The following is a 72089-nucleotide window of genomic DNA, read 5'->3' as shown; positions in this document are numbered from 1 at the left end:
AAGTTTTGTTTCTTTGGAGTTTTGTTGTTTTGAAACTTGTTTGAAAATGATTTGAAAATTGTTTTGAAAAGATTTTATTTTGAAGAATGTTTTATTGTTTTGAAAACTGTACAAAAAGAAAAGAAATGGGACTTACACTCTCTAATATTCGAGAGGCCCCACTTCGTTTTGAAAATCAATTGATCAATTAAAAAGATTTAATCAAAAAGAAGTGGTTTATCATTTTGAAAAAGAATCGCGATCGCTCGTCTTAAAACGATTTGAATTTGACAAAAGTCAACTTAATTAAGTTAAAACAAGTTTTAATGCTTAATTAAGACCTAAATGATTAGGGTTTGATCACAAAAAATATTTACAAGTGATTAGGTTAAAAATTAAATGAAAAACAATATTTAAAGTATTAAAAAACACTTAAAAATGTATCATTTTAAACCTAATTAAAACATATTAAATAAATCTTTTTTTTTGTGATTTTTTTTGATATTCATGAAATATATGTGTTAAATAAAGAGTGTACAAAAAATGAATGAAAAATGAATTAATTTGATGTGTTAATTAATTAATTGAAGTTGTAAAAGAAAATGAAAGAAAATAGTGTTAAAAAAGAGGGTTTGGTCTCACAAGGGTTTGAACCCACGACCTGGAGGTTACCAACCAAAACACTTGCCAACTGAGCTGCGCGCGCAGCTTGTAAGTAACACGCTTCCATTTAATTATATCTTAAAACGAACCATTTGAATTTCTGAACAAAAAATGGCGCCAAGAACACATCCCTAACTTGATTTTGAATTTTCTGAAAACTGAGTTGTTTTGATCAATCAAAGGGTCTATCTCACTCGGTTTTTCACGAGGAACATGATGGTGCCCTCATAATTCATTTATTTTCACTCTAAGGGGGTCAATTTTGTGATGAACACGAAGAACCCTAAACCTGAAATTCAATGTGAAATCGTGTATGATCATGATATGATGCAATTGATTGAGGGTTATTATTCAGTGATGGTGCAGAAACAAGATGGTAACTCAGTTTTTCATTTATGATGCATGTATGATAGAGTTTGAAGTTCATGAGCACTTACCTCAAAAACGACCAAGATGGAGATTGAATTTTGCAAAGGAGGTGTTCCAGTTGTTGTTTCTTGATCTGGACAGCATCAATGGACCTTATGGAACATGTTTGAATGCTTGGAACAGTTTGAATTCACTTGAGCAAGGCCATGGAACCCGATCTGCAGAAGCTTCAAGTATGGATCGAGCTTGATGATTATGAGGTTACAGGTTGATAGTGAGTGTTTGGATAGTTCATATGAAGTATATGGATGGTATTTGAAGTGTTAGTTTGGACAGAAATAGCCTGGAATTGATTTTGGCATGATAAGGCTTATTATGTGCATATATGGAAGTGAGGTGGTGATTTTGAGATTTGAGGTGTTTTTGGGTGTGTGAATGGATCAAACACATCCCATATGATGTTTGTGGCTTGTGAGAAGCATCACTTTGCTCAGAACTTGCAAGGTTTAGAGGTTGAGTTTTCTACCTCTTTGAAAACTATGAAACTTGTAATTCAAGAAAGAAAGAGAAAACCTATGCTTTGTGAGGTTTTGGTGTGAATTGAAGAGTGGAAATGACCTCTATTTATAGGCCAAGAGTTCTGAACTCAGAACTTTGCAACTTGCTTCAAGAAGTGATGATTTGGCATTTGGAGATAGAAAGGAATCTTACCATTTAATGCAAAATGGTTAAAGTGACTTAACCATGGTTATTTCTCTAAGCTTCTTATCTCTTTCCATTCTGATCTCAAATCAGAAAAATATCATTCAATCATTGCTTTGGTGTGTCATCACTTGAATTATAGGCCATATAGTATTTGAACTTAGTGAAAATGGCTTATAATTTTATGCATAATGGCTTCTAATTGCAAAAATTCAAAACCATGGCTACACTCCATATTTTTTCATGCTCTTGGACATTTTGGAAAGCTCATGTTATGTACTTCAAAACCCTAGTTGGAAGTTTCTTCAAGACCTTTAAGGAAATGGGTGAAAAAGATCCATGAACTTTGAGAAAAATGAAGTTTCAAGTGAAATTTTCCAAAGATGCCAACTTTGAAGCTCCATATCTCTTAAATGGTTGATCTTATGGAAAAAATTTATATGTGTCAAAGTTGTTTATTGGATCAAAATCTACAACTTTCATGTTGGAAGTTTTTTTCAGTTTGTAGGTGAAATTTTGAGAAATTCCCTTCCAAAGTTTGGAAAAAACCATTGAAAAACACTTAGAAAATTTTCTAAGTATGAAAGTCAAACTTTTGACTTTTTGATTCTTGATTGATTTTCTTGATTTTTCTTGATCAAATGACTTCATATATCATATATTGATGATTCAAAACTTCAAAAGTCATGGTTGACCAAAATTCCCCAAAAGTCAATGGTGATCTTGTACAGTTGACTTTTTCAGACGAATCGCGTTTCTGGAGATTTCAAATGAAACAGGCTATCCTCACCATATGAATGGTATGAATGGATCATATTGAAGCATTAGAGGATATTGAGCCATGGTTTGAGTTGTGGCACCATGTCCTGATCAAAAAGTCAGTGGTTTAGTGAATTAGGTCAAAAACCCTAATTGTCGACCTGATGAAATTGATGACTGTAGGTCTTGAATTGAGATGTAATTTCCATTGGATGTTGTCATAGGGATTATTTGAAGATGATTTAAGCTTTTGATTGACTTCCTGGGGATTTTTAGGGTTTCCCAAATGTGATCCCTGATTTCAGTCCCTGATAGTTCAAAACCCTGATCTGAGGATTTGTCTGATCAATCTTTGTGTAGGAGATGTTCTGAGTCAATGGATTAGGTCAAAATAATGCACTTGAGGTCTTGATATCATGTCCCAAGCCATTAGGTCAAATTCTGAGCAAAAGTCAGGAGTGTGCTGTCTTCAGCCAAAACCCTAATTCAGTCGATTCAAAGCTGTTGAGCTTGTTGAAATGAATCTCTGAGGACCAAATGTTGATTGTTGATGAAGATGATTCATTTGAGATGAAGGGAGAACAAAACCCTAATTGATTTGTTACTTGTACTGATGAGTGATTTCCAGATTAAACCCTGCTGAGTCACAAGTAGCAAACACAAACTATGCAATTTGTTAGAGATGCAAATGATGCATATGCAAATGATATGAGGTGGTATCTTAGGTCAAAAATTGGGGTATGACAGATGCCCCTATTTAAGTTTCTTCAACCTGAGACATGAAGATTGAAAATCTTCGTTTTGATAGGGTGGAAGAGACTTAAATATCGGAAGACACGAATTTTGGACCTAAGATACCAAAATTGCGAATGATACGAGGATATCTTTACCGAGGGAATATCAAAAATGACTCCGCTGGGGAAAAGAGGTTGGGAAGGATGTCTCAATCCGTTTTAGGAAGAGAATCCGTTTTTTCTTTTTTTTCGGGAAAGCAAGTGTATGCTTCACCGGGGAATGATAGCTTTGTAAGAAAAGCTTACCTATCGACATTATCGACTATCAGCTTAGGGATAGACTTGTTTAATAATGCGAAGGTGAAAGGTATGAAACTGTATTACCGACTATCAGCATTGTGATAGACTTGACAAGGTAAAAGAGTTTCAAAGGTTCGGTTAATATTACCGACTATCAGCATGGTGATAGACATGTTTAATAATATAACCAGAACAAAAAGTTACCGACTACCAGCCTCGTGATAGTGGTTTTGAAGACATGATCAATTATCAGCCGAGTGATAAAATGATTCTGGAGACTTTGCTAGGGAAATTACTGGTTATTCAGCCTTGTGAACAGTAATAAGGCCCTGGTTGTCAAATGGTCTTCATGATTGATTTCCTTGAGAGGAAAAAGCTTTTGAAAGAGACACAAGCTGCTCGGATGATGAGACTATTGCTTATTGTCTTTTTTTCACGACTCTATTTGAGGAATCGGAATTTGAATCTCTGGTAAAGACAAGGTTCTATCCATGAATGAATTGGAAAGAAACAGTCAAACAAGACTTTGTACCCATGAGGAATGAACTCAACTGGGGATTTTCTCCTTTGTTTTGAGAGGAGAAACTAAAGCAACCTTCTTCCACGAGGAATGATCTCAGTGGGGAACTGGAGAAAGAAGATGTTCTTTCTGCTTATGGGTGACAACCTACTGGAGAGATGACACGCCCATATCTGTTTTGTTTTTTTTTTTTTTCTTTTTCTTTTTTTTCTCTTTTCTCTTTCTTTTTTTTTTGGGATAGATATATCCTAAACAAGTGATTTTGAAAAATGCAAGAATGCATAAATGATGCAAATATGTATGAATGATGAATGTCATGAATGTAGCATGCATACTGACAATACTGACAGACAATGAAGTATATACTGGAGAAGGACCGACGTCGCAATACAACCAGATACTTGGCAAATGTTCTTCAACACGGTGTAGATAACACAGGTGATGAATGGTGTTGCGTGCTTTAATCTTCTCTGGGGATGATAAGCATCTTTTCTTATTGAGATGGAAGAACCTCTTCACTGGAGATGGAAAATCTTCGTCACTGGGGATAAAAGACCTTCTTCACTGGGGATAAAAGACCTTCTTCACTGGGGATAGAAGAGCTTTTCCTATCATAATCTTTGATTCATCATGTGGAGATAGCTGTTGATGTTCCTTCTGTTGTTCACAACTCAAAGGAAAGTTTCGCTTTTATTTTGAAAAAGTGAAGTAAATTCATTTAAAACTTTTTTTTCTTTTTCTTTCAAAAGTGAATAACACAATTAAAGCGTCATTTTGCAAGCTAAAAGAAATTAGAGATTGCAAACAAATGGGCACAAGGCTCAAATTTATTTAATAGGATGGTAATCAGCTAAAGGCGTGATTCCCATGGAGTATTTACAAAAGTTGGAAATGGTAATTATGCGGAAAAGGCTACATTGAAAGCAATAACCATTATTCCCCCTAACAACTTTGAGTTCCAACTGTGCTTGTTGCTTCAGATTGGCGATGATTTGATTGAAGATCCTTTGATGAAAAAGACTCCTCAGGTGACGAAGTACGGACTGATGCAGTTACTTTGTCATAAATCCCTAATTTTTGCCTAGATTGCCCTTTCAGGTTTTCAATCTACCAGGATGCATTTTCTTTCTGTTTATTGTCTCTAATTTTTGCCTGGACCGCCCTTTCGGGTTTTCAGTCCACCGAGACGCTCATTTTTGCCTAAGTCGCCCTTTGCGGGTTTTCAACTTACCGAGCTGTTCTTTTGTATTTTTTTAGACAAAGTATTTCTTGACTGCATCAGCATTCACAGGATATGGGAGTTCATTACCATCCATGGTTGCAAGAGTCATGGCGCCGCCAGAAAATGTTCTTTTGACAACATACGGGCCTTCGTAATTAGGAGACCATTTGCCCCTAGAATCTGGTTGAAAAGACAAGATCTTCTTAAGCACGAGGTCGCCTTCTCGAAATTCACGAGGTCGAACCTTTTTGTTGAAAGCTTGTTTCATCCTTGCTTGGTATAACTGTCCATGACATAGAGCAGTCATACGTTTTTCTTCGATTAAGTTCAACTGATCGTATCTGCTTTGACACCATTCAGCCTCTGATAACTTAGTCTCCATGAGGACTCTCATTGATGGTATTTCAACTTCTACGGGGAGCACAGCTTCCATGCCGTATACTAGAGAAAAGGGAGTTGCCCCTGTTGAAGTACGCACTGAAGTACGGTACCCGTGTAAAGCAAATGGCAGCATTTCATGCCAGTCTTTGTAAGTGACGACCATTTTCTGGACGATCTTCTTAATGTTCTTGTTGGCAGCTTCAACGGCGCCGTTCATTTTTGGTCTGTAAGGAGAAGAGTTATGATGCTCAATCTTGAATTCCTCACACAATTCTTTCATCATTTTGTTGTTCAAGTTTGAACCATTGTCAGTAATGATCTTGCTGGGAACACCATATCGGCAAATGATGTTGTGCTTAATAAACCTCACAACCACTTGTCTTGTAACATTGGCGTAAGATGCTGCTTCGACCCATTTGGTGAAGTAATCAATGGCTACCAAGATGAAACGATGACCGTTTGAAGCTTTCGGTTCGATCATTCCAATCATGTCGATACCCCACATGGAGAAAGGCCATGGAGATGAGAGAACGTTGAGTAGAGTCGGTGGCACATGGATCTTATCTGCGTAGATCTGGCACTTGTGACATCTCTTCACGTGTTTGTAACAATCAGATTCCATTGTCAACCAATAGTATCATGCTCTTAAGATCTTTTTGGACATTGCATGCCCATTTGAATGAGTTCCAAAGGACCCTTCATGCACTTCATGCATTAACATATCTTCTTCGTGTCTATCCACGCATCTGAGCAAAACCATGTCGAAGTTTCTTTTGTATAGCACATCTCCGTTCAGGAAGAAACTGCCAGAAAGTCTCCTTAGAGTTTTCTTATCTTTGTTTGATGCCCCAAGTGGGTACTCTTGAGTTTGAAGGAAGCGTTTGATGTCGTGGAACCACGGTTTATCATCGATGACTGCTTCAGCTGCAAACACATAAGCAGGCCTTTCAAGGCGCGTGATTCTGACTTTAGGCACATCATTCCAGTGACTGACTTTGAACATGGAAGATAGAGTAGCCAAGGCGTCTGCCATTCGATTCTGATCTCGAGGTATATGATGCAATTCAACTTTGTTGAAGAAAGTCAACAGACGTCTTGCATAATCTCTGTAAGGAATCAAGCCAGGGTGGTAAGTTTCCCATTTGTCTTTGATTTGGTTGATCACGAGGGCTGAATCTCCATATACGTCGAGGATCTTGATCCTTAAGTCAATGGCTTCTTCGAGACCCATGATACAAGCTTCATATTCTGCGATGTTGTTGGTACAATCAAATAGCAGTCTGGCGGAAAACGGGATATGAGTACCCTTGGGAGTGATGATGATTGCCCCAATTCCATTGCCAAAAGCGTTTACTGCTCCATCAAAAATTAGGCCCCATCTTGATCCAGGCTCAGGACCTTCTTCAGGTAACGGTTCGTCACAATCTTTCATCTTCAAGTACATGACATCTTCGTCAGGAAAGTCAAACTTGAGAGATTGATATTCATTAATTGGTTGATGCGCCAAATGATCGGCGAGAATGCTTCCTTTGACGGCTTTTTGAGCACGGTATTCAATGTCATATTCGGATAACAGCATTTGCCATCGGGCAATCCTTCCTGTTAAGGCAGGCTTTTCAAAGACGTACTTGATCGAATCCATTTTGGAGATTAACCAAGTAGTATTGTTGATCATGTATTGGCGGAGACGTTTTGAAGCCCAAGCCAAAGCACAACACGTTTTTTCGAGCATGGAGTAACGAGACTCACAGTCTGTGAATTTCTTACTCAGGTAATAGATGGCATGCTCCTTCTTACCGGTTTCATCTTGTTGTCCAAGCATACAACCCATGGATTCTTCTAACACAGTAAGGTACATGATTAATGGTCTCCCTTCAACTGGAGGAATCAATATCGGTGGTTCTAACAGGTATTCCTTGATACTGTCAAACGCTTTCTGGCAATCTTCAGTCCATACAACCCCTTGATCTTTGCGGAGAAGCTTGAAAATTGGCCCACAAGTAACACTCATTTGAGAGATAAATCTGGAGATATAGTTCAATCGTCCGAGAAATCCTCTTACTTGTTTTTCAGTTTTTGGTGCAGGCATCTCTTGAATAGCTCTGACTTTGTCGGGATCTACTTCGATACCTCTTTGGCTGACAATGAAACCCAAGAGTTTTCCAGATCTAACCCCAAAAGTACATTTGTTAGGATTCAAGCGAAGCTGATATTTCCTTAGTCGTTGAAACAACTTCAAAAGGTATTCAATATGTTCTTCTTCTGTGCTGGACTTGGCTATCATGTCGTCCACATAAACTTCAATTTCTTTATGCATCATGTCATGAAAGAGAGTAGTCATTGCCCTTTGGTAAGTTGCGCCTGCATTCTTCAATCCAAACGGCATCACTTTGTAGCAAAAGGTACCCCATGGGGTGATGAAAGATGTCTTCTCCATGTCTTCGGGAGCCATCTTGATCTGATTATAACCAGAGAACCCGTCCATGAAAGAAAAGACGTTGAACTTAGCGGTGTTATCAACCAGCATGTCGATATGTGGTAATGGAAAATCATCTTTTGGACTGGCCTTGTTCAAGTCACGGTAGTCAACACACATTCTGACTTTTCCATCTTTCTTCGGAACTGGCACAATGTTGGCCAACCATTGAGGATACTCAGAGGTGACTAGAAAACCTGCGTCGAGCTGTTTTTGAACTTCTACTTTGATCTTGTTAGCCATATCAGGGTGAGTCCTTCGCAATTTCTGCTTAACTAGCGGACATTCTGGCTTTAATGGCAAGTAATGCTGAACAATATTGGTATCCAACCCAGGCATGTCTTGGTAGGACCAGGCAAACACGTCAACATATTCTTTGAGAAGGTTTGTCAACTTACTCTTGATATCAGCATCAAGCAGCGATCCAATGGTCACTTCTTTTTTGTCTTCTTCAGAACCCAAGTTGATCTTATCTAAAGGCTCTTTGTGAGGCAGAATGACTCTTTCCTCGTGCTTAAGCAATCGAGAGATCTCGTCTGGGATCTCCTCTTCTTCCTCTTCTTCGGCTTCGAACACAGGAAACTCAAAGTTGGGAGAGGGCATAGGGTTATTGCATTCAATGGGTTTATCAATAGTTAATCTGCACATGTGATTTATATTTATTTCAGAAAATTTATGAATGCAGGAGTGTATGCAGATTTTTTTTGGAAAAGTTTTTTTTTTTTATTTTGGTTTTTTTAGGATTACCATTTCCAGAAAAAAAAGCAAAAAATAAAACACATAGTGTAGGGAATTCAAAATGACACTTTATTTATGATTCATTTTTGAAACAAAGCCCTAAACACAAACTTATTTGTCTTGGGCGGGACAAAGAGGGAAACTTTTAAAACAAAGCCCTATACACAAAGTTATTTGGGCGGAACATTTAAAAGCAAAGCCCTATAAAACATCTCTCTGCTTTGGGCAAGGCAGGAGGTCAAAATAACAGCGAGGTGATTACTTTGAGCGGCGAACAACATTCGGAACGTCGACAGCTTTCCAGTAGCAACGAACTCCTCTGTGTATTATGTATTCAGGAAAAATCTCCTCAGAATTATCTTCAATATTGACATTGACCGCTGGTCGAGCAGGATTTGAAGGTCCTGGTTTGTCAACCTTGTTCTTTGTAGAGTTGAAACGGTCTTCTTCTACTTCTTGAAGAGCATAAGACGAGTCACAATCTTCAGAATTTTCAGGATGTATTTCCCAGTCTTCAGGATGAAGAGACTCATTGTCAGCGACACTTTCTGAGTCAACTGCGGGACCATCTTCCCCTTCATCTTCAAAAATGGCGTTTATGTGATAGTAACCATCTTCAGGATTATAAACCTTGGTAGATGCATTGAAATCTTTAGTAATTTCAGGCTGCTGAGAGAATTGACAGGGCTGATAAGCCTCTTCTGGTTGACTATTGCATTCAAAGGAATCTCCCCATCCAGTTGGTTGAATATCTTCAATCGCAATCTTTGAACTTTCAGGTGCAGTATATTTCACCATATAATCATATTTTCCACTTGGTTGTCCCAAGGTGTCCCAGATTTCTGCAGGAACAGGCTCAGTTTCTTTGCCATTGGATTTCTCTGAAGGAGGATATGGTTCTTCCTGAGATATGTATCCCGAGTCATTGAGATAACATTTCCATTCTTCTTCAGGATCAGGTAGACCTTCTTCGATACATTCTTCGATAAGGACATTAACCTCTTGAGGAATTGGGTTAAGGAATCCTCCACTAATGAATGTTTCTTTAATCGGTCGAAGGGTTTCATCCTTATTGGTGCAGTTTGAGAATGTTGGTGAACATCCGAGACCTGCTCTGGTTTCATTCTTGGTCGGGATCACAACTTGCCCCCAGCCAGTGGTAGTTCCATCTTTTACTACTTTCACTGCCTCTTTGTAAGAAGAGATTGATGTTTTCTTCTTGGAAGATTCGTCTTCTAAAGAGAGACCTTGGAACTGCGTTCCTTCCACATCATCGGCACTTATGAAAGAGAAATTGGATAAATGGCTCACCATCAAGGCTTGTTCTCCACTTATTGTTACCAATTTTCCATTTGTTACAAATTTTAACTTTTGATGGAGCGTAGAAGTTACTGCCCCTGCTTCATGAATCCATGGTCGTCCTAACAGACAGCTATAAGCAGCTTGAATGTCCATGACTTGGAAAGTGATTTGAAATGTATGTGGACCAATTGTCATGGGAAGGTTGACTTCGCCGATAACAGATTTTCGCGATCCATCAAATGCTTTGACTACTACACCACTGAATTTCATAGGCATTCCTTGGTAAGACAAGCGAGCAAGAGTCGTCTTTGGCATCACATTCAAGGAAGATCCGGTGTCTACCAACACATTGGACAAAGAGTCTGACTGACAGTTCATAGAAATGTGCAAAGCAAGATTGTGATTTTTACCCTCCTCGGGGAGCTCTTCATCACAGAAGCTTAAATTGTTACAAGCTGTTATGTTGGCTATTATCCCATCAAAATGGTCAACAGTCACATCATGGTCTACAAAAGCTTGATCTAAGACCTTCATCAGGGCTTCCCTGTGGGCTTCTGAATTCAACAACAATGAAAGTATTGAGATCTTTGAAGGAGTCTGCATAAGCTGATCCACAATCTTGTATTCACTTCTTTTGATAAGTTTCAAAATTTCATCAAAGCCAGGATTGACATTGGTTCCACTGGATTGACCAACATCAGTGTTTGTATTACTGACAGGAGTTTCCTCGGGATTTCCCACTGGTGTATTGACAGGATTTTGTCCGGTAGCAGGAGCAACAGGCTGCTTCGGAGGTAGTGGAGTATATACACGTCCACTTCTTGTTACTCGACTCACATCAGCGATGTTCACGACAGATGAAAGAGTAGGTAAAGGAACTTCTTGTCCATTCTTTATCATTGTAGCATTGTAGTTGTATGGAACTGCCTTGTCAGAGTCATAAGGAACAGGTCCAGGTAGACAAATGATCAAAGGAGTAACAGGAACCTTTGGCTTGTTGTAGGTAACTTCCATGCGCTCAGGCATGTTGAAATGAGGAACGATGACGTTAACTATAGGCATTTCCGAGTTGATATCTGAGACTAAAAGCTCATGCGGATAACATCCTATCATGTTAACTTCATTTTCATCCCTATTTCTATAGATCTGAATAGTACCATTATCCAACAGCACTTGGAGATCTCTTCTCACAATCGAACATCCATGAGGATCTACACAACATATGCTACAGGAACCGTATTGATGCTGGCGAAAACTCGGCCCTCGACAGAGAGTGGCGTGCATTTGTACCAAATCTGCTCTTGAGAAATTGATATTATAGACTCGGTACGGACCAGGACATCCATACACCATGTTTACAACATGCCCTCCATGATTGGGCAGCGGATTTGCTTGCACATTAGGATTCAAATTTCTGAAAGAGAGGAGATTAGATCTAACCAACCTCTGAACTTCATATTTCAAGGCTATGCAATGCTCAAGATCATGGCCAGGTGCTCCTTGATGATAAGGGCATGAGACCTCAGCTTTGTACCACCATGGGAGTTTTTCAGGTACTGGTGGTGGTGCTTTAGTTTGGACAAGACCTCTTTCAATCAAAGCAGGGTACAATTCTGTGTACGTCATTGGAATCGGATCAAACTGTGGAGCTCTTTGTACACGATTCTGATTATTGTTAAACTGTTGAGCCTGTGGTCGAGGCTGTTGTTGTTGAAACTGCGGGGTAAATCCCGGATTCGGTGCTGTATTAACGACTGGTGTGATAGCAGCAACCTGTCGTTGACGATTGACGTTTCCTCTTGGCCTCCCTTGGGATACCATGTCAACACTTTGTTCCTTCTTCTTTTGGAAACCACTTCCGAACTTTTTGGTTCCGCTTGAAGATCCACCTTCTTTAGTCAGACGTCCGGTTCGGACTCCTTCTTCTAGACGCATCCCCATGTTTACCATTTCGGTGAAATCACTTGGAGCACTAGCAATCATGCGTTCATAATAAAACGGACTGAGAGTATTCAAGAAGATCTTTGTCATCTCTTTCTCTTTTAATGGCGGATTAATCTGAGCAGCAGTTTCTCTCCATCGTTGGGCATACTCTTTGAAAGCTTCATGGTCTTTCTGAGCCATGGATCGAAGCTGATCTCTGTCTGGAGCCATATCCGAGTTATATTTGTATTGTCGGACAAAGGCCTCACCTAGGTCATTGAATGTTCGAATATTAGTGCTATCCAAACCTGTGTACCACTTCAGTGCGGCACCAGTCAAACTGTCTTGAAAGTAATGGATAAGCAACTGATGATTATCTGCATAAGTAGACATCTTTCTAGCATACATCACAAGATGGCTTTGTGGACAAGAACTACCTTTGTACTTCTCAAAGTCAGGGACCTTGAACTTAGCCGGTATTTGTACACTGGGAACCAAACATAGCTCCTGGGCATTCTTTCCAAACAAATCTTTTCCACGGATAGCTTTAACTTCCAACTGCATCTTGTTAAACTGCTCTTGGAGATCTCCCACAAGATTACGCTGATTTGTGCTATCACCTTGATCATGATAAATCTCATTGCCATCATAAGGAACAGTGTGAACCGTAGGGGTCGGAACTGTCATAGTGGGCTGAGAAAGTGCCATAGTGATTTGGGAAAAAGTTACCCCTGAATGTGGAATAAACACCGAACCTTGTGTAGCAGGCGCTTCAGTTGTGGATGTTTGAACCCCAGAAACATTATGGCGGAAACCTGTACCGAAGCTGAAAGGCGTGCCCCAACCTTCTGGCATGGAGAAAGATGGAATACCGAATGCAACTGTAGAAACTGGAGTAGTGACTTAAGATGTTACTGTTGCTTGACTGTTGGGTGGCGGCGGCTGATTCTGTGCGGCCATTAAGGAGTCAACCAGAGTAGTGAGACTTTCCAACTTTTCCTGAAGGGTGGTTACTGTACCACGAAGCTCAATATTTTCTTGTTCAGAACTTTCCATGATTCTTCTTCTGCTTGAACGAGTATTGTATCTGTGATCTGATTGCGAGCGTGGTCGAGAAACTTTGAGACGCGACAGCTTGACGATCTAATGGAGAAAGATCCAAAAGATGAGACTCTATATAACAGACTCGATATGCAGAATGATGTATGCAAAAAGAAATTTATGATTTTTCCAAACATTTTAAAGATTATTTTCTTTGCAAATATTTGAACACAAACAAATCTTTTATTCATTCATTTTTTTTTATTTTTTTTGCAATAATGGAAAATGTTACAACATTGGAGCGTAGCTCCTTACAAAAGCAAATGATAAATAAAAAAGTTAAACAAATCCTAAGCATCTTCATCAGACGAAGAACCAAATGCATTGTGCAGCTTGAGCTTCATGATTTCTTTCCCATAGTGAGCTTTCAATTCGGCCTTTTCGGTCCTCAGTTTGTCAACAACATTCTTCCAATCATAAGGAGTCGGAGCGTTGCTTGTTGAGCCTTCAAGATTTTTCTTGCTTTCTTTGATGTACCTCTTGATTGCAGCGTCTTTCTGACGAATCTTCTCATCTTTGCTCATGAGCCATCCATCTTGATAATAGAGAGTTTCTTCGTGATCTTTCACTCTTTTCTTCAACTTTCTATTTTCCACCTCAGTGCTACGAAACTTTTCTTCCCAAGCATCTTTTTCTGTCCTCATTTTAGTCAAAGTGTCTTGGTATTCCTCCATAGTGGGAATGTTGGGTCGTTGAGATACTGCAGGAAACATGGGTTTTTCATAAGCATAAGGCATTTGAAACTCCTTTGCTCTTATCTTTACCCAGCAGGTGTAGGCGTCCATGGCAATGCAATTTCTTTCCTCGCCTCTTTCTTTCCATCGGACGTCGTACCAAGCTCTCACCATTCTCGCTTTCAACCTTTTAGGATTATCCCCTTCTCGGTAGAAGTAACCTTCCACTGTAGGACCAACAGGTTTAACTGAATTTGCATACCCGAGTTGTCGTCGGGCTAGGACCGGATTATAGTTAATTCCTCCTTGCGTACCAATGAGGGGTACGTTGGCAAACTCTCCACAACTATCAATGGTTTCTGTACCACAGCGAGCCAAGGTATACCAATGAATATCATTATTAGTAAGAGACATAAGTCTTCGAGGCCAACGCAAACCTTCTCGGTTTTCCGTGAAAATAGGAGACTCAGGTAAGTGTGAAACAATCCATTTGAACAACAGAGGTGCACAACATACAATGATTCCACCGCCTTGGCGATTCCTATGATGGACAGAGAAATACATGTCACCAAGCAAAGTCGGAACAGGATTTCCATTCAAAAAGATTTTTATGGCGTTGATATCGACAAAGTTGTCGTCATTGGGAAACAGAACTAACCCATAGATGAGCAAGGCTAGTATAGCTTCAAAAGCTATCATGCTACCAGTTTCGATGAAATCAAAGGCTTTCTTTACCAGGAAGTGTGAAGTTAAACCCGGGAGGTTTCCTTTGGTAGTCCAATTACTCTCTACTTCAGACTTTTTCATGTGGATACTTGATGCAATGACGTGTGACTTAGGAATGGCTTCCAAACCATTGAAGGGTATTTTGTCAGACACAGGAATACCCAAAAGATTGGCATATTCTTCCAAGGTCGGTACCAACTGGTAGTCTGGAAAGGTGAAACAACGGTAGACAGGATCATAGAACTGAACCAGAGTCTTGAGAAGTCCTTCATCAACATGAGTGTTCAAAATAGGCAAAAGCTTTCCATAACTTTTCCTAAAATTACAAGGATCTTGTACAGAAGATGCTAACTTTCTCAGTTTTTCCACATCAGGCGCTTTGAAACCGTACTTTTTGGTATACCTTTTTTCCATAACTTAATCCTATAATGTTTGCAAAGAAAATTCTCTAAATTTTTTGGAAAAATCATGTTTTTTATGGAAAAAGATGGGTTTTTTAATGAATGTATGAATGCATGGATGCGTGGATGCCACATATTCAAACATGGTAAAGCAAACATGGTAGTTCAAACATGGTAACACTAACATGGTACTACAAACATCGTAACGCAAACATGGTAACGCATAGGTTCAAAGGTCCAAAGTCACGAGCATGAGGTCAGAGAACCAAAAATGGGATAGTTCTAGTTAATCACCTGCACAACATGTTCTACTGATACGTCAGAGTCTACATTTTTCTTTCGGATATTACCGGCTTTCCACAATTAAACTCATGAGCCAGCAATATTCTCAAGAAAAACTCGTCTGAGTGTGGTTCTCCGCATGACAACTAATCCAAGTCTTCACCTGAATAGTTTCTGCACCACAACCTAATAAGGCCAGGATGGGTTGGGGTTCTACGGCCAACTCAGCTTCTACAGTTCAATGAAAGTAATAATGTCTTCGCTACGAAACATGCTAAACATATATTACCAACAAGGAACCTCCACTGAGCGGAAGGATTCTCACGTGCGCCTGCACATGACTATACCCTCCACCTAATTTCTTATGTGTACTTAATCCGGGTTAGGATTTGTCCATAATGTATCACTTGTAACAGAACCACGCAAGTAACAGAACCAGAATCACACATATAACAAAAAATGAAATGAAAAATAAAGCAAATAGAATTAACCCTTCCTTTGGAAGCAATAAAAAGATGGTCCCCAGTGAAGTCGCCATTTTTCTGTCGCGGGCGAAAAATCTTTTTGTTCCTCTTTTTTGTGGGATGAGACACCTGATGCCTTCTTTGGGCTCGAGTGCTCATAAAAAATGATTTTTCTTTTGTTCCGACCAAACTTTTTATTATTTCCAAAGGAGGAAAAGGAAAAAAGCTGCAATAACCTAAAAGTGGGGGGAGAGATCTTTGGGTAAGAGGGTTGGTTATACGAAGGGAAGGTATTAGCACCCAACGTATCTATAGTACTCTATAGGTTTCTTTGCTTTGTTTTTCATTCCTTGTTATTGAGAGGTTCTTGTGAAATAGGTGGGACCTAAGGTGTTTGTTTGATTATGCTCGCAAAGATCATCGCGATCCTCTGCATACATATCCCTTAGAGGGAATCAGAGCATCTGTAGCTCGGGGTCTACGGGTGCTAAAGTTTGAATGGGTTTTTGTGTTTTGTTTTGCTCGCCAAGGATCGACCTTGTGCCTACGTATTCTCAAAGGGATGTTGAGAAAGTCAGAGCAATCGTAGTTCCCACTTATGCTAGTGGAAGCAAAGGAAAAGAGACAAATGTCATCTAAATGCTAGATGTATCTAATCTATATCATCACATACATCTGTTTGATTTTGTTTGAAAATCTTTTCATTATAAGCCCGGGGCCATGCCACTTAGGGTGCTTAGAATGATAAAGATGTTTTTGTTTAACCAGCCTTGTGGCAAAAGTTTCAATGAAGTCAGCCTTGTGACAAAAACTTTGATTAATCAGCCAGCCTTGTGGCAAAAGTTTCAATGAAGTCAGCCTTGTGACAAAAACTTTGATTAATCAGCCAGTACGGTGGCAAAACGGTTTGATTGATTAGCCAGCCTTGTGGCAAAAAAGTTTGATTGATTAGCCAGCCTTGTGGCAAAAAAGTTTGATTGATTGATTGTTTGTGATGATATAGAAGAGATACTCCTATCATAGAGATGATAAATGTCTAATCTGCTAGGGTATTTGATTTGGATATTGGGGGATGCTTATAAGAAGCCCGTGGGTCCTTGTACGAAGCCCAAGAGGAGGCTATACGAGGGTCCTTGCATTGTAAGCCCAAGAGGAGGCTATGGGAGGGACAATCCAGGGTCCTTGCATTGTAAGCCCAAGAGGAGGCTATGGGAGGGTCACTCGTTTGTACAAAGCCCAAGGGGAGGCATGGTATAGTTGGTTTGAGCTCTTAGAGCGATTTCACCAGGAAACCATACTCTATGTCCTAACCTAAACTAGGGAGATTCTTTGCACGAAGCCCAATAGGAGGCTATGGGGAACCTAGTGTTGTACTAAGTTGAACAAGTATATAACACAATCACAAGTATGAACAAGTACGAACAAATATGAACAAGTACATGAACAAATATGAACAGTTATACATATATGACAAAGTGTGTGTATATAATGGAGTTTATGAAGGAAATATACCTGTAAGCATGATCCATTTGTATACACAGGGCTCGGGACTCACACTCGGGGAGAAGTCCACTTGAGTTTATTCACAGCTATGTAAACAGGTATTCACAAAAGGGGCTTGGGACTTATACCTACATGGAGGCCCATGGTATTTTTGGGAAGATTTAAAGAAACCTTCATTTTTGGTTTGTTATTCAAAGTTAAAAAACAAACTGATCGAGGTATGTACAAAAAAGTGTATGTACAAAAAAACGTACAATGAAATACCTAATTTCATGTACTGGAATGGGTATGTACAAAAGGGGCTCGGGACTTATACCTACATGGAGGCCCATGGTATATTTTATAAAACATGGTTGATTGTTTATTTACAAACGCATCGTTTGGAAAACCGTTTGAAAGTTGTTTTGAAAGAAGTTTTCTTTTTTGTACAAAGAAAAAGAAAAGGGTATGAAAGGGGCTTGGGACTTATACCTACATGGAGGCCCATGGTATTTTTGAAAAGTTTTGTTTCTTTGGAGTTTTGTTGTTTTGAAAATTGTTTGAAAATGATTTGAAAATTGTTTTGAAAAGATTTTATTTTGAAGAATGTTTTATTGTTTTGAAAACTGTACAAAAAGAAAAGAAATGGGACTTACACTCTCTAATATTCGAGAGGCCCCACTTCGTTTTGAAAATCAATTGATCAATTAAAAAGATTTAATCAAAAAGAAGTGGATTATCATTTTGAAAAAGAATCGCGATCGCTCGTCTTAAAACGATTTGAATTTGACAAAAGTCAACTTAATTAAGTTAAAACAAGTTTTAATGCTTAATTAAGACCTAAATGATTAGGGTTTGATCACAAAAAATATTTACAAGTGATTAGGTTAAAAATTAAATGAAAAACAATATTTAAAGTATTAAAAAACACTTAAAAATGTATCATTTTAAACCTAATTAAAACATATTAAATAAATCTTTTTTTTTGTGATTTTTTTTGATATTCATGAAATATATGTGTTAAATAAAGAGTGTACAAAAAATGAATGAAAAATGAATTAATTTGATGTGTTAATTAATTAATTGAAGTTGTAAAAGAAAATGAAAGAAAATAGTGTTAAAAAAGAGGGTTTGGTCTCACAAGGGTTTGAACCCACGACCTGGAGGTTACCAACCAAAACACTTGCCAACTGAGCTGCGCGCGCAGCTTGTAAGTAACACGCTTCCATTTAATTATATCTTAAAACGAACCATTTGAATTTCTGAACAAAAAATGGCGCCAAGAACACATCCCTAACTTGATTTTGAATTTTCTGAAAACTGAGTTGTTTTGATCAATCAAAGGGTCTATCTCACTCGGTTTTTCACGAGGAACATGATGGTGCCCTCATAATTCATTTATTTTCACTCTAAGGGGGTCAATTTTGTGATGAACACGAAGAACCCTAAAACTGAAATTCAATGTGAAATCGTGTATGATCATGATATGATGCAATTGATTGAGGGTTATTATTCAGTGATGGTGCAGAAACAAGATGGTAACTCAGTTTTTCATTTATGATGCATGTATGATAGAGTTTGAAGTTCATGAGCACTTACCTCAAAAACGACCAAGATGGAGATTGAATTTTGCAAAGGAGGTGTTCCAGTTGTTGTTTCTTGATCTGGACAGCATCAATGGACCTTATGGAACATGTTTGAATGCTTGGAACAGTTTGAATTCACTTGAGCAAGGCCATGGAACCCGATCTGCAGAAGCTTCAAGTATGGATCGAGCTTGATGATTATGAGGTTACAGGTTGATAGTGAGTGTTTGGATAGTTCATATGAAGTATATGGATGGTATTTGAAGTGTTAGTTTGGACAGAAATAGCCTGGAATTGATTTTGGCATGATAAGGCTTATTATGTGCATATATGGAAGTGAGGTGGTGATTTTGAGATTTGAGGTGTTTTTGGGTGTGTGAATGGATCAAACACATCCCATATGATGTTTGTGGCTTGTGAGAAGCATCACTTTGCTCAGAACTTGCAAGGTTTAGAGGTTGAGTTTTCTACCTCTTTGAAAACTATGAAACTTGTAATTCAAGAAAGAAAGAGAAAACCTATGCTTTGTGAGGTTTTGGTGTGAATTGAAGAGTGGAAATGACCTCTATTTATAGGCCAAGAGTTCTGAACTCAGAACTTTGCAACTTGCTTCAAGAAGTGATGATTTGGCATTTGGAGATAGAAAGGAATCTTACCATTTAATGCAAAATGGTTAAAGTGACTTAACCATGGTTATTTCTCTAAGCTTCTTATCTCTTTCCATTCTGATCTCAAATCAGAAAAATATCATTCAATCATTGCTTTGGTGTGTCATCACTTGAATTATAGGCCATATAGTATTTGAACTTAGTGAAAATGGCTTATAATTTTATGCATAATGGCTTCTAATTGCAAAAATTCAAAACCATGGCTACACTCCATATTTTTTCATGCTCTTGGACATTTTGGAAAGCTCATGTTATGTACTTCAAAACCCTAGTTGGAAGTTTCTTCAAGACCTTTAAGGAAATGGGTGAAAAAGATCCATGAACTTTGAGAAAAATGAAGTTTCAAGTGAAATTTTCCAAAGATGCCAACTTTGAAGCTCCATATCTCTTAAATGGTTGATCTTATGGAAAAAATTTATATGTGTCAAAGTTGTTTATTGGATCAAAATCTACAACTTTCATGTTGGAAGTTTTTTTCAGTTTGTAGGTGAAATTTTGAGAAATTCCCTTCCAAAGTTTGGAAAAAACCATTGAAAAACACTTAGAAAATTTTCCAAGTATGAAAGTCAAACTTTTGACTTTTTGATTCTTGATTGATTTTCTTGATTTTTCTTGATCAAATGACTTCATATATCATATATTGATGGTTCAAAACTTCAAAAGTCATGGTTGACCAAAATTCCCCAAAAGTCAATGGTGATCTTGTACAGTTGACTTTTTCAGACGAATCGCGTTTCTGGAGATTTCAAATGAAACAGGCTATCCTCACCATATGAATGGTATGAATGGATCATATTGAAGCATTAGAGGATATTGAGCCATGGTTTGAGTTGTGGCACCATGTCCTGATCAAAAAGTCAGTGGTTTAGTGAATTAGGTCAAAAACCCTAATTGTCGACCTGATGAAATTGATGACTGTAGGTCTTGAATTGAGATGTAATTTCCATTGGATGTTGTCATAGGGATTATTTGAAGATGATTTAATCTTTTGATTGACTTCCGTGGGATTTTTAGGGTTTCCCAAATGTGATCCCTGATTTTAGTCCCTGATAGTTCAAAACCCTGATCTGAGGATTTGTCTGATCAATCTTTGTGTAGGAGATGTTCTGAGTCAATGGATTAGGTCAAAATAATGCACTTGAGGTCTTGATATCATGTCCCAAGCCATTAGGTCAAATTCTGAGCAAAAGTCAGGAGTGTGCTGTCTTCAGTCAAAACCCTAATTCAGTCGATTCAAAGCTGTTGAGCTTGTTGAAATGAATCTCTGAGGACCAAATGTTGATTGTTGATGAAGATGATTCATTTGAGATGAAGGGAGAACAAAACCCTAATTGATTTGTTACTTGTACTGATGAGTGATTTCTAGATTAAACCCTGCTGAGTCACAAGTAGCAAACATAAACTATGCAATTTGTTAGAGATGCAAATGATGCATATGCAAATGATATGAGGTGGTATCTTAGGTCAAAAATTGGGGTATGACAAATATCTTTTAAAACTACACGACACGACTGTGCACTTGCAGCTATCCCGACTAATAGACACGCAAAGTCGCGATCAAGTTTTTAGTACCGTTGCCGGGGACTATTTAAGACGATATCGTAACTCGCTGTTACACTGTAGAGACTAAGGCATTTTTTTCATTAATTACAATGTATCACCCAAACTTTTTCTACTAATCCCAACAACAGTATTTCGAGGGATACCAAGAATCCCATAAATCCGACCTCGAAATACTGTTGGAAAATTTCAATGCGTCAAAAATTCATTCTCACCCAAATTACCTCTGCAACTCCCAATCTCAACATTTCGAGGAACCACAAGAATCCTATAATCGAAACATGAAACTAGGGATATCATTACTGTTAAGGTAGAATCCCAATCCAAAATATATGTGGAGGTATTGGAAAATATCCATACAAATGCACCTTTGTTTGAAGTCTTGGATTAAAAGAGAAAGTTAGAGGACCATGAAACTAGGGATATCATTACTGTTAAGAGGGTAAGGTTAACCTTTGAGGTGGTGGATAATATCACTAAGCCCGAACTCGAAAAGCTTATACTTAGGATTAATCCAGAACCACCACCACCATTTCAGACGAATGAACTACCCCACAGAAGAAAGAAAAGAAAAGGTGAGGGATATGTGAGATGGCTTGATAAGTGGCCATCGAAAACGAGGATTGCTAAAAGTTCAACCGATGAGTCATTCTTGAGAGAACCACCTTGAGTGCTTGCACTCTTAAGCCGTCGAGCTATCAACGTTAAACAAAGTGCTGCGTGTGAGGCAACCCACGAATTTTCTATTTAATGTTTTCCTTTTATTGTTTGAATTTGCAGATAATAAAGATGTAGATCGCCTGTCACGTCTCGACCATATCTAGGCAAAAACCTATAGATGATCATGAAGGATAGAAAAACACTTAGAAAGGGGGGGGGGGGTTGAATAAGAGTGACTTTAAAAACTCTTAAGATAAAAACAATTGCACAATGATTTTTATCCTGGTTCGTTGTTAATGAAACTACTCCAGTCCACCCCCTTAGAGTGATTTACCTCACATGAGGATTTAATCCACTAATCAACCTTGATTACAATGGTTTTCCACTTAGATACCTTCTAAGTCTTTTAGAGTATTCTGATCACACCTTGATCACTCTAGGAACCTTTTACAAATTAATGTAAACAAATTCTTACAAGAGTATTACAATGCTTCTTAATAAGCTATAATCATAACTGTGATATTTCTCTTAAGTTCTAAGCTTAAATCTCACTAAGATATTACAACAATAATGTGAGGTTGAAGATGAAGTTTGAAGAGCTTTTGAATTTGACAGCGTTTCTGTATTTTTGCGCAAGAGTTATTTATTCAGCTTCTCATCAGAACTTCTATTTATAGGTGTTTTGAGAAGATGACCGTTGGGAGCATTTAATGCGTTGCGTGATCCGTACAACATTGCATTTAATGTTTCACTCTTTTCTCAACTACCTCGAGCCTTGATTTTCCTGCTTTAACTGACTTTGCCTTTAATAGCTTCTAACATTCCTTTTGTCAGTCAGCATAGCCTGCCATCTTGTACTTGCTTCTGATCTGATCTTTGTGGATACAACGTTTGAATATCAGAGTCATTTAGCTTGGTGCAGAGCATCTTCTTGTCTTCTGACTTTGAAGTGCTTCTAGCGTGATACCATAAGAACTTCAGTGCTTCTGCTTCTGAACTCAAGTTCTTGTGATGCTTTAATAGACCATGTTCTGATTCTTCCTGACCATCTTCTGATGTCTTGCGAGAGCATGTTCTGATGTTGCATACTTGAACCTTCTAAGTCAGTGCTTTTTGCGCTGAATTGTGCATACTCATCATATATTTTCTGAAATGGAAAATGCATAGGATTAGAGTACCACATTGTCTTATACAAAATTCATATACATTGTTATCATCAAAACTAAGAATATTGATCATAACAATTCTTGTTCTAACAGATCATCTCAAAGATGAGCGGGTCTCCACACACATTCCTACGAGTGTTGCTGCTGGGGGTGACACAATTGATGAGTATGATCGGAGAAGGTATTTCCTCCGGAAGCGGAGCGGATTTGGTCGTGATGGAACGCCTGTAGCATCCATATAGGTTATGTCTTTCCTTTTCCACCTTATATCAAAACATTGAGGACAATGTTTGGTTTAAGTGTGGGGGAGGAACTTTACTATTCTCATTTGTTGCTTTATTATTTTCTAGTTATATTGTCGAGTCTTTATACGTGATTTTCTGTTGCTATTGAATTTCCCCGAAATTTTAAAATTTTAACCTCCAACAAGAATTTTATTTTTGACGCATGGCGCACACACTCTAAAAGTATAGAGGTTGTCACACTTTAGGCTTTGTTAGAAAGACTTGGAGATGTTTCAACAACATCGACACCGTCCCGACACCCTAAACCCCCTAATTATGTGATGTCAATTTGAGTACCCATTATGCCGAGACCTTAGGCTCAAGTTTTTAAAGTAGCTCTTAAGTAGTTTATATTAGCAGTCGGCACCATCTTAAGCACAAACTACGTAGGGAGTCGATGAATATAAGTGAATGGTCCTGTTTTTAAATGATTTAATTGAAGAATAACCTTCTAAGTTAGGTGACCCTCACCCGGTCATTTAGCCCAACGGTTGTTAAGCCAATAAGGATTTAATAATTAGCACCCACTGTTTGTTGGCCTAGAGGTCACTGGTACTGGGCTTGGTAGGATGGACTATAGTCTGATCCCCCGCAACCGCAGTTGGGAAAGATGGGGCTTCACCATTTAAAAAAACTAGAACCCCGTGCTAAAGAAAAAGGATCATAGTCGCTAACCGATTTCCCCTACTATGTGCGTGTACGGATAACGGGCTTAATGTGATTGCACTTGAATGAAAAGAGTGAAAGAAGAACAAGGGATACAGGTTGAGTGATTATGGCATGATTCGAATTGGTTTGTATAAGGAGGGAGTTTTTGAACATTGTGTTGTTACGGTATCCTTGGTGTTGATATCTATTACCTATCGATGTAATATTTGCCTAACACAAATATGATTAGGAGTCGTGTCGTGCCCTTGTTTCAAATCATGCTTAATTATTTTCTTTTACTGTGTTGGTTGATTGCTTGAGGACAAGCAATGGTTTAAGTGTGGGGATGTTTGATAACACGAAAATGTATCGTTTATTTGACTCGATTTACATCAATTATTTCCTTATTTTATTTTAATTTATTTATTTTATATTGGTATTACGCTGGTATTTGTTTATTTTGCAGATAAGTGTTTAATTGAAAAGTTTGGAAGAAATGAACAGAAAGGAGGTGCAAAAATAGCAAAAAGGCCAAAGATAAGAAGAAATCGCGAGAACATTTACTGAGGCCCAGCCCACCACTGTGGTAGAAACAACCCTAAAGAATCTTAGTCCATACCTTGTATATGGTTTTCAGATCCTTAACTTCTTTGGATTTCTTCCCATTCTGAAAGATTTCTGTGTAGACAGCATCCCAATCAGTTCTTGGAGTTGCTTCAGTAGTACCTTCAATATTCATCAACCCAAACAACTTTCTTAAGAGGGTTTCTGTGATTAAGAAGAGTTCACCATGAACGAGAGAGAGAGAATAGCTTTAGGCATTACGGTTGCATGAATCCAGAATTCCTTCACTAAGTCTGGATAGACTGGTCCACGCAGATCTATTTGTGCCCATCCTTGAAACCTCATATTTTCTTCAAGATGAATCTCATGTTTCTCCAGATTTTCAACATCTACCATTAACTCATAGATGACTTCCAGTTGATCCAATGGAATCGAACAGGTTATTAAGTTGTTGCTCTTGCTATTGTTCATGTTGTTGTTGAGAAGACGAACCAGCATTCTAAGTAGAAGGGGAAGCCATTGAAGCACTTTTGAGATTTTTGGGTTTCTTTTTAGGGTTTGAGAAAAGAGAGAAAAGGTTGCAGAAACGCGTAAACTTGGAGAGAATGAATGTGTGAAAAGAGAAAATGAGATTATGAGAGATGTTTAAATTGACACGGATTTGAAACAAAATGCAATTAAATTCTGAGAATGAACAGTTACAGAATGCAGAGAATCAAATGCATTTAATGTTGAGTGACGTTAGGGTAAAACTTGATATTTGAAATGATTTGCATAGTTACCTAGGGCGGCGTCTCATCAACTGCACGCATGCTTGTCCCTTTAGAGTGAACACGTGTTCATCTTCTGGAATAGCTGGTGACAGCTGTTTTTCTTTAAAAGAAATTCTGAATCAACTTAGACATATGAAATGTTAGCAATAACAGAATCAGAATATCTAATTGATCAACACTTTTAGAACTTCTGATAAGAAAATAAATAATCATTTCAAATCTAATCCATAAATCAGATCTTCTCATCCTTTCACTCTAGGCATAAATCCTTACTAATATTCTTCAGAATGAATTTAAACCTATCTTCAGTAAGAGGTTTTGTGAAGATATCATCCCACTGATGTTCTGTATCCACAAATTTTAAAGAAAGAACACCCTTCTGAACATAGTCTCTAATGAAGTGATGTTTGATCTTAATATGTTTAGCTTTGGAATGTAAGATAGGATTCTTAGATAAACAAATAGCAGAAGTATTATCACAGAAGATAGGAATGTTACTCTCATATATCTGATAATCTTCTAACTGACTCTTCATCCAGAGCATTTGTGTACTACATCCAGCAACATCAACATATTTTGCTTCTGTTGTAGAGAGGGAAATTGTGGCTTGCTTCTTTCTGTACCAAGAGATCAGGTGACTTCCAAGAAACTGACAGCTTCCAGAAGTACTTTTCCTTTCAACTCAATCTCCAGCGTAATCAGCATCACAAAATCCTACTAGGTTTTATTCTTCAGATCTTCTGTAGACTAAACCAACATTAGTAGTACCTTTCAGATACCTCAAAATTCTCTTAACAGCCGTTAAGTGAGATTCTCTAGGATCTGATTGGAATCTTGCACGCAGACAAACACTGAATAAAATATCAGGTCTAGAAGCAGTAAGATATAGAAGAGATCCAATCATACCTCTGTAGAGCTTCTGATCTACCTTCTTATTTACCTCATCCTTACCTAAAACACACGTTGGATGCATAGGAGTCTTTGCTTTTTTGCTTTCTGAAAGATTAAACTTCTTCAGAAGTTCTTTCACACACTTGGTTTGATGGACATAAGTTCCTTCAGAAGTTTGATTGATCTGGATCCCAAGGAAATACTTGAGTTCTCCCATCAAACTCAGCATGCATATACTTAGCAAACACCTTTCCAAGTGTAGCATTAGATGTTCCAAATATGATATCATCAACATAAATTTGGCAAATTAAAATATCCTTTTTAAAGGTTATACAGAAGAGAGTTGTATCCACTTGTCCTCTAGTGAAACCATTATCTAGAAGGAAAGAACTTAATCTTTCATACCAAGCTCTGGGAGCTTGCTTCAGGCCATATAATGATTTCTTTAATTTGAAAACATGTTCTGGAGACTTCGAGTCTTCAAAACCAGGAGGTTGGTGGACGTATACTTCCTCATCTATATAACCATTTAAGAAAGCACTCTTAACATCCATCTGATACAAAGTGATGTTATGCTGAGTGGCAAAAGAAATTAGAAGACGAATAAATTCTAACCTGGCCACTGGTGCAAAGGTTTCTGTATAGTCAGTCAATGCCTTCTTGCTGACTATAGCCCTGAGCAAACAGTCTGGCTTTGTTTCTTACAACTTCTCTTTTTTCACTTAGCTTGTTTCTGAAGACCCATTTAGTTCCAATGATGTTAAATCCTTTTGGTCTTGGAACCAGATCCCATACATCATTCCTTGTAAACTGATTTAGTTCTTCTTGCATGGCAATTATCTAGTCAGCATCTTCCAGAGCTTGATCAACAGAAGTTGGCTCAATTAGAGATACTAGACCAAATTGACATTCTGCATTGTTCTTAAGGAATGCTCTTGTTCTTATAGGACCATCCTACTTTCCAATGAAAACATCTTCTGGATGAGCAGAGTTGAGTCTAGAAGATCTTCTGGGAGTTGGCTCTTCAGATATTCTAAGATTCTCCAAAGAAGCAGCAACTTGATCTTCAGAAACTTTGCTTCTGGGTTCTTCTTGATCTGAGCTAGAGATTTCAATATCTGTAAAATTCACAAACTGCTTTGGCTTTTCAAAACCAAGCTTATCATCAAATCTGATATTGATTGATTCTTCAATTACAAGAGCTTCAGTATTGTATACTTTGTAGCCTTTTCAGCGTTCAGAATATCCAATTAGAAAACACTTCTGAGCTTTAGAATCAAACTTATGCAGATGATCTTTAGTGTTCAGAATATAACATACACATCCAAATGGATGGAAATAAGAAATGTTGGGCTTTCTGTTCTTCCATAATTCATAAGGAGTCTTATTGAGAATAGGTCTTATAGAGATTCTATTCTGAATATAACATGCAGTGTTAATTGCTTCTGCCTAGAAATGCTTAGCCATATTGGTTTCATTGATCATGGTTCTGGCCATTTCTTGTAGAGTCCTATTCTTTCGTTCTACAACTCCATTTTGCTGTGGAGTTCTAGGACAATGGAAATCATGGGCAATACCATTTTCTTTGAAATAAATCGCAAAGAATATGTTCTCAAATTCGCCACCATGATCAATTCTGACCTTTATGATTTTGCATTCCTTCTCAGATTGAATCTGAGTGCAGAAGTCAAAGAACACAGTATGAGAATCATCCTTGTGTTTCAAGAACTTTACCCACGTCCATCTGCTATAGTCGTCTACGATGACTAATCCATATTTCTTCCCTCTGACAGATGTTGTTTTGACAGGGCCAAACAGATTAATATGCAGAAGTTCTAGCGGCCTAGAGGAAGAGACACCATTCTTAGACTTGAATGCAGGTTTTGAAAACTTCCCTTTCTAACATGCTTCGCTAAGAGCATCTAATTTGTGTCATACCCCAAAATTTTCCTCCCACACTTCACTCACAATGAGTCAATACCCAGGGGTTGCATTAAGGAGTTCTCTCATACAAGGTTCCTTTGAAACTAGGGTTTCGGTACTCTCCTAAGGTAATGGGATAAGTGAAGCCCCAATAAAGTCCCCCATGGTTCATTATGCTCTAAGGTGCTTACATAACAAAGTTCAAGATTCAATTCCAAAGCTTTGCTCACTCAATGGTCCAGATGATCCACAGTCAACTAGTTTGACCTAAAAGTCAACCAAGTCAAAGCACAATCTAAAGCTCCCAATTTTGGGTCAACATCAAGTGAATTAAAGTATATCCATCATTTGATCAAATATGGATCATGATTCCATTAATAGAAACTCAGAAATGAACAAGTGCAAAAAGGTTCAAATTAGGGTTTCTTTAGGGGAAAGTCAACCCAACTTTGACTGGGCATAACTTTCACATGGAACATCAAAAATTCCCCACTCAAAGCCTATTTTTAAGGAAATTGGATTCTCTACAACTTTGTCTCTCATAAGCCAAGGCCAGAAGTGCTTCATTTGAGAGGTATGATGCAAAAGATTATAGGTCATTTTCAGGCATCCTTCAAAAGTAGTTTTTTGTCAAAGAAGATATGATCAAGATAAAAGCTCCAAATGGAGAATATGTTCCAAAGTGGATTATAGAGGACCTCTTGAGGTTTCCAAAAAGTCTTAGAACTCCCTCATAGCTAAAAAACTGAGTGAGATATGCTTGATCAAAGTTGAGCAATTTTTGGAAGCAAAATGTGAAATAAGAAGGTTCAAATTGGAAATTTTTGCAATGGGGCTATGGTATTATGATTAAATCTTGGTCCACAAGTCATTAGCAAGCCCAAAACCATATGCCACGAAATTTAACTTATTATTTGATTTAATATGATTTTTATTTCATTTTTAATAATTTAATTAAGTGGAAAATCAAATATTTTGTTAAAGAGCTGTATATGGATTGATTCCAATCAATATTAATGACTAAATATAATCTAATTTTCGTGCTAGCAAGGTTGGAAAAGAGTGAATCAAATTTTGGCCAAAAATAGCAAGATTATATTCAAAAAAATAACATCAATTTTCTCAAATGGCAAGATTGGATTCAAGGGAGTTTTGGGCTATTTGTTTAACCTAATTTCGTCCCTCTATAAGTACTGAATGCAAGGCATAGGGATAAGGGTTGACAATTCTGATCAGGGGCAAGAGTGCAAGAACGAAAAAAAACTTCAAGAACTCAGATTCGGTTTCAAAGAATTTGAAGTTTTCAAAGAGATTCAGGCATTGCAAAAGCTTCATCGAGGGATTCTGAACGTGTCTGGATCCTTGCTCTGCTTCAACACCCCCAAAACACTCTCCATTTAACCAAGGTATGCCGTTCTGAAACATTGATCGATTAGAGTAATCCATGCATTTTCATTAGAAATTGATTGCATATTTTGGTTAATGATGATGCTCTGAACATATCTGGATTGTTTAATCTTTATTTAGACGTGTAAATCGTGTTTGGCCATTGGAGGCCGAGTTAGGTTTTTAGGGTTTCAATTTGGGGCTTTTAGGTAGAAGTAAAATTAGAATAAATCAAGTGCAGGGTTGAATTCGTATGGCTCAGACGAGTGGAACGGGGGTGTCGCGAAATATTTTTATGCTTCTACGTTCTATTCGCTATTTTTTAGGTTTTATGGCTACAAAGGAAATCATAGCAGTTTCGTAGCTAATCGTTGCAGGTTTTACAGCTTCTTTGGGGAAGACGATGACGTGCCTTCACGTTACTGGGTGGAATTGATTTTCGCGCCTGTTTTATTGGTTTTCCTTCGTGTTTTTATATATTACATTGACAGTGTGTCCTTAACGCGTGTGCATCTTGGTTGGGGTGGCAAGAGTTGTATTGGTTGAGTCTGGGGGCGTGTGTTCGATACCCAGCTCCCACATATATTTTTTTTCTGAACATCTAATCTTGATCCCATGAGCGCATGTCTATAGGGTTCATCATAAACCCTCCATATCTGACCATCTATTCTCCACTTACTTAGATCCAACGCACCCAGATTTAATCCCCATATCATACACCCTAATAGCAGCCACATGGAATCATAACCCTAATAACTTTAATAATTTTAATTATTTATTTGTTTTAATTAAAATACTTTTAAATATATTTATTAATATGATAATAATTGTTTTTTTAAATAAATTAGTATATGATATTTATGTTAAAAATTCTAATTTGTTGTTCGTTCCGATTAAATCAATTAATCGCTATGGTCAATAATAAATTTTAATTAAAATGTTATTTAATTAAAATATAATTAATTTTTATTTAGTTAAATGGTTTCAACTATTCTTATTGGTTGCGATGATTAACTTATTAATTTCTTCACTTCAAATTCGTTATTCTTTTCAATCGAATTAATCGATTTCGAGGGGTAACGATACAAACTGATTCCTAAAATTATTATAATATTCTTATTCATTATTAGTGATAGTCGAATCAATCGATTAAAATTGGTAATGATACAATTTCAAATCTTTTAACTATGGTGATCGACTCTATTGATCATTGCGGTTAATAGTACAAAATTAAATCAGGGTTGTACGCCCGAATCTAAAACATTCCCAAACCTTTTCAAACTACTAGTACCAAACTACGGATCTTTATCCTAGGCAATTTAAAATGCCTTTCAAATCAAATTCAACTACGATAGGCCATTCAAAAAGCCTCCAAACCATATCAATTCAAATTCAAAGGCGTACAATCCTGTGCCTGAACTACGTAGACTCTGATCCTCCCTAAGGAGGTACGTAGGCACTTGGCAGCAAGGCGAGTCCCCTTCCTCTAAATTCTACTCCTGTCAATATAATTAACCCTATTATTGATTTCTGTTACCCTTTTTTATAAACCTTGCCATAAACCCTTATCTTTGCAATGTTAGCCTTTAGGAAAGGGTTGAGGGTGCCTAATACCTTCCCTCAACCTGATTATAATAACTTACCCCGAATCTTTAAAACTCCGTAGGGTTTCCTATTCGCCCTTCAGAATAGGTGGCGACTCTAAACCTTCATTTTTAGGGCAGGTTGCTACAGCTGGCGACTCTGCTGGGGACACTATAGGTTAATTATTATGCTCCTAAGGCTTGAGAGGGTTTAGGTTTGTGGCTAATGGTTTAGGTTTATGGCGCATTTTAGGGTTTGGCAAATTTGCCATTTTTAGGGTTTGGGGGAAGGTTTGTCTTTATAATAAATATTTAATTATTTGTTTATTTATTGTTTTTGGTTTTCATTAAATGTTTTATTTGTCATGTTTGCCTTAAAATGTTTAATTATATATTATATGCACTGCTGTTCATTTTTATGATTGTGTTAAAACCTAAGTGTGGGAGTTATCCTTGAGACCAGGGGGGACTTGAATCGCCTATGAGTCTCATTGATAACTCCACTCGGAGTGGGTTGAATATTCGGAAATGTCCAAAACGAGGCTTGACTTTGTTGAGGGCAGGACTGGATAGTCAGCTGATCTCTCCGAGAACCTACCCCAAAAATTCGAACCTCATTGGATAAAATGAGTTGTTCTAAAATCCGAAGAGACAAAAAGTCTTGGAGGCTACGAACGACCCCATGAGACCTTCTAGAACCCCCCATAAAAAGGTTGGCTCCCTAGAGCCGCTACGTCGAACCTATGAACTTAGAATTCTTGAAATATCATAATCTGATTTGTATTTTTTTTCGTGTTAATTATGCTTGGGTTTTTTTTTTGTTTGCTTGTTATTATATTTTTGTGTTTGCGTGCATCATTCCTCATTTGCATCTTCATCATGTCTTATCCACACAAAAAATATACATATAAAAAAAATACATACATTTTGTAAAAAATATATTTTATTGGTGAATATGTAGGAAGGATGAGTACTAAGAAGACAATTTTCCACCTTACCGTTTCTACTCCAGATATCAAGAAATTGAGAATAATCAAAGAGAAATTACCATCAGGTGCTTTGGATAGGTTTGTGATCCGCTATGGGGATATCTTGGATTTGCTAAAGGTAAAAGTGCAAGAAGAAGCTATCACCGCCCTGGTTCAATTCTATGATCCGCCGCTTAGATGTTTCACTTTTTAGGACTTTCAGTTGGCTCCGACTTTGGAAGAGATGGATGCTATGTTAGGATTCTCAAAAATTAAAAAGGAATTTTACACAGGTGTGGGTAAAGAAGTTGACTTTCCGGATTTGGCAAAGGCTTTGGGAGTGTCCGCTACGGAATTGAAATCTAACTATAAAACTGATGGAGATGTGCATGGGATCAAAAGATCTTACTTAGAAAATCAAGCTTTAATATATGCTCAAAAGAAACAATGGGACATTTGTGGACATTTATTAGCTCTCTTGATTTTTGGTGTTGTTTTATTACCGAAGAATGTTGATTATATTGATCCTACCGCAATCCATGCTTTCACATCTTTTAGGATTTTTGACAAAGATCCAACTCCAACTATCCTCGCTAATATTTATTATGCTATCCATACGAAGTATGAAAAGAAAAAAGGAATGCTATTTTGTTGTGTCCATTTGCTATATTCTTGGTTGACTTCTCATCTCTACAAAGCTAGTAGTTTTATTAAAGATTTAACTAGATATGATTGGTCTCAAAAATTGAGGGCTCTTAAAGCGGATTCTATTCTATGGTATGCGAAGAAATTAAATTCTGACAAGGTTATTTACAAGTGTGGGGAGTTCAACAATGTGCCATTAATGGGAACTCTTGGTTGTATTAATTATAATCCCGTTCTAGCATTGCGTCAATTGGGCCATTCTATGGATGGTGAGCCTTCCGAACAACAAGTAGAAAAATTAATTTTGCATGACAATGGGAAAGGTGAACCAAGAACATTGAAGAAAGTAATTCAAGCTTGGAAGCATGTTCAAAGAAAAGACTTTGGGCCAAAGAATGTTATTGCTAGAGAACCGTACATTAAATGGGTTCAATAAAGAGTTGGAAAGATTTTGCTCCCTTTTGTTGTAGATCCCGCATACAAGCCTGATTCTCCTAATCCTGTTCCTCTATCCATCGAAGAGATAGAAGGGATCAGGGCTGCCCTAGAGGCGTCCTGAAAGGAAAAAGAAAAGTTAGAGCTTGATTTGCATCAACTTACCAACGAAAGGAGCCAACTACGCTTTGACCTTAAGGAAAAGAGCCAAGAACTTCAAGCAATGAAGGAAGAGAATGATAGACAAAGGAGTAAACGGAAACGTGCAACCGAAGGAGTTCTAAGTGCTAATTTCAATCTAGAAGCACATAATGAGAGGTTGGAACAAGCGGATATAGAAATTGCAAGGTGGAGAAGACGTTATGAAAAAGCTTCTCATGATAAAGCGGAATCCGAGAAAAATCTAGAAACCGTGGTCTTTGAATTAACTGATAGAACTAAAGATCAAGAGGTGGAAATAAGGAATATAAAGTTTGATCTTCAAGAAGCTCGCAATTTTGGACAACAAGAGCGCACAAGAAGATTAACTACGGAGGAAGAACTTTTACAGCGCACCAGTGAATACGATAGAGCACTTCAAGCTATGGCATCACTTAGGCAAGTGTTCATAAGGCAAAGAGAGATATATGAGGCAGCCATGGATGAAAGAGATCATTGGAGAAGACTTTACAAAATTGTTTCTACGGCGAATGAACATGTAAGCATGGTTCCTAAGATGCTGGAAGACTACGAAAAATGCCGTGATAATTATGATAAGCTAGTCTTCTTGTGTAATGATTTAATACAAGACATTCCAAAGAGTTTGGCAAAGGCGGAATCATCTCCTATTATCCTTCCCAAAGAAGTCAAGGAGTTCATGGAGCTTTGTAGAGACATGGTGGACAAGTTCATAGAAGACATCCAAAGGCGTTCTTAGTTTTATTCTATTTTCCTTGTTGCATTTTTATTATTAAGTATTTTAATTTCCAATTTCAATTTCTATTTGTGAACCAACAATGGAGTGGTATTTCTTTTTAATAAAGTGTGTTTCTTTTCCATTACTCATTGTTTCTATAATATTCACCAAAGGATTATTTCTCTAAATATATATATATATATATATGTATAAAAAAAAAGAGGCTATTATATATGTATATAAAAAAAAACATAAAAAAAAAGAGAAAAGGAGAATAATAATAGTATATAAATATATATATATATATATATATATATATGTATATTATAATAACTAGTAAGAGACCCGTGCTGCCGCACGAGTTATTTTATAGTGATGTTATGTTGTCCTGGATGAAATTAACATATGGAATATGACTATAATGAAAAGATATAATCAGCCAAAAAAATATATTGATAGTATTGTTAATGTCATGAAAATGAAGAAGTATTAGCCTCCATCTGAATTGTTTTGGCTCTAGTAAAATTCCAAATGTTATAAGCTTAGTACTGACCAAACAATAAGCTGCTAAGAATAAGTAGAGAAACACAAATTGTGTTACAAAAGCTTATAAAAAATAAGTTGAGCAACAACATGACATTCCAAAATGAAGTGAATGAATATAACCTGAAAGATATGAAAAAAACACAATTTCAGATATATTGCAAATGAATAATAATTCATAATGTTAAATTGCGTTGATACATGTTTGGTACGAAATAATATCAAACCTCGCACCTTTTAAATGTTATGGAACACTTCCTTGAAAACAACATTGGTGGTAGAGAGCATAGGTTGTTTCTCTTTGTCATGAATAAGAATCCTTAATCCCTTTTTGGATTTGACTCTTGAGATAGCGACATACAATTGCCCATGACTAAAAACTTCCTTTGGCAAATACAATCCCGCATTGTCAAGTGTCTGGCCCTGTGACTTGTTAATAGTCATGGCAAAGGAAACAATAATTGGAAATTGCCGTCTCACCAATTTAAATGGCCATGGAGACTGTGAGGGGGATAAAGACATTCTAGGAATATAAAAGATGTTACCAATATTTTTCCCAGAAATGATCTTCGCTTCAATGACATGGGCAGCAAGTCTGGTTACAGTTAGTCGTGTGCCGTTGCACAAGCCCTCTGACTGATCTAGGTTGCGCATTAACATAATAGTGGCCCCGACTTTCAACCTGATTGAATGGTTAGGCAATCCCGAGGTTTTAAGAGCGTTCAAGAACTCGGGTGTCACATGCTCATATGCATCAAAGTTAGTTACATCAGATCTATCAATGGAATCACTACTAAAGTATTCTCTCTCTTCACCTACATCATGAAGAATACCAATAATTAGTTAATAATGTTAAGAGAAAAAAGGTTATATCATAGTACAAAAGATCTTTATGATTAACATTTAGGAAATGAACTAAGTGGCATATGAATACCTGGAAGAAAGTTAGTGATATAATGGTTGATATCATCAACTACTTCGATTGTTGAAGCTAATATCGCACGACTTTGAAGATAATTGGAATCAAGATAATTATGAATTAGATCAGGGTAGGTATCTTCAACAATGGCCTGAATCGGATCTGAAAAGTTTGAAATTATGAACTCATCTGGAATACAGATATCAGCATAACCATCATTAGGTTCACACATGGTCCCATCTCCAATATTTAAAATCCACTCAGAAAACCTCCTAATCTCATCAGCTGTAGTAGTAGGTGGACCACTTTGCAATCTCATGTTCTTTGTAAGTCTCAATACTTTACAATGATCCCAAATATAAGAAGCATTAATTGTTGCATGGATAATATCAGATCTAGTACCTCTAGGTATAATAGGGAGAATTTGTCTGAAGTCACCACCAAAAACAACAACCTTACCTCCAAATATTTTCTTAGATGCATGTGTGGGGCCACTCATGATATCTTTTAAGGATTTGTCCAAAGATTCGAAGCAAAACTTGTTAGCCATAGGAGCCTCATCCCAGATGATTAAATCCGTAAACTTAAGAAGCTCAGCAATATCATCTTTTTTTTCAATGTTGCAAATAGAAGTCTCTAAAGTAGGAACGGGAATCTTAAATCTAGAATGAGCTGTTCTTCCTCCTGGTAACAACAAACTTGCAATTCCACTCGAAGCAACCGGCAAGACAATTTTCTTTTTGGACCTAAGTGCTGCTGATAAAGTGTTCCACATAAAGGTCTTACCAGTCCCACCATAGCCATATAAAAAAAACACCCCACCTTGTTGCTTTTCTAAAGCATCCATGATTTCCTCAAAAATGCTTCGTTGCTCATCTATTTATAATAGTGATTTCAAAACAGAGTGTTAATAAAAACATAAAATTTATGTACTTTCAAATGTTTATTCAATAGAGTCTACTTACCTGTAAGAGAAGCATACAAAGTATCAAAAATTTGTTTTTGAGCAACAACTTCATATTGAAGTTCATCGTAAAGTAGCCTATTTCCAGTAAAGGAGACGACAAAATCTTTTGGATATGGCATTGTCTTGAAGTCTTTAAGAGTTCGATTATTATTTTGTAAAAGTGTCTCAATGGCCATAAGTGTCCTTTCTTTGAGCTCGGCATCGCTCATTGTCAGACCTACGTCATAATTGGTAATAATAGAATGTTATGCATTTTAGAAATGAGAACTATATATTATTTAGACAATTGTAGTAATGATAGTTACTTATGGATGATAGGCAAGGAATCAGTATTGGAAATGAAGAGGTTTACAAACGTAATGAGACACATTTTCTATAGTTCACTTTCCATATTTCCTAAATTGCTAATGCAACCTGGCAGTGATATAATTTCGCATATGATAATATTAAAAAATGGAAAACACGGTCTGAGTCATGGTCTGTGCACTATAGTCTCCATTGAACACCGGCATACATTGTAACCTACCAGTTAGGTTGCTTGTCATATAAAAAAAAGCGTGTACATGGTGATTTACACTGAATATGTCGTTTTCAGCATGTAGTACAAAGTTTAACCATACACAAATCATAATGACATATATATGTTTAAATAGGCAAGGTATTTTATTTATTATATGCTGGTGTTCCCCACAGTTTATACTAAGTTAATGCAGTTAGTTGGATCTTCCTTTTCTAATATATTGGATGCATCTTATTTGTAAAATAAAAACAGTATTATGCAGCAAGAGTTTTAAATACATGAAGGGTGCAATGTATCTAAACAAACATGACAGTGAGAGTAAAAAGAAAATACCTTGATTTCTTGTGAATAAGCGTTGCTCATAGAGAATGCCATCTGATAAATACATCCAAGTCTTTCTCCACACATGTTCCGGTCTGTTCATGGAAGAAGATAACAACATTGTCACAAATAACTTGCATAAAAATGGACCAGAACCCCAAAGATGTGCCTCTTTGATTGCCTCGACAAATTCTCGATCATCTTGTAGAAATCCCATCGCAAAGCAAGCGTCCCTAAAAGTTTTAAGTTGTTTTCCATCAACTTTCTTAATGTCTTTATAGCACAAAGGACCCTTTGTGACAGTGAGCATCATTCTTAAATAAAACAATTCACTAGTGCTTCGAGGAACCCAAATGAGTCGACCAATGGTATATCCTCTTTTCCTTGGCTTCCAAGTCCGACTTCTTTTATGATAAACAAATTTAGAAACGAAGTCACCATAAGTTAGCAATCTTGCTTCCTCGTAAGTTTTGTTTGCCTCAAACCAAGATGTAAACATTGACTCGGTTACACTTGGTTTGAGTAAAACATCACCAACTTGCTCGTAGTCTTTGTAGTACACGGAGTTTTCACCTTCCATATGAAAAAACAGTCTCTCTACAGCGGGCTTCCTTCCATGTATAGAATAAGAAAAGATCCTCCAACATGCTTCACTTGGGGAGATGTATCGACAATCCAAATATTGCTTGATCTCGTCAACGTTGTTTTTGTCCTGACCTTGTATGATTGCAGAAATACGGTCCGAACCTTTGTTGATATATTTGAAAAGGTATTTAATGGAAGTACTTTGGTTGCACCATTCCATGTTGATGTGGGCTTCGTATTTCAACAACAAACTTGGATTGTGAGGAACCACATGACCACTATGAAAGATGATGCCGTGCTTTTCAATTGTGTGTCCGTTGTTTCTTCTCCTATAAACCGGATAGCCCTCGTGATCTACGATAGTCGTAGGCTAAAATTTCTTAGGATAAAACTTGGTGCACTTGTTATCCTTCATGCAAGGTGAGTTGAGATTTGCCAAACCACAAGGACCATGGACCATGTGAGATTTTACCAAATTGTATAACCGAGGGTGTCTTCTGGGGTCGGGGACTTCCGCACTAATGATCTTGTCAATGTCATCGAGCGTTGGATATTTGTTTGAAGGATGCAAAAACAGCAATATATGGGCATGAGGTAATCCTCTCTTTTGGAACTCAATGGTGTACATATCTAGCACGGGAAAAATAAATGAAAATCAGAAATCATGAAAGCGATGGTATTCAAATGTTTAAGTAAATGGGCAGAGGTAACTCACAAGCAAGCACTTTTCCAAGAATGCCTTTTTTGGTTAAATCTGAAAGGAGTTGATCGAATTTGATTTTGAAAACTCTTGAAATGACATCCGGGCGATCTTGAGGCTTCAAATGTAGAGGTCCGAGAACTCTTTGAATCTCCGGCCAATTTGGGTTACATGTAAAAGTAATAAACAAATTGGGAAATCCGACTTTACTGCATATAGCCATCCCATCATAGTACAACTGATCCATAAACCTACGACCGCCAACAAAGGAAGAAGGCAAAACATCTCGTTTACCTATGCTTATTCCTGGCGCCTGACTTTGATCGCCCTCTTTCTCTAAAGAGTTGTACTTTGACACTCGAAGCTTTGGTTGATTTTTACGTAGCCATTCTAGTTTCTCGGATTCTAACATCGTGTAACCATCGACCAGGAATTGTTGGAACAACCTTCTCGAAGATAACAAAGTCTTAGCTTCACATAACCTTGTTTGAATGCGGAAGGCAAGCCATTCGCGTATTGTGAGCTATTTCTTATGCTGTTTTCGTTGACGGGAAAGTCTCTATGTGCAACATCAGGTCTATAACCGTCCTCACCATAAGGAAATATCAAAGGATACTGGTAAGCCATGTAAGCGGCATGAAGCTCGTTGATTCTTTGAAGTCTTCCTCCCTTTGTCTGCATTATGATATCCCTCATTTCTGCGGTGTCAATATCACCAACAACCAAAGCAGCCACTTCAGACACGGTTGGTTGATTATAGACCCTGCCATCGGTGGATCGGATGGAAATGAGTCGTAGCTTTAAATTTGGTGTTTCCCCATTATTTAACCATTGTTTTGCCATTTGAAAACATTTAGCATGAGGATTGAATTTATACAGCATGCTTGCTAATCGACTGACAACTTCTGAATCAAAATCTTCTTTGTTCCTTGATATGGAGAAAAAATGAATATTAATTGAAAAGATATTATAACAGTAACAAAATTTACAAAAGATGTATATATATATATGCCACATTCAAAGGGAAGGGTTTCAAGAAATAACCTTAGTCCATGCATTCGATTTTCAACTTCATTTTCGGTGTCATAAATATATAACTGAGCAAACTTAGGTTTTTGACCTTGCGGAGGCAACAAACTTCCTATTCGGTGACATGTTTGACCTTGTATCCTTAGTGTTGGAGGCCCACGTCCATTGTTAAATCGATTGTCAACCTTTGCCCCTGGTGACGTGAATGCAAACATCATGTTGTATACTCGGATTTGTTGTTGGAACTTGCGACTAACCAAACTATCGTGATCAAACAAAAGTTTTGCAAGGGTTTCCGGAGGCTCTCTAAGCAGTGGGAGTTCAACTTTCCCGTTCCCACAACACATCATAAACTGTGGGTTGGCGGAATGAGAACTTTTATGCATTATCTCTTGATACCACATCATCGCTTTACAATAACGGCATTCAATAAGAGGGGATCCGATATCGTAATATTCTACAAAAGCATGGAAAATATCAATATTTTAGAAGAAATGGAATATTTAAGCATAACTATTTTTGTGTTATGCTGGTTGTGTTTAAGAACTGATACCTTCAGAATGGCCGGCAGCATTATCATGAATTATGAATGGAGCATCATAATCTTCGTCTTCCGAGAATAACTCATCCTCGGATAGATATGCTGTAATGTTATGATAAACAAAATTTAAACCGAATAAAGGAAAATAACCACATGTGTGGGTCTAGTTGAAACATAATGGCCATCTACCATTGTAGAGACAGTTAAGAATTTCAACTAATAATACGGCTTACTTCCGAAAAGGGTTTTTTGGACAGTAATGAATTTCAACCAAAGATACGGTGTACTATATGGCATTATTAAACTTACTTGCAAAAGGGTCATAGTCGCTGTCATTGTCTGAGTCGCTATTAAAATCCAAATTGCCCATAGGTGTAAAAACTGGACATGTTGGCGTCTTTCGATTGTTGGGAGCATGTGTAGGCGTTGAGACCGGCGTATACTCGTCTTGACCAAGACTGCCACTATTTTGCGGTACTTGAAGCCCATGGACATATCGTTTAACAACTTCGCTGTGGGAGTGAAATATCCAATTAGCATATTAGAGAGTTAGTATTTAAAAAAATTGTCAAAGCAATGGTTAGAATGTCATGTTTGGTACCTTGATCTGCAAACTTCAGTTGGAATAGACTGTTGCCTGTTAATTGTTTGGTTGTTGATCTCTGTATTATGATTCATAGGGAGGTTAGGAGCACTGGTTTTTTTCCTAGGCCTGCCCCTGCCAGGTTTATGGAATGCTGAACACCTATTCAATTCTCAAAGATTAGTAAGATCAAACTTACAAATATATAGGTGGTTTGAAGGGTAATTTAATTACATGATCAAATAATCTACCTAGGCTGTGGGTTTGCATTTGAGGTATGAGTTTGTATGTCAGTTTGTTGCGTATTCATTGGTGTAGGAAAGTTTCTGCACAAGTTAATCGCCATATTTGGAACTCCATATTGATTTCTAGGCCGTCCCCGAGCTGTCTTGGAATCCGGTGGACATCTATTGATAAAGAAAATGGGCAATGCATTAGAAATATTTACCTATAGCCAGTTGACATATTAGATATAAACAATGGTTGAAACAGTATGTACGAAAGAAAAATAATTACAATAACGTGGCTCTATTAGAAGAACTTTCGGCTCGAACGACGTTCTTTTCATGAAGCGGAAGGGGGTGCTGGTTAGTTCTGCTCGGAAGACCAAAAGTATCATTTTCCTTAAGTGTAGAAGTTGATGCAAACTTTGAGTAAGGATTTGTTCCTAAGGAGCCTATGTGGCAGCTTCTCAGATTTTTAAAACCGTGTATTGATAGGCTAGGTTCTGTCCCTGCCTCGCTGACATTTAGACTAATAGAATGTTGATCAACTGGTGTTCTTGTAATAATATTTTGGAATGCTTGAGTAAGGTCGGAAAAAGGTTGTCTCGGAGTGTGGAAGGTAGGATTATTAATCACAGTCTGCCCACTTACTATTTGTTGAGGACTAAATTTTTGACGTTTAGACCGATTTTCTTTCAAAAGCAACATTCTTCTAGCTCTAGCCTTTTTACCTGATGCATTGTGAATATGTTCCATTTGTAGCAACAGAAAATTATCTACAACAGTGGCAATAATATTACAATTAGTAATCGGAACACGATGTCGGTCTTAAAGCAAATGATTCTTAAAAACACTTTACAATTAGTAACTCAGAACCATTAATATTGTTCTGTCCTTGGTTGAACAGAAAATTCAATGCTCCTCACTCAAAGTAAATAACAGTTAGCATTAAAATCTCAATGGTAGAGTAAAAAGACATCATTTATATGACTTAGAAATGTTATAAAAAATTTGATACATTAGTTAATGCTCTTATTGAGGTAGATGTGCCATATATTAAATGCTTCAACAAACTTCAATTTGTATAAAGAGAGAAGCTGCTCTTAAAGAGAGAAGTGTTATCTAAAAGAATTAAACGATGTTTGCCATTATATAGAGAGAAGCTGCCGGTCATCCATATTCAACAAATTTTGGCTATTCCTAATCAGAACAAATAAGGGATCATTGAGATATTTGAGTCTCATGCTCCTTCACATGATAAATAAGGGAAGCACTGTGGTAAATAAGGGAAGGTAATTAGGTATTTTCTAATACTTTTGAATACATGATTGTTGCTGTATATTGATCACAGTGATTAATAAGCAGTGTTCAATATACAAATATGTTGAGCAGATATTATTTTGTAGAAGTACTACATAAGCTAGGCAGAACTCAACACATTTTAGATGTCCCAGCCATGATTCTTGCTGTATATTGAACACTTTGGCAATTAGGTTATGACTCTGTAGATGGCATTGACTATTGAGTTAATCACTTATAGGAAATAATCCTCTTTTAACTATCTATGCATTTTCTGTAAATGTTAAACTATTGGACCTGTGGTTAACATTAATTCTGCAATTTAGATGTCCCAGCCATGATTATTGCTGTATATTGAACACATTGGCAATATGGTTATGACTCTGTAGATGGCATTGACTATTGAGTTAATCACTGATAGTAAATAAATCAATAATCCTCTTTTAACTATAAATGCATTTTATTTAAATGTTAAACTATCTAGTCCTATATTTAGCATACATTTATAAGTTAAAGCAATATTCTCCCATGGAACATAAGTTCATATAACACCATTATATTCAGTTTCATCCCATTAAAATATCTCTTTCATTATTTAGGCTGTGTCTGGCATACCAAATTCGCAGGAAGGCAAAAAGATGACAAGCAATGGTAAGTTTAGTAGGTTGCATGAAAATCCAAGGCACATTATTACAGAAGCATACTTACATTAATAGGTTGGCCAGGCTTAGATTTGCACCTGATGAAGTTATTCCAATCTCATGTATCGACCTTGGTTAGCAGGAACCATGAGGTTGCAAGACTGTTGTTGAAAGGTTGCTATTTGTGCTCAATGCCAAGGCAAACTCACAGGAAAGGTTCAACCGAAAAAAAGTTTGTCAAGGTCAGTACAGTTTTTTTGTCCAAAGAATATTATATTAGAACATATTAAAGTTAATTTCTTTAGAGTCAAAATATATGTAAATTTTTTAAACAATTTTGTGACAGTCCCTACTAAAACCAAAGTTAAGTGTCATCTCATGTTGGGTTGCAGTGAAAATGTGGTGGTAATTCCTAATCTGCTAAGGACAGGTAAATAGTTGGCTATTATAAAATGTAGTTAGGATGACTATTTTTAAAATGGATAATATATTCACAATGGAAAAACTACTTGGTTACAAAAGCTAAATGTATGCTGCCCCAGCTAGAGACAGGACATCATTACATGCTGCAAGTGTGTAGCAGTCTATGGGATGGAGTTTAAAGTTACAATACAATTACAACTACATCCTACATTACTTTTGCTTGTGCACATTAGAAATTAACATAATTATGGAAGGGATGTCATTAAAAAAAATAGAACATATGGAAAATGTTTGACTTACCGTGTCAAGGAGTACATGGCATTTAAGGTTGATGTGACACATATCTCTAGAATTTCCCAAAATGCTGGAATGTGTACCAATCTACCTGCTGTACCTGCGCAGAGAAGGACAGTTTTATAGAGTAATCCGCGTGGCCCAATGTGCAATGCTGAAAAAGGGAGCTGTGCATTGTACAATAGATAAATGAAAAAGTGATAGGGCTGCTTTGAAAAACGCAGAATTAATGTTAACCACAGGTCCAATATCTTTAGCAGAGAGATTTTATTGGAAACATACAGTTATGCCAACTTTGCAATTTATTTAAAAAAAGTTCTCAAGTGCAAAAGTCTTGCATCCAAATGGGCATTGCTAAGTATATCTACTATCATTCAAAGAATCAGTCTTGTGACTAAATTTTAATGTTATTTTAAAATGGAGCCTACTGATCTAAGGTTTAGCCCAGTAGTAGGAAAACTATCAGGTTCAGCTCATTGTATAACACGCAAGTTAAAGTCTAAGTGAGGCAGCATAACTCATTCTAATAGCTACCAACTTAATCAGGGAACATGTAAAGTAATTAGGTAATTATCAGTAAGTATCCATCCAATTGTGTGCTGTCACCTATACTAATGTTAACTAATGGTAACATTAGTTAATTCATATTCTAGACTTGCAGGTACAACTTGTAGAAGTTATGTGATGTCCAATAAGACCATTGCTAGTTATAAATATCTGTCCAAATAATACAAAATGATATTCACACAATTGGATTTTCATTGATTATGTCTAAATAATTCTAGATTGTAGCTCACATCAATTCTTCAACAAATTGCTTATTTTTATTACTTTGTTATCAAAACATTGAAAAATAAATTTGCTACCTAACAATATCTTAAAGATGGAATTTATTAAACTCAAGTGTTATGTGGAATCTACTGAATATTCAGGAAGCTAATCTATTGAAGAAACCAACTGCCAATACATATTCTTCAAAAGTAAGTTAGGCTGCATTACCATGTCTAATATCTACCAGCTTAATTAGGGAACATGTGATTAGTGATAATGTATAATATTGTAGGTAATTTTCAGCATTGGTAAATCTATGCACAATTAGGAACATACGTTTTCTTGCTCTTAATTAGGGAACATGTGATTAGGGAAGATGTAAAATATTGTAGGTGATTAGGGAACATGTAGTTATGTATTAGGGAAAATGTAAATCATTTGTTATTCTTGCAGGATGTTTGGTTCATTTGCAACCCAGCCTTTTTGAATATTATATAAGGAAGCAATTCTAAGCATATAAGACGAATTGATCAACAATTAGATATTTATAATATCAGAATGATTACAAAACATGTGGAATATTGCTTCAAGGAGTTATAGTACTACAGAGTCATGGCATAGATAACTAATGATGAGAGTAGTTCAGAAAAGAGTAGTTCAGAAATCAGTGCAGTTAGTGGAATATATCCTTACACTTCCAAAATGCTAGATACAGCAACAAAATAGAGAGAAATTGTTGAAATAAACCCACCAAATCATTCTTTCTTCAAATGCTTAAGCTTCTTTCCAGTCTTGGCCTTAGTGGCGGATTGTTTGGGAGTGATCTCCTCAGCTTGGATGATATCATTAACCGAGGTTGACTCTGATCCCCTCTTGGCTGGAGTACTATTGGAGCTTGCTTCTGGGCTCCAAGTCGGGTTAGCAGCCGAGTATGGCTCAGCACCGATTGATTGCTCCGAAGTTTGTGTGAGCTACAAATGAGACATAGAAAAGAGTTAATCATTTTATGGAGTTAACAGTAGACTGTTTTTTACAATATACAAAAGTAAAGATCCATGAACTTACTTGGTTTGGAATACGTATCGGAGCAGTGGTGGACGTTTCAAGAATGGTCTGAGGTGGCATGGTCTGTAACATGAAACAACCAATGTGTTATTAATGTAAATCAAATGATGAAGTACTCTAAATGATTATGGAAGTTCCAAAAGTAGCATGAAACATATTATGCACCTCATCCGGGGTGAGGTAATTGTCAAACTTCTCATAAAGGCCCTCCTCGTTAAGTATTTTCACGATAGAGAATTGTCGGTACTGTTGTTGATACTTGACACGAAACACAAATTGTTTATTCAACAAAACATCTAGATGAGCAGGCCAAATTTTAGGATTGTCTTCTCCAGCCTATGCAAAAAAAACGAAATTACTATAGGATTAATAAGAAAGTAACCGGCATAATGCAATAAAAGCGAAATGCCAATGACCAAAACTCACCTCTTTCATAACCTCTCTTAATTCCCTAGCAGTCAATTTTGTAAAAGGAATACAATCCTTATCCCAAAAAACAAATGTTCCATTGTGTTCACCATAGACAACTTCAACCTCAACTTTGAACCTACCATGAATAAGTGAGTTTAAGGTCATTGATAGATATTTTAGTAAGATATGCAATTGGGTAAAAGGGCAAGAATAAGTGCTCACTTCGAAACAGGTTCAGGGTCTGTATTTCCAGATGACCAAGCATAAGACTCAAAATACCATCCGTTCTTGGAAGCTTTGAAACCGACGGTAGTGCCAATAGTCGTTGCGAAAGAGTCCTTTTGCATCGAAGATAATGGAAAACAGAATTGAAAGCTTAATTGCGTGCTAATGACATAGAAAGAATATAAGAATATATTCAGAACAGAATTTTTGTAAATTCAGCCAAACCTTTGCCAGTGCAGCGATTGCATGGATACTCCTGACCTCACTCAAATTAGTCCAGAAATTGTTTGCAGATTGAAAGGAAGAATCGCATGTTAATGATTGGGAAAGGGCAGGTATACCGGATAAAGCAGTAGTTCCAAAACTGAAAACAACATGATTTTCAGAGATAAATTTATGGAATTGAAACACATTAGTTGATGAATTTTTTCAGATAAGTGGACACATTACCTAGCTTTGAATTCTGCCACTTGTGGATGGTCCAAGTTAATGAGAAGTCTAGAGCCGTTCCATGCATTCGAAAGAGACGGAAGACCGGAAACTATAATGCAAGGCAAAGGTTTGTAAGAAGGACAGTGTAACAGGAAACATGGAATAGTGATCTAATTCTTAAAGTAGATAAATGTAAAGATCAAGTATGTTGCATTTTAAACTAATTGAAACCTGAATTTGGCTTGCACCAGACATGGGTCAAAACGATAATTGTAGGCCCAGAAGTGTTGTTCGGGGTAGTGTAGTTCATGAATTGCTTGCCGTAAGCTTCCTATAATGCCACCTCGATAACATTCCCTTCGACATCACGCAAGGTAATATTGACGCAAGATTTCCTACCACCACCGCCCATTTGTGTCTTAACAACATCTTGCAACACCCCTATAACATCTAAAATGTATGAAGCTGGTCAAGCAATATTAAAAACAATTGCATTCATGGATATGTGAGCTAACAGAAGGAGATACAAATTAGTAAACCATATCACAAAATAAAATAGTCATATCTCACCATATAACATGTCATGCTTGTACGTCCCTTTGAGAAAGTTATCAATAGGATGAAAAATGAATTTGTGGGTTGGTATGTCGGGTAACTCTGCCTTCATCATCGTAGTCCCTCCGTTGAGGACGAGTTTGAGTGGGTGAGAACAGACTTTTAAAGGACCTTCGTTGTCAATGGGCTCTCCATTATACATAATATAAGTCTCATGCTCCTTCACTTGTTCAAACCAATCTTTGAAATCTCTGTTCCAACTTGTGACATGAATTTTATCAGCCTGCAAAGAGCATCGTTTAATAATGGTCATTTGCCAGATACACATAAGAATGTAAGTTTTTTGAAAACTATTAACATAAAGAGTAGATGTTATGACAGAAAGAAAACAGTGGAAAATTTTAAAAACACAAACCAACGCTTTGTAATGTTAGGAAAAATGACACCTTTACATCTTGAATGACCATCTCAAGGTGTTGATGGCCATTCTTCTCATTAACAACCCAAAGATCAACAACCCTAATCAGCATTTTCCAGACTTGGTTCCCCTTGACCAGATCGTTTATGAGAATGGGAGCCCTTGACATTTTTCCTGTGGTAGAATGCAAGCATAACTTATCAGGCCAAACGAAAAACATTCTAAATGAAAATGAAAAGGAACGGGCGGGTGTCAAGCACGAAACATTCTGAATAACAAAAAACACGTAACGGGCTCGACGGAAGCAAACACATTGTTCTTGTGGCAGAGACCCAAGCATAACTTTACAATGATGTCATACCCTAAAATTTGCCCGATCAAATCTACGTCCGTTAATCCAATAAGGTTCAAAATTAAGAGTCATGGGGTTTGACATTTCTATTGTCAAACCCGCTCTCTTATAAATCAGGTTGAGTTAACACAAGGGTGTAATTAACAGACGTTTAGGACCCGAACGTTGGGCCTGACTGCTACAAGGGTTTTATCGTTGTTTGGGGGTATTATGGGTTTATTAACATTTGTTTCGATTATTGTTTAGCATTTGTAAAATTTTAATTATTATTAGGTAGTATTAGGATTAATTTTAGGTTTTAATTAATTGGGTTCACTATTTTTAATTAGTATTAGTTATTATTAGGACTGTTATTAGTAAATATTATTATTTCTATTATTATTATTTATCAGTAGAATTGGTAGTAATTTTAATATCATTAGATTATTAATAGTAATTTCATTATTATTATTATATTAGTATTAATTATTATTATTTTATTTATTATTATTGTTGTTAAAAGAAAAGAGAATTAGACCAAATAAGTTGATGAGTTCATACGGTTTTAGAAGATTTCCAAAAAAAATAATTTGCACCAAATCAAATCTTAGTCTTCCAATTATAGAGGATTTTTGATTGAATGTTGACCTAATTGAATGATATATAACAAAACAACAATTGCAGACAAGAGGGGGGGAGTTTTTTCGGCCTCCTAGAATAAAAAAACCGAAGGCACGCATTCAAGAAAATTCAAAGAAAAAAGCCATTCCGAATCCTATTTTGCAAACACTTTTCAGAGGATTTGAGGATTTAAATACGTTTATAAGAGTCTCCTAAAGGGATTCAAATCAATTTCCAGGTTCAAGATATCAAGAAAGCACAACTGCACTCACGGTTTGCCTAAAAAATTTTCGAATTCGTTTCCGTTTATACACGTGTGATTAATAGATTTTAGTTGTATATTTAGATTCATGATAATGTGTGGAACGTCATTGATGCGTTTAATTTGAGGTTTGGTGAAGAATCACAGTTTCGCCATTGTTGGGGTTTTGTGTTCGTGAAAAGGGGATTCATACTTAGAAGCAATTTGAGACCGAATTAAAGGCACCAACACGATCGTAAGCTAATGTATATGTGTTCTGGGCTGTTATTTGGCATGTTTGGATTTTGGTTTGCAGGTTTGAATAAGGAGCATCTATGGCAACGCGTGAGAACCGTTGCCTAAAGGTTCTGCACTTTCAGAAATCAGCCGCGAGGAAGAAGAGATACAGCGCGCGTCTGATTTTTGCTTTGAGTTTTAATGGCTTGTTTTTTTATATAATGTGTTTTGTTCCAATTACAAGCAGCGAATGATTCATGGCATAGTGGAAGCTGGCTTTGATTAACAGTAGGCGAGAGAGCCTGGGTTCGATACCCAGGCGCGTTACTTATTTTTTTTTAACAAATTTGGCTTTCCGATTCAGTGTGCGTGACCCTATGCACCCTATCGTACGCGCCAGATCTCTTCCGTTGGATCACCATCTCATGCAGATCTAAAGGTCCCGAGTACAGAACTCCATGGTACTCCTCTATAGAGTAGCAGTACACGATTGAAGCCCAGGTGTTATGCAATATATATAGATATATATATATATATATATATATATATATATATATATATATATATATATATATATATATATATTCTTTCTTCTTTCTTTCTATTGTTTTTATTATTTTGTTTTCTAGATTAATGGTTAAATTAAATTAAAATAATATAATATAATTAGGAGTAGAATAATAAAATTAGGATTAGGTTTAGGTTTATAATATTTTTTCTGATTATTCGATTATTTCGGTTAATTTATTTAATTAATTTAAATGATAAAAATCACAAAAACCCTATAAAAGTTACCAAACGCATTAGGGTTTGCCCAATCCCATTTGGCAAAAAAACATTAACCTCCTATTAATTCTCTCCTCGACCCGACTAAATCTATTAGTTGCATTAGACGAGAGATAAAAATATATAAAATTTAAAACACATTTAATTTGCTGCCCGCGACGATCAATCTATCGATCTGAGTAACCAGCAATGCCCATTAATCCGTTAACTATAATGATCAAACCTATTGATCATCGCAACTAACGGTGCCATATTAAATCAGGGTTGTACGCCCAAACATCTTAAAACACACTAAACCATGTCACTACAGATTTTCATCTCTTCAATACTACGATGTTCAAAACTACGATAAGGTAATTCAAAATACCTTCGAACTTCGCATTTCAAAAACTACGATAGGTCATTCAAAAAGCCTCCAAACAACCCTCTCTAATTCTAAGGCGTACAACCCTGTCCCCGAACTACGTTGACTCTGATTCTCCATAAGGAGATACGTAGGCACTTGGCAACAAGGCGAGTCCCCCTCCCTAAAATCTCAATTTTCCCCCTATTCAATTCTTTAGCTATTAACCTTAACTTTTAGCCATAAAACTTGACCCTTAGATTCAAAGCCAATAGGAAAGGGTTGAGGGTGCCTAACACCTTCTCTCGATCTGATTATAATAACTTACCTAGATCTCTAAACTGTGTAGGGTTTCCTATTCGCCCTTCAGAATAGGTGGCGACTCTAAAAGCTAAATTTTTAGGGCAGGTTGCTACAGCTGGCGACTCTGCTGGGGATAGTGATAACAAAACTGTAAGTTATTATGCTCCTTTAGGTTTTGGCAAGGTTTAGGTTTTGGCGAATCATTTAGGTTTTTGGCGAATTTTTAGGGTTTGGCTAATTTGCCAGGATTAGGGTTTATGGTTTTTTTATAAATATTTAAATTGTATTTATTTATTTATTTATTTATCTGCAATTTCATTTATTCACTACGATTTATTTATTTATCGCAATTCAATTAAATATTTATTTATTTGAATGTGTTGTTTTATCGCTTTCTGGGATATATAAATTGCGTTAAACCTAAGCGTGGGGATTATAATAATGACCAGAGGGGAAATACATCGCCTACGAGTCTTATTATAATTCCACTCAGAGTGGGTTGAATATCCGGAAAGGTCTGATACGAGGCTTGACCTTGTTGAGGGCTGGACTTGGTATTTGGCTGATCTCTCTGGGAACCAACCCCTAAAATTCGAACCTCATGGATTAATGAGTTGTTCCAAAATCCAAAGAGACAAAAAGTCTCGGCGGCTACGAACGATCCCATGAGACCTTCTAGAACATTCCTATGGGAAGGGTAGGCACCCTAAGCCGTTACGTCGAACCCATGAACCTAGGGCTTATGTGCTTACGTGCTTATTATATATGCAATTTATATACTGCGGATGCCTTGCATTTTAATTTTTGCAGGTACTACTACGCGTTCCCTGGCCTGCAGGGACCCCATTTCTAAGACCATGTCCTTACCACGAAGGACATCTGCATTTATGCACGTTGATTGGCCTCCCGATGGCCATGAGACTTAGTGACTGTCATGAACAGTCACTCCGCGCCCGCATCTACGCACCCCCTAACCTATGGGGAGTTTCCTTTTATATCTTTGTACTCTTACAACTGCGTGTCCTTTCCACGAAGGACATCTTCGTTTACGCACGTCGATTGGCCTCTCGATGACCATGCGATCTAGTGACTGTCTTTAACGGTCACTTCGTGCCTACATCTACGAGTTCCCTAGCCTGTAGGGATTATATTTCTTCATACGAAGGACATCCTCATTAGCATACATCAATTGGCCTCTCGATGGCCATGCGATTCAGTGACTGTCTTGAACGGTCTCCTCGTGCTTATTCCCACGCACCCTCTAACTTGTAGGGTTTGGATTTCCATCTATACGTATTTCATCCCTAGCCTGTAGGGATTTCACTTCATCCGGTATCGTCCTTATATAGGTTGTGTTCCGCATAGAGAACCTTTCCACTAAGGACAACTTCATTAGTACACGTTGATTGGCCTCTCGATGGCCATGAGACTTGGTGACTGTCTTGAACGGTCACCAGCCGCTACCTTCTGCATATTCCCTAATCTAAGGGATTTCCATTGGCGTGTCGTAACATCTATAATACAAGGAGTTTCTCGCATACGCATGCATTTGCATTTTCATGCATTCATACATTTACATTCGCATCTTCGCCCACACTAGCCAATTTCCCGAGATTCGTGGAGAAAAACTAAAGAGGAGAAAGAAGGAGGATAAACAATTAAGAATGATCTTAAGGAAAAGAGGACGCCTTTCACCATGCCAGCCACATGTCCACGCCTTGTCGTAATAGGATTGTGAATGCAACAAAGGTTATTATTGAGCAAGGATTAGTTCAACAACGAAGTTCCCTCATAGATACACTCAAGGGGTATCTAGTCATAAGGGGGTTCATCTACGAACATAGCAAACTTACAAGGACGCTCTACGATAACCTGGGGGCAAGGATTAATCCAACTGGGGCAATACCCCGAACAAAAATGCGTGACTACGATGGAGGGAATGCGACATATGCTAACTCCATACCAAGGGGCAAAAAGGCCACAGGTTTTTCTATCAATCTACAAACTTTGAAGGTTGCAAATGGTGTGGTGCTATCCTTAGAAAAAAGCAAAAGAGGTTCGGTCAAAGGAAACTCATGAAGTTCCGATACGACGAAAACCCACCGCTAACAATTCATTCCCGATAGGTTTGACATGTCCAAGGAGGACTCGAGGTTACCCTCACTTCTACAAAGTCTAAAGAACTAAGGAGTGAAACAAGGTCAGTGGATCTACAAAGGAGATTATCCCTAGGATCAATAGGTGTTTACCATGCTCACAATTTCAACCCTACGACCGCTAAGTGTTACTCAAAAAGTTGTACCTTCGGATTAGCAATTCTAATGGGATGACCATGCGGGTTTTGGAGTCAATTCATTCGCTCACTACTACGACTTTCCAGTCGCACACCTCTATTTTTAGGATTATTAACAAACTTGAGGGAGGATGAAGAATACAAATAACTGAGTCTAGCTAAACATATGCTTTCAAGGTAAGACCGAGCCGAGGATGTACAGGCACTGTTTCAATTCCCAAACAGTGGAGATATAAGGATGTTAATCCCTCGTTACCCCCTCGAGCCAGGAGTTGGAGTTTGTTTATACTTTTCAAATAAACCTTGATTTTAACCAGGGGCAGGGTAGATTTCGATTAATTCAATGGTGTATTTTGGTTGTCAAGAGAATCAGTCAATCCAAGCAAGGATTCAAGCACAAGGGTCAAACAAAGGATCAAGCAAAGAAAAGGTTCAAGCACATCTTCATCCTCGCATTCATCTAAGATTGAGGAAGCAATGGAGGTAACATTTACAACATATTTCTTCCTCAATACATCATTCAAGATCGAGGAAGTATCAAAATCGAAGCTTACAAATCAAAGTCAACATGGCAGTCATAATATTCAAAATCCAAAGATCAAAAGGAGCATTCAAAAAAAAAAGAGGAAAACGATCGCTAAGTCAAAATGAAAATTCCATAAAAGAAAACGAAAATGACTTAGGCAAAAATTAGGGCATCCCGATGAACCAAACTCAAAGAAATTGGTTCATGCAAAAATAAGGGATAAAAACAAAGGCGAAATACAAAGGATAATCTGGTGACTGCTAAACCATCAAAGCTTCACATCAATGCTTGGATCTTCACTAAAGGCTTCTGCTCAACTGAAACGATTCTCTTACAAACAAAACACATTGGATTAGGCGAACTTTAGGATCTGGAGAACATCAAGGAGAAAGGGGTGGGTTAAATAAAATTTTGAGCCTTATATCCATTGTTTCTTAAAACATGAACCAGGCCAAGTTACAACATTCAAAAGTCCTAATTGAGGCAAGGTTAACTATGAAAGCATATTAAGCAGGATTTGTTATACCGACTCCTAAGTTTGTTAAAACTACTTCTAATCACTACGCCTCTTCAAGCATTCACTTCTAATCATCCAGTCCTAATTCATAACGGACTTTAATTTCAAAACATGCATACGCATTGGAGTTATTTCTCAAAGGGTACAACGTCATCTACAAGTATACACTTAGCATCGAGGAGATCTCGAAATTGGTTTAATCAAAGGCGATCTTTCTAATAAAGACTCTGGAATGGGGGGAATCACATCTAGGGGGTTCCCCTTAACAGGGGCAAAATTCCAAGCGTTGCAGGGGCATGCAATCAAAAATCCTATTAACTAGGGGCATTCTTTCTAAGGTTCAAATGACCTGGGGCACATCTCGAAGCAACAGCAATCAGGGGCATGTCAAATATGGGAAGAATTCAAATTCAAAGGATAGAACACCATGGTTAACCCTCCATATCCTGGAGATCAAGAGCATACCCTGCAATCTAAAACGTCGAAGCATATGACAAGGTTATTGCTCAGGGCACTTCCTTCATGGCTTGGAGATCATATGCATCTTTTGCCACTAAACATTGGGGCATTGGATATCAAATCCATAAAGTAAACAATTCAAAAGGTTAAAGGCGTGGAGTAATTCAAAGGGGCAAACTGGGGCAAGGCGCACAACAAAAGAAAAAAGGTGTTCCCACACTTTACAAATCTTTCTCCTAACTACGATCTTCAAATGCAAAAACAAGGATCGGGGAATCGCGCTAGCATCACACCCCATCTTATCAAACAAACCTGCAACTCCAGCAAGCTATATAGGCTTTGGTTATCAACAACCTATCATCGGAGTATCATGCAAATACATATCATGCATATCATGCACTGGTTAATACATTGCACCATACCTTTTAGGTAGTCTTCTTTAAGACAAATTTCTATCCATTTTAAGAACCTCTTCAGGTAGTCTTCGTCAAGACAAATTTTCATATCCATTCCAGAAACCTTTTCAAGTAGTCTTATAGAAGACATTATTTCGTTCCACTCATTACATGCATGAGCATAAGCATTATCCCATACATCAAAACATCTGAGTCATTACCCTGGTGCTACACCACATTGTCCACCTGCTTTCCGGTAACCTTACCGATGCCAGTAACCTTACTGAGATTTATTTTCCAATCACCTGATTGATGTTTTCCGGTAACCTCACCGATGATAGCAACCTTGCTGTTCATTTCACGCATCAGCATACATACATACGCATTAGCATACGCATATCATCCGGGGCATTCACATACTACATATCACAAAAAGCCCAATTTTTATTGGCAATCCAAGTCATTACAAAGTCCAGTTCTCGTCCTGGCAAATCATTACAAAGTCCAGTTCTCGTCCTGGCAAATCATTACAAATTCCAGTTCTCGTCCTGGAAAACCATCAAATCCAATTCTCGTTTGGTAGTTAGTTCCCGTCTGACTGTTACATCAAAATTCAAATCATACTACAAAAGCATAGTCTCCAACCCTCGTGTTGTGATAGGTGTATTTCCCGACCCACGTGTCGTGAGTTTCCAACCCTCGTGTTGTGAAAGGTGTATTTTCTCCGACCCTCGAGTCGTGAGTCTCCAAACAGGTGAATCTTTTTTTTCATGCAGGTAAGTTTGCTAGAACTATAGCAAATGATTACTCTTATGCAGGTACGCTTGTCAGAACCATGGCAGGTAATCCCTATTGGTGCAGGTAAATTTTGCGATAACCCTCGTAAATAACCCTATTGGTGCAGGTAAATTTTGCGATAACCCTCGCAAATAACCCTATTGGTGCAGGTAAATTTTGCGATAACCCTCGCAAATAACCCTATTGGTGCAGGTAAATTTTGCGATAACCCTCGCAAATAACCCTATTGGTGCAGGTAAATTTTGCGATAACCCTCGCAAATAACCCTATTGGTGCAGGTAAATTTTGCGATAACCCTCGCAAATAACCCTATTGGTGCAGGTAAATTTTGCGATAACCCTCGCAAATAACCCTATTGGTACAGGTAAATTTTGCGATAACCCTCGCAAATAACCCTATTGGTGCAGGTAAATTTTGCGATAACCCTCGCAAATAACCCTATTGGTGCAGGTGTTTGCGATAACCCTCGCAAATGACCCTATTGGTGCAGGTGAGTTTGCGATAACCCTCGCAAATGATCCTAATGGTGCAGGTGAGTTTGCGATAACCCTCGCAAATGACACTATTGGTGCAGGTGAGCTTGTTAGAATCATAACAAGTGATCCCTCTTACAAGTCCTCGCTATGTAAGACTCAGGCTTTAGCAGGACGGTTCTTTTCTCTCACACTCGAGCACAAGGTTTTTTCAAACGATACTTCAACTGGGTTTATCACGTTAGTCCCTCGACAGTGATGTTCCCCAAAATTTCATCAACAACAAGCAAAGGTTTTATCTTTCTTTTCCAAACTTACTAACATACATCATTCATACATAATGCATATACATACATCTCTCATTTATTTTGAGAAGCTCACCGCATCATGCATCGCATACATCATAGCATTGCATAAAATTCAGGTTGCCTTTCTAGGCCATGCTACAATCAAAGCAAGTGGTTCCTTTCGAAATCATCTGCTTCACATTCTTCAAAAAGGAGGGGTATTTACCTTGGGTGGCATCTTTAAGCCCATCTCCCACGGAATTTATTCCCAACGCATGCAAATTTCAGGGCATTTCAGTGTCCAATCATCTTCTACCTTTAGATCACGATAAGCAGACGTGCCTATCTGACTCTTCAGGTTTAAGAGGATTGAACAGGGGCAGCTGTCATACCCTAAAATTTGCCCGATCAAATCTACGCCCGTTAATCCAACAAGGTTCAAAATTAAGAGTCATGGGGTTTGACATTTCTATTGTCAAACCCGCTCTCTTATAAAACAGGTTGAGTTAACACAAGGGTGTAATTAACAGACGTTTAGGACCCGAACGTTGGGCCTGACTGCTACAAGGGTTTTATCGTTGTTTGGGGGTATTATGGGTTTATTAACATTTGTTTCGATTATTGTTTAGCATTTGTAAAATTTTAATTATTATTAGGTAGTATTAGGATTAATTTTAGGTTTTAATTAATTGGGTTCACTATTTTTAATTAGTATTAGTTATTATTAGGACTGTTATTAGTAAATATTATTATTTCTATTATTATTATTTATCAGTAGAATTGGTAGTAATTTTAATATCATTAGATTATTAATAGTAATTTCATTATTATTATTATATTAGTATTAATTATTATTATTTTATTTATTATTATTGTTGTTAAAAGAAAAGAGAATTAGACCAAATAAGTTGATGAGTTCATACGGTTTTAGAAGATTTCCAAAAAAAATAATTTGCACCAAATCAAATCTTAGTCTTCCAATTATAGAGGATTTTTGATTGAATGTTGACCTAATTGAATGATATATAACAGAACAACAATTGCAGACAAGAGGGGGGGAGTTTTTTCGGCCTCCTAGAATAAAAAAACCGAAGGCACGCATTCAAGAAAATTCAAAGAAAAAAGCCATTCCGAATCCTATTTTGCAAACACTTTTCAGAGGATTTGAGGATTTAAATACGTTTATAAGAGTCTCCTAAAGGGATTCAAATCAATTTCCAGGTTCAAGATATCAAGAAAGCACAACTGCACTCACGGTTTGCCTAAAAAATTTTCGAATTCGTTTCCGTTTATACACGTGTGATTAATAGATTTTGGTTGTATATTTAGATTCATGATAATGTGTGGAACGTCATTGATGCGTTTAATTTGAGGTTTGGTGCAGAATCACAGTTTCGCCATTGTTGGGGTTTTGTGTTCGTGAAAAGGGGATTCATACTTAGAAGCAATTTGAGACCGAATTAAAGGCACCAACACGATCGTAAGCTAATGTATATGTGTTCTGGGCTGTTATTTGGCATGTTTGGATTTTGGTTTGCAGGTTTGAATAAGGAGCATCTATGGCAACGCGTGAGAACCGTTGCCTAAAGGTTCTGCACTTTCAGAAATCAGCCGCGAGGAAGAAGAGATACAGCGCGCGTCTGATTTTTGCTTTGAGTTTTAATGGCTTGTTTTTTTATATAATGTGTTTTGTTCCAATTACAAGCAGCGAATGATTCATGGCATAGTGGAAGCTGGCTTTGATTAACAGTAGGCGAGAGAGCCTGGGTTCGATACCCAGGCGCGTTACTTATTTTTTTTTAACAAATTTGGCTTTCCGATTCAGTGTGCGTGACCCTATGCACCCTATCGTACGCGCCAGATCTCTTCCGTTGGATCACCATCTCATGCAGATCTAAAGGTCCCGAGTACAGAACTCCATGGTACTCCTCTATAGAGTAGTAGTACACGATTGAAGCCCAGGTGTTATGCAATATATATATATTTTTTCTTTCTTCTTTCTTTCTATTGTTTTTATTATTTTGTTTTCTAGATTAATGGTTAAATTAAATTAAAATAATATAATATAATTAGGAGTAGAATAATAAAATTAGGATTAGGTTTAGGTTTATAATATTTTTTCTGATTATTCGATTATTTCGGTTAATTTATTTAATTAATTTAAATGATAAAAATCACAAAAACCCTATAAAAGTTACCAAACGCATTAGGGTTTGCCCAATCCCATTTGGCAAAAAAACATTAACCTCCGATTAATTATCTCCTCGACCCGACTAAATCTATTAGTTGCATTAGACGAGAGATAAAACTATATATAATTTAAAACACATTTAATTTGCTGCCCGCGACGATCAATCTATCGATCTGAGTAACCAGCAATGCCCATTAATCCGTTAACTATAATGATCAAACCTATTGATCATCGCAACTAACGGTGCCATATTAAATCAGGGTTGTACGCCCAAACATCTTAAAACACACTAAACCACGTCACTACAGATTTTCATCTCTTCAATACTATGATGTTCAAAACTACGATAAGGTAATTCAAAATACCTTCGAACTTCGCATTTCAAAAACTACGATAGGCCATTCAAAAAGCCTCCAAACAACCCTCTCTAATTCTAAGGCGTACAACCCTGTCCCCGAACTACGTTGACTCTGATTCTCCATAAGGAGATACGTAGGCACTTGGCAACAGGAAAGGGTTGAGGGTGCCTAACACCTTCCCTCGATCTGATTATAATAACTTACCCCGATCTCTAAACTGTGTAGGGTTTCCTATTCGCCCTTCAGAATAGGTGGCGACTCTAAAAGCTAAATTTTTAGGGCAGGTTGCTACAAATGACAACGCGCTCGACGGTAGTGTCAACCATGAACCGGTAAACAAACAACAAACAGCTCATGGTTTGAAAAAAAAGAGCAAGAAACGCATACCTTATGGTGGTTTCTTTACCGGCGCCGTTCGAGAACAATATCTGGAAGGGAGGAATTCGAGAGAAAGGGAGGAGTTCTGAGAGGAGACCGTATTGAAGTGTGAGAAAGAAAGGTAAAGCGTGAGAAGCTGCAGACAAAGTAAAGTAGGTTTGGAGGGAAAGTACAATTTTGTGTTAATGGACGAATAAGCGAAGCACACATGGCCAATTGAAAAATTCATTTTGTTAATTACTGAAACAACCTTTTGCAAGGTTAATGTATTTTTGCAAGAAGGTCATTTTAGGTAGTATGGTCAATTTAATAATATTGGGTAGATAGTAGATGTGGATAAGACGCGAACATAGCATAATCATAACATTCATAGCATGCATATCATATTTATTTTCAAAGCATAAAGAAAAACTATCTTCATCTCCAGTCACGCCATTGCAACTCGACCGCTAATCCAGACAAGATCCCAAAAGAAGAAGGCAATGGAACAATTGGAACAGAATCAAGCCGCCCTTTGCGAGGAAATGACCCAATTGAAAGGCACTGTTGAGGACCTCAAAGGAGTAATGACCCAAATGCTGAGCTTCATGAAAGATCTCAAGGATAAGCAAGATAAGTATAAGGAGGTTCAAGATCAGTATGAAGAGATACCCAACGATGGCAACCCATTGTTAGGATATGTTAGAGGCCATGACCCTCACAAGGCAAAGGCTCACTCCTTTAAGAAGGCCGCTACGACCCATGAAGAGGGAGAAGCCTCTTAAGAAGGATTTATTCCTGCTGCTCAGAAGGAAGGGACGTCTCGCACAGTTCGCATTCCTGTCAACAATCCTCTTAGGGATGAGGACTACTTGGATCCACAATATGAGGACACTGATGACACAAACCAAGTCCCTCAACCCAAGCTGACCTCCACTAATTTTGGGGAGGATTCTAAGGATAGTGGACAAATCAAGGCATTGGAAGAAAAACTGAAAGCTGTAGAAGGATATGATGCCTTCGACGTGGATACTTTTGAAATGAGTTTAGTCCCAGATCTTACTATTCCACACAAGTTTAAAGTTCCAAACTTTGAAAAATACAAGGGGCTCACATGTCCGAGGAATCACTTGCGCATGTATGTGCGAAAGATGGTTGCTTATGCTCATGATCAAAAGCTGATGATTCATTTCTTCCAAGACAGCTTAAGCGGAGCATCTGTTGATTGGTACAAGCAATTAGAGAAGTCCTACATCTGAAGCTGGAATGACCTTGCTAATACATTCCTGAAACAATACAAGTACAATGTAGACATGGCGCCTAATCGAATGCAACTCCAAAATTTTTCGCAAAAGAAAGAGGAATCGTTCAAGGAGTACGCCCAGAGGTGGAGGGAAATGGCTTCCCGAGTCCAACCTCCCTTGTTGGAGAAAGAGCTGGTAGACATGTTTATGGCTACGTTGCAAGGACCATATTATGATAAGATGGTTGGAAGCGTATCTTCAGGGTTTTCAGACTTAGTGGTTATCGGTGAAAGGATCGAGAACAGAATTAAGAATGGGAAGATACAAAGGGCATCGTCTGGATCTTATCAGTCAAAGAGGCCTACTCCCACCTTCCCAAAGAAGAAAGAAGGAGGGACTAATGCAGTGGTGCATCAGGAAGCTAGACCTCCCATGTCGTTCCCACCGCAACAAAACCAGTTTCAAGGGCCTCAAAGGAGATTCGATCCTCTACCTACTTCCAAAAAAGAGATACTGAGATATTTGATAAGCGAGTCCTTAGTGGAAATCAAACCATTGGCGCCTCCTCCTCCAGGCAAAATCACACCCAATTACAAACCCAATGAGAGGTGTGAATATCATGCCAATTCTCCCGGTCATACATTGGAGAAATGTTGGGCTTTCAAGCACATAGTTCAAGATCTGATAGAGTCAGGGGCAATTGCCTTTGACAAACCCAATGTGAAAACAAATCCCATGCCACACCATGATGGTGCAGTCAATGCAATAGAAGTCGTCAATGAGCAAGAGTTAGTTCAACAAAGGAACTCCCCCATAGATGCACTTAAGAGGTATCTTCATATAAAGGGGTTTATCCTAGAACATAACGAGGCTTTTAAAGACACTTTGCAGAGGCTCATGGACCAAGGGTTGATTCAGCTGAAGGAACATCCTGAGGAAGAGTATGTAGCTATGGTGGAAAGAAACGAGCCTTTAATGATACCCACTCAAGGGGCAAGAAAGCCATTAATCATCCCATGCTCTAGACCGCCATTGATGATACCTACGCAAGAGCGCACTAGGATCATCCCAATCAAAGAACCATATCCTTTGGACAAGATGAAAGCAGTACCATGGGAGTACGGGGCTGATACCAATACTGCTGTGTCGAGCATTGTTGGACCTGGGGGCATGACCCGTAGTGGACGCATATTCAAAACTGCACAAGCACAACCAACGTCTAATGAAAATTTGACACAATCTGGTGACCAAGCTGTTATGAGACCGAATAACGAGGCTGAGCCCAGAGATAAAGAAGCTACTAACAAGGATGCTGAGGAGTTTCTTGCTTTAATCAAGAAGACTGACTATAGGGTGGTAGATCAGAGGTCTTGGAGAAGAAAGATCGCCTGGGGTTAGGATACCAATCATCAAAGATCACAAGCACTGAGAAGGAGGAACAACGATTCCCCCCAATTATGCAGACTTTTGTGACCGGCGGGTATGAACACGTGGCTATGGTGTCCAACAAGGATTCTCAAGAAGGAACGTCCAACTTCATCCGAGAGATCAAGCCAGGAGAACAGCTGCAGAATTGGACAAGTCTGGGGATAACGGAGATAGTTTTCATTTCGAAGTAATTTGCTTTTTGTGTTTTATTTCCTTTCGTATTCAAAAAAAACAGTAACGCTCATGCCTCGCCCGAAGCATAGAGTCTGTTTGTAAGGGCCCCATTTACTTTCAGGGTTTAAAGTTTATCAATAAAATTTGTCTTTGCATTTGGTATCGAAAACATCATCTTTTCTCGCATTTATTTCTTTTCTTTTCAAAAATGACAAATAAATTTCGCACACAAAGACACAATCATATCTGCATACTGAAAATAAAACATAAAAACATGTGCAGATCACCTTCTAACACTACCGGTAATAATACTGCCGAAACTCTATATAAACTCGAGGCTCTCGCTAATTAGTCCGAAGAAGGGGATGAGGAAGACGATGAACTTCCGGAAGAGTTGTCAAGGTTAATGGACAAGGAATCCAAAAGCATGCTCCCTCCTCAGGAAGCCATTGAAACCATAAACCTGGGTACAGACGAGGAACTCAAGAACATCAAGATTGGGGCGACACTGAACGAGGATGTGAAAGCGACGCTAATTAAGCTACTCCACAAGTATGCAGAAATATTTGCTTGGTCATACCTGTAGCGGTAAAAATGTGACTCGACGCGTTTTCGCGCATTCGAAGTACAACAGAGTCGCCACCGAACTTTATTTATTCCAAGAAGGAAAGGGAAAATATCGATAAAACCCAAAAATAAAAAGAAATGGATAAGATGGTCATTCGTAACCAAATTTGGGGTTTGGGATTCGGTTAAGCAAGGGGAAGGTATTAGCACCCCTCACCTCCATCGTACTCGATGGGACCCGTTTAGTTAGTTTTGTGTTTGAGTGTTAGCGTAATGTTTGCGTTCTTTTGCTTATTAATCGAAGAAAGATAAAAGAAAGCGTTTTTTAGGTTTTTTATTATTATGAAGAAAAAGAAAAGATTTTTTTCATTATTATGCTCGCCAAGACGTTTGTATCTTGTGCCTACGTATTCCCTAGTGCAATGGGAAAGTCAGAGCAATCGTAGTTCGGGCGAAGAACCACGAAATGTTTGTTGGTTGATTTTAGCGAGAGGTACTCGATCGCTTTCAAATGGAGACAATACTATGCGCACATGGATATGGGATCACTACAAGAATGGATGACTAAATCAAGAGTAAGACGAGATTTTGGCCATCATCGCATTCGAATGGAAGATATTCGATCTTCACATGTGGAAGTATGTTCGCATTCAAAATTGACTAAATATCTCGTTTATGAAAAAAGATTTTAAGATGAAAAAGCCATAAGGCAAAAAGGTTTGAATGAAATTGAAGTTGTGTTTTAAAGGACGTTTAGCAAAGGATTGAGCATAGGTGTGCACCTAGCGCGTCTTTACCCAAGGTATTCAACAGGAGCGAGCCCCATTGTCACTTGTTGTCCTTGTTAATTAATGTGTTTTAATTCAAAAGATCAAGGTATTCAAGAGGTGTGCACTTCTTGTCACTCGATCTTTCGGTTTGATTAATGTGTTTTGATTCAAAGGATCAAGGTATTCAAGAGGTGTTCACTTCTTGTCACTTGATCGCTTTGATTTGATTAAGGTGTTTTGATTCAAAGGATCAAGGTATTCAAGAGGTGTTCACTTCTTGTCACTTGATCACTTTGATTTTATTAATGTATTTTAATTCAAAAGATCAAGGTATTCAAGAGATGTTCACTTCTTGTCACTTGATCACTTTGATTTGATTAATGAAGATTTTAATTCAAAGGACCAAAGGTATTAAAGAGGTGTTCACTTCTTGTCACTTGATCACTTTGATTTGATTAAGAAAGCTTTTTATTTAATGTTTTAATCCAAAAGAATCGAGGTATTCAAGAGGTGTACATTTCTTGTCACTCGATATTTCGGTATGGTTTAAAGAATTTTTGTGAAGAAGAAACTCGACATTGAATCGAGAAGTTATTTGACGACTTGGCGTTGGACCAAGGTTTATTGATTTTTGGATCGAAGAAATAATCTAATGTTTTTTTTTTTTGTATTTTTATAATAAAATAGAATCTAAATATATAAACATATTTTTGTATTTTTGAATAGAAAATTAAAACAATTATATAACTAAACTTGAAACAAGTGAAATAATATAATAAAATAGGCTAAATACAAAGCAGAACATGGGGGTGTAAATAGGAAAAAACGTTGTTGGGCTGTATGAAAAAGAGATGAAGGCCCAAAACTTAACTAAAATTAATCATCAAAGGAGGTATCACAGACTGCACAGGGGTGTAACATAAAATAATCTGAATTGGGTTAGTCATATGAAACAGTTTGGCCCAAATCAATTTGAAAAGGAAAAAAAAACCTAGAATAAACTATAGTTGGAGCAAAACCGCCCCCACACCAAATTTCACGTGAGAAAAAATCCTGTTTCAATGTTCTTCATCACTATCACGTTTTGCAGATCTCCCACTCTCTAATTCTTTCTTAATCGAACCTCACTCTCTCGATCTCTCACGATAAACAACAATAGCATAAAAACATCATACAACAACAACAACAGCAAAGAGGAATTCCATTTCGAGGATAAATTAAGGGCAAATCAGCAACAGTCCAACAACAAAATTAGTACAAGCATGAATGTGAAATACAACAATTAACAGCAAGTAATAACCGTGACAAGAACGATTACCGTCTGGAAGTTATCGTGGTGACGAATCCACTCAGGTACGCTGCCTCCTTGTTTCTACTGCTTCTTCTGCTCGTGAATTGCTGTGTGAGTTCGCAGGTGTGAATGAGATGAATAAAAAACTGAAGGTTGTTGAGAGTTGTTGTGTTTTTTCTGTTTTGAGGTTTTTTGGTTTTGAATGTGTGTTGTTGGTTTTGTAGGCTCAACGACTAACACAGATGGTTCAGGTTTATGAAGGATGTTATGGGGTTTGTATGAAGGTTTCTAGGCAGAGGTTTTAGGGAGAGTTTTTTGTGTGTGTGTTGTGTAGTAAGGGAAGTTTCTGAGTTATGCACCTGAGAGGTTAATGGTGGTGAGGTCGAGAGGATTTGTGGGATTTGAGGTTCTTTTTGCAGAGTTTCTTTCGTGTTCCTCCCCCCTTCTTGCTTGATGTTGCTCTTCTTTTATAGATAGATGAAAATGATTTTGGGGGGAAAGTTTGGTGAGATTTGAACACTTTTGGTTAACTGATCTCTGGCCTTTTTTATGCAGGTTTGGCTTTGATCATTTTGGTGCAAGATTTGGAGTGATGTGCAGAGCAGCAAGAGGCATCAGTTAGACAGGTTTTGGACAGTTATGGAACAGATTTTTGGAGCATTGTGTTTGTTGGAGAAAGATGCAGAGTGATGTTGCAGCCACTTTGGACTCTAGTGTTTGGAATTGGGACCATTTGAACAAATAATAATAATAACAATAAATAAAATAAAAATTAATCTAAACTAAAAGTAAAAATAATATTAAAACTAAAAATTAATCTAAATTAAATCTCAATTAAAAATAAGATAATATTAAAACTTAATCTAAACTATCTGAAGTTATTTTTTTTTAATATATTCTTTTTTAATTAAATTTAACTAAAAATTAAACCATGTGAAAATGCGAATGAAATCTATTTTTTTGCTGACTTTAGTAAAAGTCCATTGAGTTTCAAAATATGCAAAAATGCGACGATTAAAATACATATGCGACATGACTAAAAAATGAATGAAATTTGTAGGGCAAAAATTGGGGTGCGACACATGCCCCTATTTAAGTTTCTTCTATCGAAGATGTGAAGAGACTTAAATACAAAGTACACAGTTTTTGTCCTAAGATCGCCGCAACAATGCTTATGACATGAATGCAATGGACACTTTTTTTTTAATGCAATATGATATGAGACACTCTGATTCTGTGGGGAATATAGTGTCACAAAGGACAAACTGTTGATGGAGAAACTCGGAAATGAAAGATAAAAACTCTGGGTAGAAAGATAGTATGAACGTCTAAGGGTGGCTTTAGACGACGAAAATCATCAGAGACATTCAAGAGTGGCTTTGAATGAATCTGAAATGAAACTTGGGAAGGAACGTCTAAGAGTGGCTTTAGACGGCGGAAATCGTGAGAGAAATTCAAGAGTGGCTTTAAATGAATCTGAAAAAAGTTCCAAACTCTGGGGAAACATCGGAGACATCCAATAGTAGCTTCGGATGGAAGGAAACCAACAAGACTCAAGAGTAGCTTTGAATGCAAGAGGAGACCTACAAACTCGGAGTTATGGCAAAGACGTCCAAGAGTAGCTTTGAACGAATGGAATCCAAACTCTGAAAAACATCGAGGGCAATCCAACAGTAGCTTTGGATAATATGGAAACCAAAGAGATTCAACAGTAGCTTTGAATGCAAAAGGAAACCCGAACCTGAAACGTATCAGAGTCATCCTGAGGAGCAATAGATGAAATGGATACCAATTTTGGAAAATATGAGCGACCATCTAATAGTAGCATTGGATGGGAAGGAAAAAACAAACTCAAGAACATCCAAGAGTGGCTTTGGATGAGAAAAGAGTGGTATTCCCGCTCAAAGATATAAAGATCATTCAACAGTAGCTTTGAATAACACTTTACTAAGGATTGTGATATCCAACAGTAACTTTGGATAACGGGTGAGAAACAACATGTCCAAGAGAAGCTTTAGACAGAGAGAAACAAATACAAATCCAAGAGTAGCTTTGGACAAAGAGAAACAAATACAAATCCAAGAGTAGCTTTGGACAAAGAGAAACAAATACAAATCCAAGAGTAGCTTTGGACAAAGAGAAACAAAAAGACAAACATCTGCTTTGGAAGGTGGCAAGTAAATTGAGCTTTGATCTCAAGGTAAGATGTTGATAATAAACGAGACCTTGAAAGAATGAAAATGAGCATGATTTTGTTTCGATGCATGATATTGACTTTTTCTATGCATGACATATGAATGATTAATGCAATGCAATTGTATACGACAACTGAGGTAGACTCTTTTTTTAGGGAAGATTGGAACTCTGATTCCTCAACACAAGAATATTGTCAATTCTATTATGTCACACTGATGATCCTTTTGAGAAGGACTGATTAAACTTCTTGGGGATCGCTGAAGGAGACTACCCCTGATCGACTGATTGTTATCTGATCGTTGCTTCAATTCTTGAAATAAATGTTGGGAACACTTGCCCCTGTATGAATATTGAACAACAGGATCTTGAAGTAACGTGCCCCTTGATAGGATCACTGACCAAGTTTCTCGACTGTTTGAACTTCCTTGAAGATGAGTGCTTACTTGCAAATAGAATGTTCGTTCAAAATGGAAATTTTATTGCGATGCTCAAAGCATATTTTGAAATCAAAATCATTGTAGGAATGATATTATGGATGTAAAGCAAATGAATCAAATGTCCAAACACAATGTTCTAGACATTCAAAGTGAAATATGAAGAAAAGGTATGGCAAAACAAATGATTTGCAAAAATCTTTAGGAGTCAGGTTAACGCAACCTTGTTGTAGTGTGCTTTCAAAATAAACCTTACTTCAATTAGGTCTTTTGAAGGTTGTAACATGGCTTGGTTCACGGTTTCAGAAACAAAGGATATAGGCTCAAAGTTTATTTGTACCCACCCCATTCTTCGCGATGAACTTCAATCCTACGCTCAGTTAATTTAAATTATGCATTCAGGTTCCAAAAGGCTTTGGAATTGCACCTATGATAACGGTGATGGTTTAAAGGCCAAGTGAATCTTTGAGATGGCAGTCACTTCTTCCTTTTGATAGTCACAACGTTTTATTGTTGTTCAAGGACTTTATTGACTTCTCTTTTTTGCTTTATATCCCTAACTTTTTCCTGAACTGTTTCTTTTTAGGATTACAGTCAGCGGGATGCCCCAGTTTTGCCTAAGTCTCCTTCGTAGGTTTTGACTTAGCGGGCTCTTTTTTTTTAATTTTTCGTTGTTGGAAAGATAGTGACTGCCTTGGTAATGATTAATGATAACCATCTTGGTCACTTTTGATTGAAACCCTTATTGAAAGGTGTACTTAATGATTTTCTTGAAATTAAATGCATAACCAAATTAACTGAGAACTACCCTGCCCAGGTTAAAATTACGGGTTTTTTCGTTTAAAAAAGAAACTCCAACTTCGAAGGCTCAAAGGGGTTGACTAGGGATTAACTTCCTTATTTCTCCAGTGTTTGGGGATTGAAACAATGCCTGTACATCATCAGCGAAATTTTATTTGAAAGCCTACAATTCAACAACTTGGGTATTTCGTTGTCATCATCCTCCCTCCAATCTTTGCATAAAACACAAGTTTGATAGAAGAAAGTGAACAAGAGATATATATTTTTTTTTAAAGATAAAGCATAAAGATAAACACAGTGAATGTAAATGGATTGATTCAAATATGAGATGCTCATTTCATTAAAATTAACATTCGAGAGTAAACAAAGTTCAATGCAGTACACAATAAAAAACAAGGAAATTGCAAACAGAAAGAAACAAGGCCTAGTGACTAATCAGTGACGAGGAGGAGCTATCCTGTCTGAAACACTTGGCTTTAGGAAGGTAGCTTGTCAATCTCAGTCTTCAGCCACTCTTGTCATGCTCGGGCAAAGGATTCTTGACAACATTGGGATTAATATCCTTGAAATATAACATATTTGCCCTCATCAGCTCTTGCACTCTAGCCTTCAACGCGAAACAACTTTCTAAATCATGGCCAGCACCACCTTGATGAAATTCACAGTGTAGATCAGATCTGAAACCGGGTGGAAGAGGATTCGGATGAGTAAAAGCTCTTGTTGTAATAAGACCTTTCTTAACCAATGCAGGATATAGCTCAGTGTAAGTCATGGGAATAGGATCATAGGTCGTCCTACCACGATTCTGATTCTGAATAGCAACTTGAGTTTGAGGAGCTTGAACTTGTGGAGCCTTGGTCACAGGAGCAACTGTAACTACAATTGGTTGATCATAGTTATTAGTCCTTTGACGAGGTCTTCTTCCTTCATCACTCACAACATTTGTTTCTCCTTCCTTTTTCTTATGGAAGTTTCCAAAAGACTTTCTTGCCCCATTAGAAGATTCAGCAGCATTGGCAACTTTGCCATTCTTGATTCCTTCTTCTAGCCTTTGACCGATGGTCACCAAGTCAGTAAAGTTGGAGGACATACTTCCAATCATCTTCTCCCAATAGAAAGGTGAGAGAGTGTCCATGAACATTCCAGTTAGTTCTTTTTCAGCAAAAGGAGGTTCCACTTGAGAAGCTAACTCTCTCCAACGTTGGGCATACTCCTTGAAAGACTCTCTTTCTTTTTGAGACATGTTTTGTAGTTGACGATGATCAGGAGCCAGGTCTAGATTGTACTTGTATTGCTTCATGAAAGCATCTGTCAGATCTTGGAAACAATGAATACGACTCTTCTCGAGTCCCATATACCACTTCAAGGAAGCTCCAGTCAGACTATCTTGAAAGAAATGGATAAGCAGTTTTTCATTCTTAGTATAGGCAGCCATCTTGCGGTAGTACATGGTCAAATGACTTCTTGGACAAGTGTACCCTTTGTACTTTTCAAACTCAGGAGTTTTGAACTTGGCAGGTATGACCAGGTCGGAAACCAAACACATGTTCTCAGCAGCAACCCCTAAGTAATCAGCGCCTTCCATAGCTCTTAGTCTTTTCTCCAAGACTTGGTATTGTTCTTTGACTTCATCAATGTCACCAACTTCTCTTTGACTTTCACTTTGATGATCTCCAGCATGGTACTCAAAGAGAGGATTCCCATAAGCGGTTTGGGCAGCAGCGTGCACAACTGGCTGAGACTCAGTCATGATCGGAGCTTGGAACATTGGTCGCGAAGGTTGGCCCAACATAGCAGTAGTGGCGTGAGGCGGAGAATAATCCGGAGGTAAACCAAACTCGGGCCAAGTAGTGGTTGGCCTTTGAACAGGAATAGGGTCTTCAACATTGTCAGCGACCTCTTGAATGACAGTCCTTTGAGGTGGTTCTCCTCTAGCAATCAGAACTTGCAACATCTCAGTGAGCTTAGTCATTCCTGATTTCAGATCCTCAATCTCCATTCTAACTTCAGCATTGTGTTGTTCTTGGTCCGCCATTCTTCGTCTGACGTTGGCTCTAGTCTCGTACTCGTGTGGAGGAACCAGTTTGACAGTTGACAGATAACTGGATGAAAGAGACAGTTGGAATGAGGTACTTGCATGATGCAAATGCAATGCAATGTCATGCAATGTTGGATGCAAAGCGTGATAACAATAACAACCTATTGAGGAAAGCTCCTTAAGTTAGGACATTTCTAAGTTCTTCACCCAAAAATCCCCTCACAAGGTTAGCTCTAGAGTTTTTGGATGTAACGGTCCTAGAGGCATCCCAGCATGATCAGAATTTCATCATGCGACAGGTGAACCATCTTATAACGAATCTCATGAATATGCAACCTCTAGGCGAAGTTATTGTACCAATCATACAAGGAGTGCACCTTGGGGATCGATACATAACTTCTTTAGATGGAACGGGTTCTAAAGGTCCTTGGAGTTAGCGACGAAATCAGATTTCTGCCATGCGATGGGCGAACCATCTTATGACAAATTTCATGACTAAGTCTCCTCCAAGTGGGGTTCTCGTATTAGCCATTCAAGGTGTTCACCTTGGGGACTAGCACTACACAACCACCTCCTAACTTATGTTTTTCTCTTGTTTTTCAAAAGCTCGGGTTGAGAGCTTCACTCAAATATCATTCCCATACCCACAAATGAGTATATACAGAAATAAATCAAAGCGGTAAAACAGGAGTAAAGAAACATAAATAATACAAGAATAAATATAAGGAACACAAGCATAAAAAACGCAAGAATAAACAAACAAAAGCAAACACTCAAACATAAAACAAACTAAACTAGGGTTGACCCTCTTAGGATTGTATGTCCCCAGCAGAGTCGCCACTTTCTGTAGCGGTAAAAATGTGACACGACGCGTTTTCGCGCATTCGAAGTACAACAGAGTCGCCACCGAACTTTATTTATTCCAAGAAGGAAAGGGAAAATATCGATAAAACCCACAAATAAAAAGAAATGGATAAGATGGTCATTCGTAACCAAATTTGGGTTCGGGAGTCGGTTAAGCAAGGGGAAGGTATTAGCACCCCTCACCTCCATCGTACTCGATGGGACCCGTTTAGTTAGTTTTGTGTTTGAGTGTTAGCGTAATGTTTGCGTTCTTTTGCTTATTAATCGAAGAAAGATAAAAGAAAGAGTTTTTTAGGTTTTTTATTATTATGAAGAAAAAGAAAAGATTTTTTTATTATTATGCTCGCCAAGACGTTTGTATCTTGTGCCTACGTATTCCCTAGTGCAATGGGAAAGTCAGAGCAATCGTAGTTCGGGCGAAGAACCACGAAATGTTTGTTGGTTGATTTTAGCGAGAGGTACTCGATCGCTTTCAAATGGAGACAATACTATGCGCACATGGATATGGGATCACTACAAGAATGGATGACTAAATCAAGAGTAAGACGAGATTTTGGCCATCATCGCATTCGAATGGAAGATATTCGATCTTCACATGTGGAAGTATGTTCACATTGAAAATTGACTAAATATCTCGTTTATGAAAAGAGATTTTAAGATGAAAAAGCCATAAGGCAAAAAGGTTTGAATGAAATTGAAGTTGTGTTTTAAAGGACGTTTAGCAAAGGATTGAGCATAGGTGTGCACCTAGCGCGTCTTTACCCAAGGTATTCAACAGGAGCGAGCCCCATTGTCACTTGTTGTCCTTGTTAATTAATGTGTTTTAATTCAAAAGATCAAGATATTCAAGAGGTGTGCACTTCTTGTCACTCGATCTTTCGGTTTGATTAATGTGTTTTGATTCAAAGGATCAAGGTATTCAAGAGGTGTTCACTTCTTGTCACTTGATCGCTTTGATTTGATTAAGGTGTTTTGATTCAAAGGATCAAGGTATTCAAGAGGTGTTCACTTCTTGTCACTTGATCACTTTGATTTTATTAATGTATTTTAATTCAAAAGATCAAGGTATTCAAGAGATGTTCACTTCTTGTCACTTGATCACTTTGATTTGATTAATGAAGATTTTAATTCAAAGGACCAAAGGTATTAAAGAGGTGTTCACTTCTTGTCACTTGATCACTTTGATTTGATTAAGAAAGCTTTTTATTTAATGTTTTAATCCAAAAGAATCGAGGTATTCAAGAGGTGTACATTTCTTGTCACTCGATATTTCGGTATGGTTTAAAGAATTTTTGTGAAGAAGAAACTCGACATTGAATCGAGAAGTTATTTGACGACTTGGCGTTGGACCAAGGTTTATTGATTTTTGGATCGAAGAAATAATCTAATGTTTTTTTTTTGTATTTTTATAATAAAATAGAATCTAAATATATAAACATATTTTTGTATTTTTGAATAGAAAATTA

At 37.5% G+C, this 72089-nt stretch overlaps 4 protein-coding genes across 4 annotated transcripts; all 4 read right to left on the bottom strand.

Moving 5' to 3' along the window:
* Positions 1 to 34613: 34613 nt before the first annotated feature.
* On the bottom strand, positions 34614 to 36142 carry LOC131618864 (uncharacterized). The gene is made up of 3 exons (XM_058890020.1): positions 36042 to 36142; positions 35311 to 35993; positions 34614 to 35191 (listed from the first exon to the last, which is right to left on the bottom strand). Exons 1-3 carry the CDS (start codon positions 36140 to 36142, stop codon positions 34614 to 34616), a joined length of 1362 nt encoding a protein of 453 aa, XP_058746003.1.
* Positions 36143 to 36252: 110 nt separating this feature from the next.
* Positions 36253 to 37908, bottom strand: LOC131618863 (uncharacterized). Its single transcript, XM_058890019.1, has 2 exons — positions 37116 to 37908; positions 36253 to 36479 (listed from the first exon to the last, which is right to left on the bottom strand). The coding sequence occupies exons 1-2, from the start codon at positions 37906 to 37908 to the stop codon at positions 36253 to 36255; spliced, it is 1020 nt and encodes a 339-aa protein (XP_058746002.1).
* A 150-nt stretch (positions 37909 to 38058) lies between these two features.
* LOC131618862 (uncharacterized) lies at positions 38059 to 41521 on the bottom strand. The gene is made up of 9 exons (XM_058890018.1): positions 41058 to 41521; positions 40793 to 40948; positions 40560 to 40703; positions 40268 to 40470; positions 39971 to 40060; positions 39433 to 39874; positions 38871 to 39316; positions 38404 to 38793; positions 38059 to 38318 (listed from the first exon to the last, which is right to left on the bottom strand). Exons 1-9 carry the CDS (start codon positions 41519 to 41521, stop codon positions 38059 to 38061), a joined length of 2595 nt encoding a protein of 864 aa, XP_058746001.1.
* Positions 41522 to 44948: 3427 nt separating this feature from the next.
* Positions 44949 to 47468, bottom strand: LOC131618861 (uncharacterized). The gene is made up of 10 exons (XM_058890017.1): positions 47328 to 47468; positions 46897 to 47164; positions 46670 to 46791; positions 46345 to 46496; positions 46120 to 46258; positions 45892 to 46007; positions 45685 to 45805; positions 45424 to 45594; positions 45259 to 45321; positions 44949 to 45164 (listed from the first exon to the last, which is right to left on the bottom strand). The coding sequence occupies exons 1-10, from the start codon at positions 47466 to 47468 to the stop codon at positions 44949 to 44951; spliced, it is 1509 nt and encodes a 502-aa protein (XP_058746000.1).
* Between the last annotated feature and the right edge of the window lie 24621 nt (positions 47469 to 72089).

The sequence above is a fragment of the Vicia villosa genome, linkage group LG7, assembly GCF_029867415.1.
Source record: "Vicia villosa cultivar HV-30 ecotype Madison, WI linkage group LG7, Vvil1.0, whole genome shotgun sequence".
NCBI lineage: Eukaryota > Viridiplantae > Streptophyta > Magnoliopsida > Fabales > Fabaceae > Vicia > Vicia villosa.
This window is presented reverse-complemented; position numbering and strand designations above follow the sequence as displayed.

Coding starts and splice junctions, on each gene's coding strand:
- LOC131618864 (XM_058890020.1), bottom strand. CDS start 36,142: ATGGATGCTTTAGAAAAGCAACAAGGTGGGGTGTTTTTTTTATATGGC. Junction 35,994..36,041: donor ACTTTATCAGCAGCACTTAG/GTCCAAAAAGAA, acceptor TGGAATTGCAAG/TTTGTTGTTACCAGGAGGAA. Junction 35,192..35,310: donor TATCACTAACTTTCTTCCAG/GTATTCATATGC, acceptor TTCATGATGTAG/GTGAAGAGAGAGAATACTTT.
- LOC131618863 (XM_058890019.1), bottom strand. CDS start 37,908: ATGGAATGGTGCAACCAAAGTACTTCCATTAAATACCTTTTCAAATAT. Junction 36,480..37,115: donor CTTATTCACAAGAAATCAAG/GTATTTTCTTTT, acceptor ATTATGACGTAG/GTCTGACAATGAGCGATGCC.
- LOC131618862 (XM_058890018.1), bottom strand. CDS start 41,521: ATGGAACATATTCACAATGCATCAGGTAAAAAGGCTAGAGCTAGAAGA. Junction 40,061..40,267: donor CGACTATGACCCTTTTGCAA/GTAAGTTTAATA, acceptor ATAACATTACAG/CATATCTATCCGAGGATGAG. Junction 39,875..39,970: donor TGCTGCCGGCCATTCTGAAG/GTATCAGTTCTT, acceptor ATGCTTTTGTAG/AATATTACGATATCGGATCC.
- LOC131618861 (XM_058890017.1), bottom strand. CDS start 47,468: ATGTCAAGGGCTCCCATTCTCATAAACGATCTGGTCAAGGGGAACCAA. Junction 47,165..47,327: donor TGGTCATTCAAGATGTAAAG/GTGTCATTTTTC, acceptor TGCTCTTTGCAG/GCTGATAAAATTCATGTCAC. Junction 46,008..46,119: donor CAATCGCTGCACTGGCAAAG/GTTTGGCTGAAT, acceptor TCGATGCAAAAG/GACTCTTTCGCAACGACTAT.